The 68,052-nt window shown below is 64.0% G+C and overlaps 2 protein-coding genes across 2 annotated transcripts; one reads left to right on the top strand and one right to left on the bottom strand.

Annotated features, from left to right (window-relative positions):
- Positions 1-7,797: 7,797 nt before the first annotated feature.
- PANK4 (pantothenate kinase 4) lies at positions 7,798-15,338 on the top strand. Its single transcript, XM_025381869.1, has 11 exons — positions 7,798-7,851; positions 8,296-8,451; positions 9,537-9,649; positions 9,916-10,003; positions 11,028-11,179; positions 12,234-12,289; positions 12,522-12,571; positions 13,072-13,176; positions 13,733-13,833; positions 13,975-14,043; positions 14,818-15,338. Exons 1-11 carry the CDS (start codon positions 7,798-7,800, stop codon positions 15,029-15,031), a joined length of 1,158 nt encoding a protein of 385 aa, XP_025237654.1. The 3' UTR covers positions 15,032-15,338.
- A 2,909-nt stretch (positions 15,339-18,247) lies between these two features.
- PLCH2 (phospholipase C eta 2) lies at positions 18,248-47,337 on the bottom strand. The gene is made up of 22 exons (XM_025398152.1): positions 47,214-47,337; positions 45,333-45,479; positions 43,985-44,238; positions 43,658-43,786; positions 39,553-39,723; positions 37,313-37,406; positions 36,937-37,140; positions 36,618-36,738; positions 34,325-34,496; positions 33,835-33,942; positions 32,380-32,523; positions 28,919-29,011; positions 28,358-28,440; positions 27,226-27,323; positions 26,923-27,105; positions 26,053-26,160; positions 25,034-25,158; positions 24,858-24,942; positions 24,469-24,615; positions 23,893-23,972; positions 21,308-21,605; positions 18,248-19,858 (listed from the first exon to the last, which is right to left on the bottom strand). The coding sequence occupies exons 1-22, from the start codon at positions 47,335-47,337 to the stop codon at positions 18,567-18,569; spliced, it is 4,260 nt and encodes a 1,419-aa protein (XP_025253937.1). The 3' UTR covers positions 18,248-18,566.
- Between the last annotated feature and the right edge of the window lie 20,715 nt (positions 47,338-68,052).

The raw sequence follows: 68,052 nt of genomic DNA, 5'->3' as shown, positions 1-68,052 counted from the left end.
CCTGCCATTGGAAAGCTGGCTTCAGGCTGCTGCACAGGCCCCTCCCTGCCCTCAGCCCTGGCCTGCGGGAATTGGGAAAGGGTGGGGTCCAGCTGCATTACAAAGGGACTAAAGCCACTGATTTGCACACTTGCCAGTGGCTGAAATGGTCAATAAAACGTCATGTACCTTTCACCACAGAGAAGAAAGCCCGCAGCCAAAGAGTGTAAAGAGGCTCCAAGGAGGCCCGGGTGCCCTGGAGAGACCCTGCATCCTCACGACAGGCGTCCCTGTCCTGCAGCGGAGGTTTCCCAGATGAAGGGGTCCCTGGCGGGAGACAGGACCCTGCACACGGGTCCTCTGCCACGCTGCTCACCATGCCTGTGCGTTATCTCACCATGAAAAGTCACCTAGGCCGGGCATGGTGGCTCATGCCTGTAATCCCAGCACTTTGGGAGGCGGAGGTGGGCAGATCACCTGAGATCAGGAGTTTGAGACCATCCTGACTAACATGGTGAAACCCCGTCTCTAGGAAGAATACAAAAATTAACTGGGCATGGTGTTGGGTGCCTTGTAATCCCAGCTACTCGGGAGGCTACTTGGGATGCTGAGGCAGGAGAATTGCTTGAACCTGGGAGAATCGCTTGAACCTGGGAGGCTACTCGGGCGGCTGAGGCAGGAGAATCGCTTGAACCTGGGAGGCAGAGGTTGCAGTCACAGCGTTTGCAGCGAAGTGGCTCCCAGAGCTGGGAGGAAACCCCGCTGGCAGCCAAGCTCCTGCTCCACCACCCCAGGTGCAGAGGGGCTGCCCCAGTCCGGGAACTCCAACTCCCTCTCAGCCAGGGCCAGGCCTGTGGGGTCGGGGCCTTCTCAGGGCCGAAGCCTCACTGCCCGAGTGCGGGGCCTGCCTGCAGCAGCTACGCGGACGGTTCCTTTTTAAACGCAGGAGCCGCTGTCACGTTTTCTCACTGAATGGTCATCGTGGAGAGTGAAAAAGACGGCGCAGCTCCTTCCACGGAGGAGAGACAAGGTCACAGGTAGGGCAGCCAGACCCTCGAGTGTGAAGTGGGGGGCACAGCCCTGCCCTCCCTCAGATGCCCCGAGATAGGCCAGGGTGGGAGAAAGGGGCACCTGTCCCAGGCACTGAGTGGCCACTGCCCGGCAAAGGTTCTCTGCTCTCATCAAAGTGAAGTGGAGGCCCCCAGGGTAGGAGGCCCCCAGGGCAGGCACCTGCTGTATGCCTGCCAGTGAGGGGGGCCCCAGGGGTAGGCTCAGCCCACATTTATGAGGCACCCACTCTATGCTCGGCAGTGGGCACAGGGATGGCTGCCCAGGTTGGCCCCTCCCACGGAGGAGAGACAGGCTCACAGCAGGGAAGCCAGAACCCCAAGTGTGAAGTGGTGGGTACCGGATCGGGGTGGCCCAGACTCCATGGGCTGGGGCTGCACCAGGCACAGAAGGAGCAGTGGCAGCGACTCATGACTTTGGGCGGCTCAGGTCCTGCCCGTGCCAGTCTGCAGGAAAATACCAGGACTTCCGCCTCCCTGCCCTCCCTCCCCACACCCGCCCACGTGGCCAGGACGTGACTGTCACCATGGGGACTTCCGCAGGGCCTGGTGATTTCCCAGACAGGTGACTGCCAGTCTGATCTCAGCCTCCCCTAAGCAACATTCCAGGATCCTGCGGAAAGGCCCACCCAGGCCTGGGCCTTCCCTGGTCGGTGCGGGGCTGTGGCCGCGATCCCTGGCAGCAGGCCAGGATGTGGGGGCCGCCCTGAGGGAGCTGGGGCAGGGCCCAGGGACCCTCCACCTCTGAGTTTGTCCTGGGAGCTGAGACTTCCTGGTGGGAGACCTCAGACCTGTCTCTTTCTCTGAGCCACAGGGACTGCAGGTCCAGGCCTTTTGCCTGGACAGGCCTCAAGCCACCAGGGGGCAGCAAAATCCAGGCCCTGCCTCCCCCGCCGCAGATGCGGCTTCCGAGAACCTGGGCTCCCTGTGCCATCACCTGCATGCCTAACCCCAGGTGTGCATTTGCGACCACACCCGCTGCAGCCCTTTAAAAATCCGCCTCCTCCTCCCTTCCCTCCCTCTGGGAAAACACAAGGGCTGCCCTCCATGGTCTGGTTGTCAGTGAGGACACTGGGCTGGACCCAGACACTAGAATAAATTATTTGGGGAATACATGGGGTTTGATGAGGGGCCAGGTGAGTCCGTGGGGGCGGGGCAGCCATGGTCAGGGTGGATCGCAGTCCAAGGCCAGCCCCCGCTGCTGCAGGGCCTCAGCCCCCACTCTCATGTCCTGTGTCCTTGTCATGGTCCCAGAGTGCAGGAGCCCCCACTTGGTCATCTCTAAAATGAGGTCATGTCGCTCTGCCTCCCGGGGTTATTGAGAGGTGACTGGCGAACACTCCCACAGGTGGCTGACACACAGCGGGGCTCACAGGGGCACTGGGCAAACCGGGGCTCCCCCAGATTGCTGTGGGCAGGAAGGAGCTGTCCCGGGCTCAGAGCAGCCCTGAGGGGCTTTCCAGCAGGGGCCAGGGGAGAGGCCAGAGGGGCAGGGCCCCAGCCCGGGGAGCCCCAAGCTCCCTGCCCATGTCCTGAGCAGAGGCCTCTAATCTCAGGGGCTGCAGTCGGCCAAGCCGTGGGCCAGAAACTCAGGAAGAAATTGCAGGGCCAGTGCCTTTATTAAAGCTCCACGGAGGGGCAGCTCCAAGGCCTGCACGCCACAGTTGGCCGCCATTGCTCAAATGACACACCGCATCCCCCCCAGTGCCGCCACAGCCCCATACCCCGGGGCAGTCAGCACAGGACCATGCTCTTCCATTGCACAGCGTTCACCTACCCCACCACCAGTTCAGCGTAAACCGTGGAGTCCTTTCCCAGGCCAAACGGAGCCGGGGTACAGCTGCAGGGCCTGACTGGGGAGGCGCTGCCCAGCCCTTCCCCACACACCTGCCCCTCCCCACCAGACGCCTCCCCACCTCCGGCTGCCTCCAACCGCCTTTCTAACACCCGCCTTTCCCCAGAGCCCCTCCTCCAACACGTAGACTGGCCGCTCCGTCCATGGGAGGGGCTGCTCAGCCCCCGCCCCGCCCTGGCGCTGGGCACCAAGCAGGAGGGGAACGGAAACCCCCTCTGGTTCTCTGGGAGATGAGGGGTCTGGCAAAGTGGCCACCAGGGCGTCCACCGGTCCCCTGTAGGCCGGGTTGCTGGACGCTGCTTCTGGGCAGAGGCCGAGGTCTCTCCGGCCCCTCGCTCTTCATTCACCGTGGTCTGAGGCTCCCCAGTACTCGGTGCAGGGGGAACGCCGGAAGGCTTCCCGGAGGCGGCGCGCCAGGCCTTCCCTGAGGTCCATCCGCGGCGCTCTCGGAGGCCTGGGCTGCGGAGTGAGGTGGCTGGTGAGGCCTGCGGGGCGGGAGGCCGGTGGGACGCGCGTCCTGCCCAGCGCAGGCGACAGACACCCCTGCCGCCACCCCCAGCAGGCTCGCCGGGGACGTTTCCTGCTCTGTCCCCAGCTGGGGGCTGGGCTGGCACCGCAGGAACTTCTCGGACAGCAGGGAAAGCAGAAAGGTGGCAAGGAGCGCCCACCAGCCCCTGCCCGGCCCGGCACGAGCGCCTTGCGCTGCGCCACACCGCCACGCTCCTCACTCTGGAGCACCGGCCTCACCGAGCGCGCGGATCGGAGGCCGGCCGGGAGGCGGCGGCGGCGGCGGCGGTGCAGGTGGTGGAGGCGCCTTTATGGGCGCCCGGCAGTGGTACACGCTTTCCCACGCCCAGCAGCCAATTGGCAGCCAGGGCCGGAAGACGCATGGCCCCCGCCCCCTAGCTCCGGGTTGGGCTGGGATAGGGACGCGCCCCCCTCCAACCGGCCTCCAGCAGCGGGGTGTGGGCAGGCGTGGCCGGGGGACACGTGGGGCCTGACCCGGAGGAGGCGCCTGCCCCTAAGTCCCTCCCTCAAACCTGCTCCCTCCCTGTTCCCAGCTTTCCGGCCACCTGACCTGTCCTCCGTCTCACAGTCTTCCCGCCTGGCCAGGAGCAGCCCCAGCCCAGGCGTCTGCCCAGGCCTGGCCCCCTTAGGGGTGAGGACAGAGGCCGCAGAAGCAGCTCCAGCTGTGGAAGCAACAGGGAGACAGAAAGGCCAGGGAAGAGGCTGAGCAGCAGTCACTGCACAGGGAGGCCAGGGCCACTGCTCCAGGAAGCCCCCACCCTCCTCCTGCACTTCCTGATAATCCAGGCCAGCGGCCACCTCCCCCAGGAAGCCCCCTGACTCCTCCTCCCTCCCCTGGGCTGGCTCTCATATTAAAAAGTCATCCTTGGAGGTGCTCTGGGCAGTTAATTCTGGGGAGCAGCCCCCCACCCCAGCTTCTCCAAACCTGCTATTTGTTAACCAGCTGCCCTTGGGGGTCTTTCCATCAGCCTTGGGAGGCGGCAGTGCTGTCCCACACCTCAGATGAGGAGACAGGTCCAGGGAGGAGGCCTTGCCCAGCCCCACCATGTCCCTCTCCTGCCCCCTGCACTGAGTGACAGGGTGGGCTGCTGAATGGGCAAGAGGATGGATGCAAAGGGTGTGAGAGCCATGCAGGCCAGACTTGGAAGCAAGGAAGGTGCAGCCCGGGGGACTCACGGCCAGAGTGTGGGGGCGAGCGATGGGTGGTCTGACGGTGGAGGCACGACGTCAGGCACGGCAGTGGGTGCCTGCAGGGTCCTCCTAAGCCATCCTTTACCCAGGCACCCATGATAAATGATGGGCCCAGGAAGGGTGCCAGTCTCGGGCCAAAAGAGAGGGGGTGACAGCTGGCCTGGGTGGTTGCACAAGACTGCCCCTATGCCCCCAGCCCTGCAGACCTCCCGCCCCCATGGCCAGCAGGGAACTGCCTCCCTATCACGAAAGTCCTGCTGGGGGTGGCCAGGTAGGCTGTGGCTGCCTCTCTGCCAGCCCCGCCTGCCTGAGGCCATGAATGGCCGGGAGCCTTTTGTGGGTGAGCAGCTGGCTGCCGGCCCTTTCTGTGGGGCTGTGGGAAAGTCCTCGGGCCAGCCTCTCACAGCCTCTCAAAGCCCGGATTATCTCTGGGTCTGCAGGACACCCTCTCAAGGACGCCCCCAGCATGGCTGGGGGCAGGGGCGCCTCTGCAGAGGCCCTGTCTGCTGAGCTCTGGCCCCTTGGCCAGGAACGGTCTCCTGAGCGGAAAAGCCCTCGGACACCCGGCTCCATGCCCCCTACCCCATCCTACTGCCCAGACTCAGAAATGCCCACCACGCCAGGCAGGCTGTCCTGGAGCCCTGGTCCGCTGTTGTCCTGGCCTCTGGCCCTCTGGGGGAGGGTGTGCTCAGCAGAAGAGCTTGCTGGGGGCTGCCAGTCCCCCGCCGACCTCAGGCCACGTGGCTGCACCCACAGCTGGGCAGACCCAAGCCAGGTCCAGGGCTGAGATCAGACTTGGAGATGCTCAGGGCTGAGGGCCTCAAGGCAAGTGCTCACTTACTCAGCACCTACTGCATACAGGCCATGCCCACTGCATACAGGCCAGGCAGAAGCTGCTCAGAGTCCTGAGACGGGGGCAGGACCACAGCTGCCCCATCCCCACCGAGCAGGGGTGGGCCCAGCTCTAAGCATAGCTGCCGGCAGCCAGCTGGCCTTTCCCTGACCCCCAGCCAGTTCCCAGGAAGCCTGGGACACGGGCAGGGGTCGCCCACCCAGGAAACCGAATGAAGAAGGTGAGCAGAAGCAGAGCCTGGCAGTGCCTGGGGCGGGGGTCTGCCTGCTGAGGCCACTGCGCATGCCTCATCCACTCTCCGTCCTCAGCACAGGCCTTGGGTGGGACCGTTATCAGCTCCATTGCACAGTGAGGAAACAGCCCCAGAGGGCCCACCTACTGAGGGGCACTCCCTAGATTTGAACCCTGTGCCCACAGCTCTCCCCACTGGGCCGTGTGCACATAGCCTGCATCAGGGGTAGGGCAGGGAGGCAGGCGCCTGCCTTGGTACCCTCCTGGCACCTAGTGCCATGCCAGGACCAGAGCATGCAGGGGACAGCCAGGAGGCTGTGGGAACTGGAAGGTTCTGAACAGGCCAGATGTGTGCGGTTTCCAGCACGGTTGCTCAGGGAGCCTCGGCTGCTTCCTGGGCCTCAAAGGCAGCCTGGAGGGGGCCCTGCCGCCCGCTGGGACGACTGCTCCCCAGATGGCCTCTGAGGCCCGAGCTCAGCACACAAAGCCCAGGCAGCCCGTGGCGAATGAGTTTGTTGCCGCGCACGCGCCTTTTGTGAAGGATGAATGTCCGCGGAGCGGGGTGGGGTGTGGGAACCCACCCAGAGCGGGCTCCAGCCCAAATGCCCCTCCAGGCAGGGGAGGTAGGCGGATGCCTGGGGCAGCACACAGACTCGGTGCCAGCCCCAAGCCCTGACACAGGCACCAGTGCCAGGCTCCCCTCCCACCCCACACCTCACGTAGGAGCCACAGGTGAGGGAGGGCTGAGGGTGGCTGCCACTCTGCTCTGAGGGTGGCTCCAGGGCAGGGGAGCTGCCTGATGGGACTGGAGCCCAGTGGGCTGAGGGCCACTGAGCAGGAGGCTGGACACAGCCCCAGGGGCTCCAGGGGCGGGGTCAGGGGGTTGGGGGGAAGCACGACCTTCTGGAACCTGCCCTGGGCACCTTCAAGTCCAGAGGGTGGCTGCCCTCCAGAAGCCAGAGTCTCCCCTGGTTGAAGCCAGGATGCATCTCAGTCCGGGGGTGGGGACAAGAGGCTGAAGGTCTCTGCCAGACCTGGGGGTCAACCAAAGGATGAAGCCCAGACTCCCAGAGCCCCTCCCGTCCCTCTTCCCCCACCGCGGGACCAGCAGAACTCTCAGCCCTGTACCCAGCACACAGAGACCACTTAATGAAAAAGGGTGTTTCCTGCCCTGCTGGGCTGGCAGCCTGACCTCTGCCCAAGCTGGCCAGGCCTTCCCCTCCCTTCCCTCCATCTGTGACGGTGGTGCCATGTCCACTGTGCTGAAGCAGGTCCCAGGAGACCCCCATCCGTGGCTGTCGGAGTGCCCCAGGCATGGGTCCTCCCTGCTGGTCACTGCTGAGGGTCCCAACGCTGGGCTGGAAGCCCCTGCCTGAGACAGCTGGCCCACCGTAATGGGGGTGGGGAGGATGGGAGCCCCACTCGGCACCACACCCCAAATAGAGTGCTGATAAAGGCCAGCATCCCCTGTAAGAGTTAGGGTAGGGGTTGGGGGCATGTCAAGGGAAGGGCTGGGATCCAAGGCTCAGAGAGAAATGATCACTGGGGCCTGGGACCTGAGCCCACATCTGTGATCTCCCTGGCCCCCACATGCGGATGACAGAGGTTCATAGACGGAGGGTCCCCCCACCCTGGCCAGACAGTGCTTACAGAGCTAGGGCACCAGATGGGGAGGTGCTGGCACAGGGGCAGTGCAACAAGGCCAGGGCCACAGTAAGGGCCAAGCATCTGCAGGCCAGTGGGACAAGAGAATGGACTTCCAGATCCAGAGTCCCAGAGCTGCCGGCCCCCACCCAGGGCTTCTTAGGTAACCGACAACCAGCAGCCCCCTCCCACCCCCCACCACCCCGGCAGTGTGGCCCAGACCCCAGCCCCCCACAGGCCCTAATCTGCTTCAGGAGCAAGCAAGCTGCCATCCCACAAAGCCCCCAGCACTGCCCCAGGCTGCTGCTCCCCCTGGACTCTGCTCCCCGCAGAAGGCATATTGACCCCACCCTGTGTCTGTTTGGGGAGCCCCAAAGATCAACCAGGCCACCCCCTCAATAACCAGATGGGGAAAAAGGCAAAAAGTCAGCCCAGGACCCCAGCGAGTTATGTGGAGCTGCCAGACTAGCCGGGAGGGGAGCTGGGACGCTTTTCGGTACAAAGTGGGTCTTTCCCAGCAGTGGAAGAGCAGATCCGCGTGCATGCTCTATGGCAGGGACCTGAGGAAGTGCTTGTGGCCAGCGTGAGGGCCAGATAAGCAAAGCAGGTGCCCGACCTGGGTGGGTGAGGCTGCCCACCTGCCCTTGCCCAGGGTTCTCTCCAGACTCTGCCTCCACCTGGCAGCTGGGCCCTCGGTTTCCATGGGCCTCAGTTTGCCTCCCTGTCCAATGGGCATGATGATGAAGCCTCAGGATGGTGTGGCCACACCCGAGTGCACACTCAGTCCCCTCCTGAGGCTGCCACATCAGCCCCAGAAGTGAGAGGAATGGGGCACACCCCCGGGGGTGGGAGGACAGCGATNTCTATTAGAGTGGAAGATTCTGAGCGTGGCTTAGGTGGTTCTGAACTGTGGTGACGTTTCCACCCTGCCACTGCCTGTCTTCCAGTTTGACTTGCTGGAAATGGACCGGCTGGAGAGGCCACTGGTCAACCTGCCGCTCCTCCTGGACCCGCCCTCCTATGTGCCCGACACGGTGGACCTCACCGACGACGCTCTGGCCCGAAAATACTGGCTCACCTGCTTCGAGGAGGCCCTGGACGGGGTGAGGGCTCTGGGTGCCGACTAGAGGATTCCGAGGCCGCGGCCTGGGCTAACCTTCCAAGGCTCCCGGGGGCAAAGACAAGGTGGCGAAGTGGGACAGGGCGGTGTTTTCCAGAAACCCCTTGATCTCCGTCTGAGTGTGAGGGGGGCGGTTTCTGTTTCTCAGGCAAAAATACCGCTCTTGGTCACTTGGTGGGTCGGTTAGGACGTGACGTCGAGGCACATTTTGTCAGCTATTACATTTCTTCAGAAAGTAGTTTAGTAGACTTTTCCGCTCCACCTGAGGTGCAGGAGGCCCTGTGGGACCCTGACTTTGAGGGTGGGGTGAGGCTCAGCCCCAACAAGCTCCGGTGAGGCCACCTGGGGGCTCCTGCGTCCCACCTCCAAGGCCGGGGTGGTCCAGTGGAGCACATGCCAGGGCCGGGGAGCCCCAGTAGCAACACGCATTCATCATGAAGCCCTCGCAGAGGCCGGGTGCTGCCGGGGTTTGTCCTGAGGGAAGAGTCCCAGCCCTGCCAGGACCCGGAGTGAGCTCTGGGCATCCAGAGCCCCGTGGCCCTGGCACAGGGTGGGGCTTGAGTCCCAGGACATGGGTCTCAGCCTCGGGTTTCCTGAGTGGTGAGGAGCCAGGGTCACTCCTGCTCCTGCCTCCCAGGGCAGCTGGGAGGGGCGAATGCCAAAGGGAAGCCTCAGGGGACTGTGAACTGTCACCGTCAGCCTTTCCTGTTCCAGTAGGAGCTGCCCTGACCACAGCCCGGGCAGCCCCCACCCTGCCCCAAGTCCCCCACAGCAGGCCCTAACCCTGCCCTGGGCAGCCCCCCACAGCTACTTCCTACCCTGCCTCAAGCAGCCCCCGACAGCTGGCTCCCACCCTGCTCTAGGCCCCCTTTAGCCGCCCCAACCCGGCCCTGGGCAGCCCCCCACGGCCAGCCCCCACCCTGCCTCAGGCCCCCTGTAGCTGTCCCCGACCATGGCCTGGGCAGCGCTTAACAGGCAGCCCCCACTCTGCCCCGAGCCCCCGGCTGTCCCATGAGGAATTCCCAAGCAGCAGGGCCATGCTTGGCTGACCCCTCCTGTCGCGGGCAGGTAGTGAAGCGCGCAGTGGCGAGCCAGCCAGACTCCGTGGATGCAGCTGAGAGGGCGGAGAAGTTCCGACAGAAGTACTGGAACAAGCTTCAGACCCTGAGACAGCAGCCCTTGTAAGTGCCCAGCATCCTGGTGTGTGACTGCCTCTTCTGCCCAGAGGGCCCCTGCACCTCTGAGAAAGTGGCTGTGATGCTGGCATTTGGACCCCAGCTGGCTGGGAGTGGGTGTGGGCCCCGGTGGCACAGTCCCCCCGGGCCCCACCTCAAGCAGCGTTTGCACTGCCGGGCTCCCGAGGACATCCGTGGCGCAGCCCAGGATGTGCAGATGGGCGGGTGTTCGGCCTGTCCTGCTCAGCACCCTCTGCCATGTCTGTCCCCAGCGCCTATGGGACCCTGACCGTGCGCAGCCTGCTGGACACCAGGGAGCACTGTCTGAACGAGTTCAACTTCCCAGACCCCTACTCCAAAGTGAGTGCAGTGTGCCCTGGCCTTCCGCTCGCTCCTGTCCCCATCCCGCTGGCGCCGTGGGTCCTGTCTCTCTCCCGCTGACTTGGGGCGTCCTGTTCTCTCTGAGGCCGTGCAGGTTTGGTAGCAGCCCCACCTCCGGCACTGGCACCACACTAGCCAGGGCCTCTGTTGGCAGCGTCTGCTGAGGAGCTGTGTTACCCCCACAGATGCTGGCGCCAGTTAGGGGTGGGGACCGCTGTGACTGGAGAAGAGGCGTGTGAGCCCCGTGTGGACATGTGTTCCTGAGAGACACAGGCTGCTTGTCTGCAGGAGCCGAGGGCCTCCCAGCTTCTGCGAGGGTGGGCGATTGTGGTTGGGGACTGCTTGCCTCTCCTGGGGCACCCTCGCTGCCTCCTAGGAGGCTGGGCAGTGACCAGAGACCTCTTACCCCGGCAATGTGCAGGGCCATGGGAGCCCTCTGAGATGGGCCTTTCTGGGCATCCATCTTGCTTCCTCAGGTCTGGCGGCCAGAGCCCTCCTTGGCCCCTTCTGCCAGGAGGCAGCGGGCAGCAGCAGAGGCATGGACTTCTCCCTCCCCTTCTGGGAATGGCCCGCGCCACGCCTCCCCCTCCCCCTCACACACCAAGCCTTGTGATAGGGAAAGTCTGGGTGTTGAGGGTTTTGAGGCCAGGGCTGTGGGTACCCGTGGGGGCCTTGTCCTCCACCTGCCCTCCACCCGTGTCCTCCCCTTCACCCACTGCTGTCACGTGGGGGCTGAAGCTGTCCTGGGCCTCTCTTCAGAGCCCTGTGCAGCTGCGCGCTGGCCGCTGTCCCGGGGCCGATAGGCTTGTGCCTGGTGGGCTTCCGGTTGGGCCTGAGTCTGTGCTCCTGAGGGGTGTGGTGTGGAACAGGCTGGGCCTGGCGGGTGTCCGGGATGGTGCTCTGCCGAGGGCCTGTGGAGACGCGGCCTGGCGGAAAGCCAGGAGCAGCCCTGTGGGCTGAGGCCATGTCTCCGCTCAGGCCTGGCGTCTGGCATTTTCCGCAGGTGAAGCAGCGGGAGAATGGCGTGGCACTGAGGTGCTTCCCCGGGGTCGTGCGCTCCCTGGACACGCTGGGCTGGGAGGAGCGGCAGCTGGCGCTGGTGAAAGGCCTCCTGGCGGGGAACGTCTTCGACTGGGGGGCCAAAGCTGTGTCTGAGTAGGTGTCTGCGGGCTCGGGGCGGGCTCTGCAGCCTGCGGGTCCCTGTCCTGCCCCAGGCTTGCGTGCAAGGAGGTGGAGCGGGTCCCTCAGGGGTTGTGTAGCACTTGGTGGCTTGGTGGCTCGGGGCTTTGGGGCCCAGGGAGTGCACATGGCAGCAGCCCCAGGGGCTGTGCAGGGCCCAGCGCCCTTGTCTGTCCCCTCAGGCTCTGAGGATGCCCCTTCCTTAAGCACAGATGCTGAGGAGGCCTAGGGGTGTGGCTCCCGAAATACGGGGCTGACATTTTCTATTGTCAGAATCCAAATTCACGTTTCCTACATGTGGTAGGAATTAAACATTTCTGATGTGATGATCAAAGGGTGCTTTGCAAAGGAGTTCCCTAGACTGGCCTATGGGACAGGCAGGTGTCTAAAGCCCAGGGCTCTGAATCTTGGAAATGAACCATTCCCACCGTAATTTACCTTCACTCCCGAAGAAGCTGCTTCCAGTCTCTGAGCCTCCCCAGGCGGCCACACCATGTCTTGTGGTCCCTGCTTGTTTTACATGTGGGGCTGGAGGGAGATGCCTGGGTTCCCGGCCCTCCCTGGGTTCCACTCGTGTCTCCAGACATAGACAAGAATGCTGCCCCCAACCGTGGCTGCCCTTCTGGGACACAGGTCCCTCCCGCAGCCTGTTGGGAGCGTTTGAGGAGGGTCCTGACCCATGGGCTTGGCCTTGTGGCCGGGGTCTCCCACACCGCCCGCGTGGGCGCCGAGCACGGGGACACTGCAGCTGCCAGTCACCGATGGGCTTCCCTGGTCCCATGGCTCTGAGTCCACCTTAAGAAACAGCCTGCGCTCTCTCAGACCTTTGCTCGGTGGCCCCCTGAGCCTTCTGCTGATCACCGCCTATCAAGAATGCTGCATCTGTTCTGCCTGGGAGCGACTGGGGTCTTCACATTGAGCAGCTGCCTCTGTCCCGCCTGGGAGGGATTTGGGGTCTTCACGTTGAGCACTCTGGCCGAAGGTTTTCGTTCTGTTTTTTCTTGACTTTCTTTTCTCCTCCTGCATGCAGTGTCCTTGAATCCGACCCCTACTTTGGGTTTGAAGAAGCAAAGAGGAAGTTACAAGGTACGGATGGCCAAGTAACCTGCGCCTTGAGCTGGGGCCGTGCCTGAGCGTTCTCTGCAACAGCGAAAGCAGTTGCGGTCAGGGTCCAGGCACCTCCCCTGCTCGAGGCTCTGTCAGCCAGGCTCGGGGGCGGGGAGAACTTGCTTCCTGGAGAGACGAACCCCTGAAGATGCGTCTCCTAACCCCTGACCTGGCGCGCCGAGCTGACCGTGTGTTCCTCCCTCTCTCTCAGAAAGACCGTGGCTCGTGGATTCCTACAGCGAGTGGCTTCAGAGGTTAAAGGTATGTGGAGGGGCTTCCCGCCTCTGCCCCTGGGGACACAGCGTGGGGCCCAGGGGCGGGTGGTCACTGGAGGGAGGTAGGCATGGGCGGCCTCCGGAGGCCCTCCCCTCCTGTTAGAGTCTTACAGTTCTGCGGGCCGAGGCCTCAGCGTCCCCTGCTCCACATGACTCCTGTCATGACCACTTCTTAGGTCACCTGCTCTAGGCAAAAAGCCTTGCCAGAAGAGACAGTCACTGGCCCCTGCAGGCTGATCCATCCCCGGTGCCTCTGGGGCCCTGAAGTCCTGGTCTCGGTCCCTGCAGGGGAGCCCATCCCCGATGCCTCTGGGGCCCTGAAGCCCCTGGTCTCGGCCCCTGCAGGGCAGCCCATCCCCGGTGCCTCTGGGGCCCTGAAGCCCCCGGTCTCGGCCCCTGCAGGGCAGCGGGGCGGGCGGCAGGGGTGGGGTCTGACTCGCTTGGATGCACCTGTTCCCAACTGAACGTCCTGGTTTTGTCTTACAGGGGCCCCCTCATAAATGTGCCTTAATTTTCGCAGATAACAGTGGAATAGACATCATTTTGGGAGTCTTCCCCTTTGTCAGGGAGCTACTCCTTAGAGGGACTGAGGTGAGTGGCGAGATGGTGGGTGGGGCCCTTCCCCTGGGCTTCTCTGCTCTTGGTGGGGTTGGCGCCGCCCTGGGCCTCTGGCGGTGGTCGGGCTCCTCCAGATGCAGCAGGTAGGTGCAGGTGGCAGCGTGTGGGAGGCGGCCCAGAGCCCTCATATGCTGGGGTGGAGGCTCCCAGCCCCCCGGGCTCAGGCCGAGGGTCCATGTGCTGAAGCCCAGGGCTGAGGCCAGGCTCCTGGAAGCGTGCGCCCAGCAAGGAGGCTTTGGGACTGTGACTTCATGCCAATTGGAGACAGGCAGGTCCCAAGGGCAGGCTGTAAACTCGGTTCTGCCCCTCGGCTTGGCTCCCTCCCAGGGGCCACAGAGTGGCAAGGTCAGGCAAGGTCCCTGCTCCTCAGCAGCGGGTGGCTGGCCAGGCCCGCAGAGCACAGCACCCTCACCCAGGCCCGCTGGGCACAGCACCCTCACCCAGGCCAGCCACTTGAAGGCTGGGGTGCACACAGGCACCATGCTGGGCCGGCACAGGTTCCTAAAGAGCCTGGGCCCTCCTCCTGCAGGTCATCCTGGCGTGCAACTCAGGCCCCGCCCTGAATGACGTGACCCACAGCGAGTCTCTCATCGTGGCAGAGCGCATCGCGGGCATGGACCCTGTCGTGCAGTGAGTGTTGGCGGATGGTGCTGGGGGGGCCTTGATGGGGAGGGGCACCAGCTGGGCAGAGTGGGCCACGAGGATTGTCACTGAACTGGGAGCTCCCGGGGGCCACCCTCCTGGGGGCGCTGACCACCTTGTGTCTGGCAGCTCCGCGCTCCGGGAAGAGAGGCTGCTGCTGGTGCAGACGGGCTCCAGCTCCCCGTGCCTCGACCTCAGGTAACCCCGCACCCTGCACCTGCTCTCTCCCTCCTGGGCTCCATGCCCTGTGTGCCGTGCACCTGCACCCAGGCACATGTGGGACACCGGCCTCAGGACTGCCCCTACGGCCTCTCCTGACCCCAGGCTCGGACTGCCCTCAGGAGGCGACAGAGATGCCATCCCCCAAGGTGGCCTGGGGAGAGTGAATGGATTCAGGGTCTGAGGTGGCTACACCTGGGCTGGGTTGGGGGACTTGGGGCAGGAGGGGCTGATGTCCCTGTGGCCACTCAGCTGAGGCTGAGGGCGACCTGGGCAGCTGCCCAGTGTCTGTCACCTCTGTGTCCCGCAGAGACAGCAGGCTCTGCTTCTGTGGTTCTGGAGGCCCTTAGTCGATTGTATGTGGTGCTCTCTGTCCTGCTGATTGCAGAGAAAGGAACCCTTTAAATGAGCGGGTTCTGAGTGCTGGGGCCACTGGTCTTCTCTGCTTGGTGGGATTCTCCAGTGCTGGCTTCATCTGTGCTCCAGTCCCACCTCACCAACAGGGAGGGCATGAAGGTGACAAAGAATCAGCCCCTAGAGTTCGAGGGAGATCTCGGGCAGTTTCCCGGCTGCAGCTGCTCTGGCCCTGCGGGAGCTGCTGCTCTGAGGAGGCCCCGGGCTGAGGCTGGGTTTGGAGGCCCCCACATCAGGGATTGAGGGGTAGGGGTTTCGGCCTTCACGTTGGTCGCTGCCCTGTATGGGAGGTGGGGTCTGGGGTTCACTCGTCTAGTCTTTCTCTCTTCCTCCCCAAAGCCGCCTGGATAAGGGGCTGGCCGCACTGGTGCGGGAGCGTGGCGCGGACCTGGTGGTCATTGAGGGCATGGGCCGTGCTGTCCACACCAACTACCACGCGGCCCTGTGCTGTGAGAGCCTCAAGCTGGCCGTCATCAAGAACGCGTGGCTGGCCGAGCGGCTGGGCGGCCGGCTCTTCAGCGTCATCTTCAAGTATGAGGTCCCGGCCGAGTGAGGCACCGCGGCCGCCGGATGGTTCCGCTTGTCACTTGTCAGGAATGTGTTTTTGCCACCACAGGGGAACTACGTTCAAAGCAACATATTTATATCGCACTACCGTGACACGGCACGTACGCCGCAGCCCGCACGGATGCGTGTGGCCGAGAGGCGCGATGCAGCTTTGTCCTGGGAGACATTCGTATTGGAATCTATTTAACTGCTACAGAACCTTTTATATATATGTATAAATAGAGAGATCTATCCAGGTATGTCTGACGGGACGCAGCGCCGTGGGCATGCACCAAATAGAGTTTTTAAAAGAGGCCGGAGCCGCCTGCGCTGTTTTGTTTTGGAGCAGGAGCCTCTCCCGACTCTTCCCGTGTGGGGAGCCCAGAGCGGGAGCCCTTCCCTGCGCTGCTTCTAGACCTCGTGGGCACCGAGCGCCAGCTGCCCCACAGACCCGGGCCCCTGTGTCTCTCACTGCTCCCGCCGGGCCAGAAGAGCCGCCCTCGTCCCTCCAGTGCCCTCCCGCTGCGCCTGCAGGACGTGTGGGTGCTGAGCAGCACTCCTGACTCAAGTGCCTGGGAAAGGAGCCCTCGGCATCGATCGCCCTCAAGGGTTCTCAGGCAGCCGGGCGCTGACGCGGCCCCTGCTAGGAACTGTGCGGACCGTGTGGGTTTTGTTGCTAATGGCCTTGGGACCAGGCTCCCCGGGGCCCTGTTCTGTGGCTAGGGTGGGCATGGCTGGGGGGAGCTGGCAGCAAGGAGGCCTGCTGGTCCTGGCCCCTGGGAGCTCCAAGGCGCCTGGGGGTCACTCCTGTCTCAGCCCAGATGTGGGATTGAGACCACACAGCCTTGTAGAGAGGACAGGAGGGCGCAGAGCTTGCGGAGGCCCTGCTGAGGTGGGCTGGCTGCAGGCCCCCGGCTTTGACTTCATGTGGCGGGAGCTGTTCCTTTGACTTCATGGTGCTGAGCTGCTGGGCAGGCCCTGAGGAGGCTGAGCTGCTACCTTGCCCCCCGCCCCCCCCACTAGGGTCCCCCAGATCTGGAAGCTTCACTGAGACCCCCAAGCATAGGCTGTCCTAGGCCAAGGAGGTGGGGTGGCATGGACCACCTTCCAGACAGCTTTGCTTGGTGGTCTGGAACCTGCAGAGGCTAAGACACCTCCCCCATGGAGACCTGGCCTGCCCAGAGGTGCCCAGTGGCCATTTCTGGACCCCACGGTGGTGTCTCTTCATGGCCTACCCTTGGAGTCTGCGTGGAGCCTGAGGCCCAGCCCTCATGCAGCGGCCACCAAGGGGGCTCCTGTCCTGTCCTGAGGTTGACTGTCCACCTGGCTCCAGCTTCTCCCTCCTGTGGGTCCCCAGGGCAGAGGCCCAGCCCCCAGGATCCCATCGGCCCTCACCACTTTCTGGCCCTCAGGCCCTGCTCTCTGATGGAGAAGCCCTCCCAGCCTGCATCTCTGGCCTTCCCTGGCACTCCTCAGCCCCTCCAGCTCTTGCTACCATCCTGGCCCCCCTCACTGGTGGTGGATGGCAGCAGTGGCCTGGCCGCTCTGGGCACCCGGGTGTGTGACTGCCCGGCCTGACATCCACAGGGCTTGACCCCAGGGTTGGAGAGTCCATCTGTGCTGGGGGACGCACCCACTGCAGAGGTTTGGCCAGAGCCTGGCCCAGACAGGATCCCCAGGAGGAGGTGGGGGATGCACAGAGGCCTGGGAGGACAGAGCCAGGACAAGGACACCAGGGTTCAGCCCAGGCTGGTGAGCCCCTGCACACTCCCACGCAGGGCCTGCTGGCCTGCCTGTGGCCCTGGCCTCAGCTCCCCTCCTACACAAGAGGCCACCCAGCCTATGAGCCAGGCACCCCTGTGCCTCCGGGTAACCCTAGCCTCTGTGACCCCAGCTGGAGCAGGCGGGCTCTGGCCTCCGCCTTGCTCCCTTGACGTGGCCATTTCGACTGCGCTTTTCTCAAGACACGATCTGGCCCCAGGCTCTCAGCCCCTCCTTGACTCCCGCAGACCCCCAGCTGGCTCCTCAAGCCCTACTCTGCCCACAGCACCACTCAGGGGCTCACTGGGAGGCCTCGGTCATCAGGCTGCTGTCATTGTCACCGCCAGGGGCTCTGTGAGTCCCCCATCCCAGAACTGAGACTCCTCAGGCTCAGGTGCCGCCCTGGGTCCCAGGCAACCAGCTCACCACACCCCTGCTCTCGGTGGGGCCACAGCTGCCCGCACGCAAGCGTCCCGGGGCTCGAGGATGGCGATGTCTTGCCAGGCTGTCTCTGAGGGGCCTGGTGGGGCTCGGGGGAGGGGAGCACCAGTGGCCCCTCTGCCTGCCTGAGTTGGGGAAGTGATGACAGCAGTTCCTGTGGCCGCCCACAATCCCTGCCAGTGCAGGAACATGATGAGGGCAGAGCAACCCCCCAGAACTTCCCCAGCACCCCAGGATTCCAGCCTCCGGGCCTCATGCCCACCTTCCCAAGGGCCCTGCCTAGGTGCAACGCAGCCAGGGATGAGACGGAACACCGCGACAGCAGCACTCATCCGGGTGGTGGGCTGGGCAGGCCTCTTGGGCAGCAGCAGGTGGTGGAGCCTCACGGGGCAGGACACTCCCTGACCTCCTTGGCCACGGGGTGGGCCACACCCACTCCCATTGTTGGGGCAGCAGAGGATGAGCTGCAGCACAGGCTTCTGGAGGCCCAGCCAGTACCCCAGCCTCTCCAGGGTAGGGCCTTTCTGGAACCACCATCCTCCAAGACTGCAGGCAGAGCAGCCTGCAGGGTCGGGGGGCCGGCGGCCCGGGGTTAGGGTCTGTGCCCTGAGGAGCAGGCTTTGCAGCCCACCCTGGGAGCCCATCCAGCTCAGCCCTCTGAGGACGGGCCAGGTCTTTTCTTGGGGTGTCCTTTGGGCCTGGCACAGGCTCTGACAGACACCTGGTGTCGCACATGAGGCTGAGCGAGCGGGAAGCCCGTGCATGCTGGTGAGCACGTTTATTGGAACCACATTCGGGAGTTTACAGAGGCTTAGGCCTGGTGCAGAGGGCAGCATGGTCGCAGCAAGGCAGATGCAGCCTTCAAGGCGAGGCCCAGATAGCATCCTGAGCAGCCCTGGTGCCTCACAAGCACCCCAGCCTGTGCCGTGGCCAGGTCAGCCGCATCTCCCAGGGCAGGCTCAGGACAGGTGTGCACAGATGCACACCACACACACCCGGGGCGAAAAGCCAGGTAAAAATGGAAAGGGACTTGGTATCATTTTAATATTGTATAAGTTTTGCTTCTAAAAATTTAAATATTTCTGTATGGATCGATCTTAAAACACCGGAAAATCTGCCTGGCGGGGCCAGCCTCGACCCCCTCCTGTGGGCCCCAGGCCAGCAGCTTCAGCCTTTCCTCCCCCGGGAGCAGGGGCAGGAGGGAGGCAGGGGCCGAGGGGACACAGGGCAGCCAGGGACACAGTTTTGGGGGCCTGGCTGCCCTGTTTCCTGAGCAAACACGACACGCCCACCCCTGTCCTGGGCCTCCAGAGTCCCCCAGGTTCCCACCACTGAGGTGGTCAGAGGCGGAGCAGGACCAGGTTTTCCGCGGCCGCGGATGCTGACCCAGGGGCTCCCTTGGAGGGTGCTGGCGCATCCACACCGCCCTCGTGGCCCACAGAGCAGGCGCCCTCGGGGGTGCCCCGCTCCTCCTCTGGGGGTCCCTGCCGGCCCAGGTCCTGTAGTCTCTGCTGCCGCTCCTGGGCCTGGCGGGCCCGACTGGCAATGGCACGCACACGGCTCTGGCTGCGGGAGGAAGAGCGCCGCAGAAAACCGGGGCCCCCCGCCACCCCCTCCCCAGCCGGGCCCAGGCTGGTGGGTGACGTGATGTCTCCGGCCTGCTGGAAGACCGTGAGCCAGCGCAGCTGCTCCGTCAGGGCGTCCCGGCTCACCCCTGGCCGCGACACCCGCCGTGTCCCTCCCGGGAGGCCCAGGCTGTGGCTCAGGCTGCGGGAGCCGCCCTCAAAGCTAGGGCCAAAGTCATCAGCAGTGAGGTCCCCCAGGCTCTTGGACTTGGCAGCCACGGGGCAGTCCTGCAGGCCCACCAGGGAGTGGCAGCCCCAGGGCGGCCGGAGCGGGAGGCCAGGCATCCGTGGGGCCAGGGGCCTGGGCCGCAGTTCGTCAGGCGTGGGAGGCCGCTGGCCCGCAGCCCGCAGGTTGGGGTTGGATTTGCTTTTGGTCACAGGTGGCAGGTCTGGGCGGGCAGCTGAAGCTGAGTGGGGCCTGGGGGGCAGGCGTCCCACGTGGGCTCCGAGGAGGCTTTCGCGGCTGCGGCCCAGGCCCAGGCTGGGCAGGGAGAGGTCAATGACAGTGTCGCCAGACGACATGCTGGAGGAGGAGGAAACGCTGTCTCGGTGGCCACATGGCTCCAGCCGCTGCCACAGCCGGTCACTGGCCGTGGCATCAAAGTACACGGCAGGGGCTGGAAAGGGACCAGCCAGGGGCCGCCATCCTCCCAGGGGCTCTGTGGGCACCTGACCCTCACTCTTCACCCTTCTAATCACGGGCAGGTGGCCCGGGGTCCGGGGCTGGCTCCTGCCGTCCGACTGGCTGCTGGGGGCCCCCTCGTATGCCCCGCCGGGACGCTTGCCATTGCACGGCCGAGGCCTGCTGTCTCGGTGTTCCTCAGTGTTCTCTGGGGGGCTTGTCACATCGGCTCCCGGTCCTGTGGGGTATGGGGGCCGTTCCTGAGAAGAGCTGGTGGGGACGGCCGCTGGTGGCGTGGGGCCAGGGCCTGGGGCGGGCTCCTCGGCAATGGTTTCCAGGCTGCACGGTGGAGGGAGCGGCCGCTGCGTGGAGAGGGGGCGGGTGTCTGTGGGGAGGTAGGGGAGTGAGAGCGAGAGAGAGCCAGAGGGAGAAGCAGAAGAGAGAAAGAGAGGAAGACAGGGAGAGAGGCGGAGAGGAGTTGAATCAGGGTGGTGTCCCCAGTACCCTGTGCCGAGGGTCGCCGGGCCCAGCTCCCACCCCGAGGCATCCCCCGGGCGCGGCACACTCAGTGTCCCCACCCTGCTGCTGGTGAGGCCCAGTCCATGCCCTGTGCCACACATGGGGCCCTCCTGGGGCTGGGACAGCACGGGACAGCAGGGCTGGGCCCCGTTACCTGTCGCTCGCCGCTCTCAGTTCCTAACTACGGAGGCAGCGTGGGTGGGGGCAGAAAGGAAAGCTCGGTCAGGGTGTCTGGAGGGGCAGGGTGGTGTGGGGTGGGCTCCATGTATGTCCCTCCCTCAGGGCCCAGGGAATCCACTCCACACAGCACTCGGCAAGCTCCAGGCGTCCCAGGGACGCAGGAGACGCCCAGCAGCTGCACTACCTGCCCACATCAGACTTCCCAGGAGGGACCCCTGGAGCCTGCCCTGGAGGGCAGTGGGAATGGGATGGGACGTGGCCCCCAGTACCCAGGAAGGGCATCAGTCGCCAGCCGCCCGGGAGGTGAGTTTGAGGAAGCGCCCAGTCAGAGGGGCCCAGCATGTCAGGCCACACTCCTGGTCCCGGACCCTCAGCAAGAGCAGCTGGTTCTTTCCAGCCTGTCGGGCCTCAAACCAGCTCCACCCCAAGTCCCAGGGCCTCAAGGTCAGACAGGAGGGCTGGGGCTACCGGCCACAGGCAAGCCAAGGGAGCAGAGTGCCACGGAGACAGTGCCACGGAGACAGAGCCACGAGCACACGAGACGATGCCGTCTACGCAGAAGCAGCAGCAGGTGACCCAGGCCCAGCCATGCCAGGGGTGTGCGGGAGGACCGCGCAGGGCAGGAGGGGCTTACCGGTGGAGAACATGGGGGATTTACTCCTGATCTCCTCCAGCTTTTGAGCAAACAAGGCACTCATCTCTCCCTGCAGGGCCCCCGGTTGCCTGCAGGCACCCTCAGGCCAGTGGGGGGACCTTTCAGGGATGCCCAGGCTGTCTGGGCTGCTGGAGTCCGAGGACACGGAGCCGCTACCGCCTGGACCCTGCCTCCAGGCCCCGGGACCCTTGGGGGCCTCTCTGCTTCTCCCTGCGATAGCTTGAGGGTCCAGGCCGCAGCAGGGGGCCCCCAGTGGGTCAGCCCGGGCCCGGGGCTGCTGGCGGATGGCTGCCTGCGTGCTCGCGAGCCCTGGGCTGGGTGGCCGCTCCCTCTGCAGGCCCTCGGTGTTCACGCCGGCGCAGGATCCCACCACACACTTCATGCATGTGGCGGCCATCCCAGCAGCCCCGGGGCCGTCCAGGGCACGCAGGGGCCGCACTCGCACAGGGCTCTTCTCTGTCACTGCAGCTGGTGCCTTACCTCGGGGGCTGCCGCAGCCGGGCCCCTCCTGGGCTGGGGCTTCCAGAGCAGGTCTAGGGCTAGGGGGCACCATGTCGTCCGCCACCCCCTGGGAGCCTGTGTCCTGAGTGCCCAGGACCAGCTCCGGGAAGCCCTTGCGGCCCGGCTTCTGGCTCTTGGTTGGGGCACTGGCTGTGCGCCGCAGAAGCCTCTGGCTAACGGAGGGCCGGGCCGGGGGCCGCCCAGCAGCATGACTGTCCAGTGAGCCGGGCTTTGGGCCTCGGAGGAAGAGGCCTTTTAGGCCCAGAGCCTGCTTGACCTGCAAGAGAAGGAGCCCGCATAGCTGTTGCCAGGGGTCCCAGCCCAGCTGCAGCTGCACCCCCAGGGCCAGCTCTCCAGACCGTGCCACAGACGTGCCGTGCGTGTCTCGGTCCGAGGGGCCGGGCCACCTCAGGCTGGGGGCGTGTGGACACACCTGGGCCTTCAGGAGCAGGGTCCCTAGGGCATTCTGCCTGGGACAGTGGCTGCTACAGATCTAAGTACAGATGGCCCACCCCACCCTCCTGGGCATGTGGGGCCTGTGAGGGGCATGGAGAGAAGGTCCTTCCTCCGGAGGAAAGACCTCAAGTCCCAGCCCGGCCCACCACAGCCTGCACCTGCTCAGAGACCCGCAGCCCCATCGCTGGCAGGGGACACTGGTGTGGCACTCCCTGGTTGCGTGTGCCCCACTCTCAGGCAGGAGTAGCTGGTCTACAGCAGGAGTAACCAGGTGCAGTGGGAGGCGTGCTCACCCAGCCCACGTCCTGCTCACTCTCATGGTGATACTCCTGCCCTGGGAAGTACCACCTCTTCCAGGAAGCCTTCCTGGATTCCCCCAGGCAGCCTTTTCTGGTCTTGCCCTGCCCTCTGCTCATGTGAACCCCCAAGGCCCACAACTGGCTTGCTGACCCCTGAACCCTGCCAAGATGGGCTCAGGCTCCTGGCCCACCAGTACCTGGCCACAGCCAATCTTCCTGGACAGCTAGGTCCAGGCGGTCCCTGCCTGAGCAGAACAGCTGCTGAGAGGGAGGCAGCTGCATCTCCAGGGTGCAGAGGCCAGAGGGGCCCTCACATGCCAGATGCCCCCGAGACCGGCAGCACCCACTCTGCCCCCATGATGAGCCGTGCTTGTGCACAGAGCAGCCCAGGCCCGGCAGGTGGGTCACCTCCCTGCAGGGCACCTTTGGGCAGATGCGTTCAGATGGCCAGCACTTGAATCAGCTTCCTGATTCAAGATTCCAAATCCACGCATTTGGTCACAGTGGCTGGGAAGCCATTTAGAAGCAGATCCGGGATTCCAGCTCGGAGCACCGGCCTCAGGGGTGCCCTCATCCCAGGCACTGGGCATGGTTGGCAAGGACAGGGAAGGAGCGGGAGGGGAACTCAGAACCAGCAGCCTGAGGGTCCGAGAGGGGGGCAGGAGAGAGAAGGAGGGGGATAGGAGGGGCACAGCGGGGGCTCCAGCGGGCTCCCCACCAGGGAAGGGGCTGAGGGAGGGGAGGGAGGATTGAGGAAGAGGAGGAGAGGGGAGGCCAGTGAGAAGGCGGCCACCCAGCTGAACCCTGGATCTGCCTCGTAAATGCCACTCTGGCTGGGGATGGCCAGGGCCCCCAGAGCCATGTCATGATCCACGTCACAAGAGCGACAGTCCCCAAATGCTACCAGGAATCACGGATGCTAATGGGGCATGGCCTGGGCATGCAGGGGTGGCGGGCCGCACTGTCCCGCGCACCGGGTACCTTCAAGGCTCCTAACAGAGCTGGGCTTCTAAAGGTAGAGACTGAGGCCATAGAGAAGCCGACTGCAAGACCAAAGAGACAGAGGGAGCAGGTGAGGCAGCCACAGCAGCGGCATGGGGAGCCCTGCGGCCTGGGGGACGAGGAACAGATGGGTGTATAGACGGCAGAGGCCGGATGGCACTTCTGGGCCCGAGAGCACAGCAGGAGAGTCAGCACTGGGCTTGGGCAGGCCCCTCGTGCTGTGTGAGCAGGGTCCTCCGAGGGCCAACTGCAACCAGCAGGACCCAGAGGGCACTGGGCCTCAGCTGAGAACCAGGGCAGCCGGCTCTGCAGGGCAGCAGGGCCAGCACCAGCACCCCTTCCTGCGGAAGCCGAGTCCCCACTCTGACCTGGGGCAGGGGACAGACATGCTGGGTGTGGAGTGACAGGCAAACCCGGGCAGCTGCCTTCCATGTGACAGCAGGAAGTAGAGGGGTAGGGGGTGAGAGAGGGGAGGGGGCACCACTCAGTCCCTGCTGAGAAGCCAGATGGCAGCACTGTGGGGGTGGAGCCTGCGAGGCCGGCGGGGCAAGGCCCAGAGCACTCGGGACCCGCCCTGCCGGAGATGCCCACAGCCAGCCCTGGGGTCAGAGGTGGGCACTGGTGGCTCAGGAGCCAGACCCCCACAGCACCCCCTCTTGCAGGTAGAGGAGCAGAGGCCCGGGGAGGGGACCCTAGGCCTCACTGCCTGAGTTCAGGACCCAGGCCTGGGGACACATGGGGGTGCATAGGACAAGGGGCTGGTGCGGCCCCTTCCCACGATGGCTGGTGGCAGGGGGTGACACTCACCTTACCACTGATGTCACTGACAGCCACGTGCACGAAGATGGAGGCCTCTTCTATCCCCTCCAGGTACACGTGCCTGTAGCCTGGAGCAGTGTGGGTCAGCAGGGTCATGAGGTCACAGCCTTCCGAGGCCCCCACCTGCTCTGTCCCCCACTCTACTCAAAGGTCCCAAGACCCCAAATACAGCCGACAAACCCAGGCCTGGGACCTCTGCCTCCCGTGGGCCCAGCACTACCCCCACCTCCTCCAGGAAGCCCACTGGCATTGCACCAGCCTGCAGGGTCCTCTTCCTGGGGGTGGCCCCTCCCCCACAGGCCGTGCCCCACCCCGACCCGCAGGTCCCCAGGCTGGCTCTTGTCCTGTCCTCAGCCCTCTTCCTGGGGGTGACCTCTCCCGCACAGGCTATGTCCCCATCAGACCCACAGAGCCCCAGACCGGCTCTTCTCCTGTCCTCACCTCCTGTCTCTGGTGCCAGATGCAGGCCCGCCCACACAGGCACCAACTCACAGGGGAAACAGTGCCTGCCCTGCCCGGGGGCCCTCGGCCAGTGTGGGGGGCACCGTGTCCACACCTGCCCACCTGGCATCATGCTGCTGAAGGCCAGCGTCCTCTGGCCAATGAAGTCACGCCCAATGGGGTCGTGGTCCCAGACGAGGAAGCGGACCAGCGCGATCTCCGGCATGTGCACTGTGAACACCAGGGTCTCCTCCCAGGTGGGGTTGAACCCTGGGGAAGCAGCGCCAGGAGGAGTGTCCCGTGGGCAGGGCCCGGCCCAGCACCACTCCAGCCTGGAGCCCCGGCCCACACCACTCCCAATGCTGCTCCCGGGACTGCCCACCTAGAGGGGAGCGGCACCCAGGACTGTCACCGAGGGAGGCCTGGGCAGAGCACCCGGGCACACCAGGTAGCCCCAACCCTCCCCCTCAGACTTCCATCACCAGCGTGACAGAGCCACGGCCGAGCCTCACCGTTGTCGTCCACCACGCGGGTCTGCTCCCTGCTGCAGTCCACAGGGAGCCCGATGATCTCCACCTCCACAAAGGGGTCGATGATCTGGGACACAGGAGTGGGGCTGGCTTCGGGGCCCATCACAATGCCCGGCCCACTCCCCACTCCCACCCGCCTGTGCAGGGCTGGCCCCCACCTCCCCGCGGTCCCCCAGCATGGAGTCACGCGGCTTGGGGAGCTGCTGGCCACTGATGATCCGGAGCACCAGCTGCTTCTTGAGCTGCCCGGGCAGGGGGTCCTCCGAGTTGGGGTTGAACATGCCTAAGGGGATGCCGGGCAGGTGGTCAGTGGCCCAGCCCTCAGCAAGCCCCCTACTCGCTGGGGCACGGCTGCCCCTCCCCGGCCCCCACATAGGAGACTGGAGCCAGTGCCAGGTGGAGGGAGGGAGGCAGCAGTCCAGGGGGGCACCTCAGGGGGGCAGGTGCACCTGGCCCAGTATGGATCACCTTTGTGGCCACCGCAGCACATGGGACAGAGCCCATGCCTCCCACGGCTGAGCCGAGGAGGTCACACAGCTTCTGGGGTTGGGTCTGGGTCCCTGGGGGTTTGAGGGGTGGGGTCTCTGGTGACAGTGCCCTGGGGCCCGGTCAGGCTGAGAATTCTGAGGAGGGAAAGCCAAGGGCAGAGGTGGAAGTGGCCGGTCCACAGCAGTAGCCAGGTCCAGCGGAAGGTCCACTCGCCCATCCCCTGTCCTGCCCACTCCCATGGTGATACTCCTGCCAGGGCCACAGGGGGACCAAGCTAGAAGTCATCCACAGCAGACAAAACAGAGGTGTCTGAGAGCTGGGAGGAGGTTCCCTCCAACACCCAGCCCAGACCCAGGTCCTGAGACCCACAGAGGGGCCAGGCACAGGGGGCTAGGTCGCTGGCACTGGGCCCCCCTCAGACAAGTACTGCCATGAATCTCACATGGGGCCCAGGCTCCCCAATTCTCCATCCCTGGATTCCTGGCAGAGCTGGGCCCTTCTTTGCAACCCTAGCAAGGAGGGTTTCCCCACCCACCTCCCCAGCATCCTGGGAGCTTCGTCCCAACCTGACCCTCCAGGGGACTCTGCCAAAGCCGCCCCCACCCCCTTGCTAGCCCGTGGGGCTCCGATCTCCGTTCTGGGGACACCCAGGAGGCCCATCCAAGCCCTGAGCATCCGAGCGCCTCACCCTGGCACATGCACTCGGGCTTGAGTACGTAGCCGCAGCCACCGTTGGCGCTGAACTTGGCTCGGTTCAGCTGCAGCATCCGCCCCTCTGACTGGTAGTTCAGGGCAACTGTGAGGGGGACACAAGGCTGCCCCGGTCAGCACCCGACCTTCCAGGTGTGTCCCCCACCCACCTGCCACCACACGCTAGCCTCCCCTGCACAGCTGCCGTGGATCTGCTGTCTGCCGCTCGTTCACCCAATATGAATGGGACGCTGAGGCTCGCACCTGTGCAGAACTGAGGCCAGCACATCCTGGAGGAACATTCCTGGAGCTGGCGCAGCCACAGCCTTGCAGGCAGGTGTCCCGGGAGTACGTGGACAGGCCTGCATCATCGCTCCCACATCCCCCTGAGGCTTGAAGGACCCTGCCCCAGTGCTAGCCTGGTGTCAGTGGCAGCCTGGTGTCAGTGCTAGCCTGGTGTCAGTGGCAGCCTGGTGTCAGTGCCAGCCTGGTGTCAGTGCCAGCCTGGTGTCAGTGCTAGCCTGGTGTCAGTGCCAGCCTGGTGTCGGTGCCAGCCTGGTGTCGGTGCCAGCCTGGTGTCGGTGCTAGCCTGGTGTCGGTGGCAGCCTGGTGTCGGTGGCAGCCTGGTGTCGGTGCTAGCCTGGTGTCGGTGGCAGCCTGGTGTCGGTGGCAGCCTGGTGTCGGTGCTAGCCTGGTGTCAGTGGCAGCCTGGTGTCGGCAGCACGCCACGGAGGTGTGGAGGCTCCAAGGGCAAGAGAGCTCGGACAGAACCAAGGCCCCAGCAGGTCCCCTGCTCACCCCTTGGGCTCCAGGGACCATCTGAGCCGAGCCCTCCCCACCACACCTAGTGCGCCACGCCCGCACCCACCCATTTGGCAGCCGGCATTCCAGAAGGGCTGCGGGTTGTAGTTGCTGGAGTCCACGCGGTAGGAGGAGGGGTAGATGCGGGAGAGCTGGTGCTGGTTGAAGCGCAGGTACTGCGCCGGCTTCTGCTGCAGAATCTGGTGGGCCTTGGTCTCGCTGAAGGACGACACCTGCCAGCTGGACACCGCTGTGGTACCGGTGACTGGTCGTCAGACTGCGAGTCCTCGACCTCGCCCGGCGCCCAGCAGCATAGCAGGGATTGGGGACAGGGAGGCCTCCACCCGTGCCAGGTCCCTGAGCCACTCACCCTCCATCTCTATGTCATGGGTGGCCACGGACTTGGTGTACTTCACCAGGTCAGAGAGGGCCCGGGACAGCTTCATGGTCTTCTTCTGCCGGGTCGTCCTGTGGCAGGTACAGGGTGTCAGAACCCCTCCCATCCAGGGCCAGCCTGGCACCCAGCTCCGTGAGACGGGCTCCAGGACTCAGGCGGGTTCATCAATTCACGCAGTGGGCCCTGAACCCTGAGAGACAGACCCCAGACTGGGCTGCAGGCTGCGGAAACCCGAGTGCCAGGCAGGATGTGGGCTGGCTCGGAGATACCGGCAGAGGCAAAGGCTCCAGGCACTGTGTGCGGTGGAGGATGATGTGGTCTGCCAAGCGTGGCAGGTGTAGGGGCTTCTGGAAGGTTCTGAGCAGGGGACAGCTCGGGTCAGGGCCTGGGTCTGGACTAGAATCACTATGTGGAGAGGAGGCCGGGGTCCAAGGGGGCCTCCGTGTCACCCAGGTGGCAGCAGCACGTGTGGATCAGGTGTGTGCTGAGGGCAGAGCCCGGCTGGCATGTGGGACGGGACTGGACAGGAGGGGGCTGTACCCAGGCGAAGGGCACAGAGGAACCGCTGGGAGATGGAAGTGAGGGGAGACGGCAATAGGAGGGAGTGGGCAGCACGGGGGAGCCCAGGGCTGGGGAGGGGCGGAAGCTCCTTCTGGGCTTGTAGGTTTGAGATCCCAAAGAGACTCCAGACAGTGCTGAGGGAAGCCTCAGACACAGGGGCCCGGGCCTTGAATTCAGCCTGACTGGACGGGAAGTGGGGGAGCCACTTCATGGCAGGCATTTGATACTCCCTGGGGAGGGCATGAGGCTGGGGGCCTCATAGGAGGAGGCGAGGACCAAGGGCCGACAGCCCAGCAGCATCCAGGCTTGTGGGGACCTGGGCCCTCCAGCCACCTGCTCGGCCACCCCTGCCCCCACTGCTGGCAGCCACCAGCCTGCCCTGCACACCACACTCCCCACCACTTCCCACTGCTTCCAGGGGCCAAGAAGTGGGTGGGTCCTGCCCGGCTCGGGGTTGTCCCTGGTGGGGTCACCGCAGAGAAGGGGCTGGCTGGGCCAGGCTCCCAGGAGTGTACAGGGCCTCCCCATGGGGCAGGGCACCTACCCTCGGCTCTGACCTCCCGGGGAGTCCTGGCCCTCATCTCCCTCCTCCATGCTGGCCGCCTTCTTCAGCTTGCTGCCCTTCTTCTGTGCGGGGGGCAGAGGCATGAGCTGTAGGGCCCCTGGCCCAGGTCAGGCCTTGGCGAAGGTAGGGGGTTGGGGAGGGCCTGTCCTCCAGGGTCCCCAGTGGCCCACGCAGCCTCCCATGTCCATCCCACCTGGCTGGGCCTGCCAAAGCCTCCTCGGTGCCCTCCCAATCTGGGCTCCGGCGGACACCCAGGGCAGCCACAGGGCACCTGAGCTTGGGACAAGGGCCAGCGTGGGCCAGAGAAGGGATGTGAGCCAGCGAGGCACCTGTTCCCACCAACTCCGAGCCCAGGCTCCTGGCCCAGTCCCTGGCACCTGCAGCCGATAGCTCAGCCCGACTCAGAAGGGATCCTGCAAGCCAGGCTGGGAACCCTGGGGGCTGGGAACCCTGGGGGCTGGGGCAGGGCCCACTGGGGCACTGGGAGCAGGGAGAACACTGGGCCCAGACAGGGACCCTGGCCTGGGAGCTGCGCCGGACCTTGCGCCTGGAGAAGCTTCCCACGACGAGGCGGCCGTTGCGTCTGCTGGCCCCGGCATCCTCCCCAGACTCCACGTCCTCTTCAGCCTTGCTCTGAGTCCAAGGGAGAGACAGGGACACGGTGAGCCCAGCCTTGAACCAGGCAGGGAGGCCGGGACAGCTCCCTGGTCGCCACAGGAGGCCTTCCTGGAGGAGGTGGGCTTGAGCCAGGTCTGAAGTAAGGCAGACGGGGGAGGAGAGGGCAGGGCGGGGACAGGTTGGGGAGCCCCGTGGCCGCCATTCCCAGTCCACCCTGGGGCAGAGCCAGCTGCTGAGAAGCAGCCTAGAAGGCAGGCCCCAGTGGAAACATGTGCTCACACCTGCCTCAGCGTCTCTCATGCGTTATTTTAAACTCATTAAGTTCGGAATCTTTTTTCCCCACCAGTGGTGACTACATAATAACTGCATTTGTGTGTCTGGAATATTCCTCGGCCAGGCCTGCTTGCGTAACCCTTTTACGAGCATTCCGTGGCCCTGCCGCCCTGACCTGTTCCCATAACGCGCAGGTACCACGTCATCAGACAGACAGCTCCAGTGGGCGCTCCCTGAGGCGGGCTGTGAACCAGGAAACCCCAGGAAGCCACTGTGAGCCTTCCTACCACTGTATAAGCAGCAGGCACATCCGGGGCTCCCCTGCTTGCCCCCCGCTGAACCCCGGGCCACATCACCAACTGCTCATTCATCCCAAAGCTCATTCCCAATGGAACCAGCAGAGCCTGTGCTACCAGTTGACCCCTGCAGCCCCCTCCACAGACACCCCCAAAACATGGCCCGGCTGTGCTCAGGAGGGGCTCCCATGCACATCCTGTCCCCCACCAAGGGTGGGGGCTGCTTTCTTTGAAACACTGCGAAGCCCTGGGCTTGCAGCAGGGGTCCCTGTTAGAGAGGAACTTCCGCCAGAAGCGGACACAGCACCCACCCGTGGCCGTGCCCCTGTAGACGCCCACCCCTCTGGACACACCCCTGCAACACCCACAACACGCCCCTGCACACACGCCCTCCTACACCCGCGGATGCTCCCACACTGCTGCAAAGAGGCCACTGCAGCTCTCACGACCACAGACTCGGCGCTCAGCCACGCTGCAGCAAACCGCTCCTACTGCTCCCCGCTCTCACCAGCCTGGACCTGTGCCTGCCTGGACACTCCCTCACCAGACGCATCGGAAATCAGGACACATTGTGTCCACAGGCCCCATGCCAGGCGGGCCTCTCGGTCCTGTTGACACGGCCGGGGAGCTCCCGCCAGCCTCCCTGTGCTCTGGTACCATGGGCCGGAGGTGTGCCCTGCCCCTCCTTCACCCTCACAGGGAGCCAGGATGGGATTGGACGGCCCTTCCCACAGCCCAGAGTGGCCGCGGGGCCTTCCCGTCACCAGGCTGCACTGGCCGGAGCCCGAGGCCCCGCGTGCACCGCAGCAGGAGGCTTCCGGGTTGTCCAGGTCCACACAGCTCTCAGACGTGCTCGTCTCTCTCCACCTCCAGAAAAGCCAGCCCCAGTTTCCTCTTAATTTATTGACGCCACAGCTGCCGGGAGAGGCGCCAGGAGCCGGATTCACAGTGCGCCTGGAGCCAGTCGGGGCCACCACACTTCACAGCTCCTTAAACATCCCCAAAACGCCGCAGTGACCCAGAGCCACGAGTGAGTGTAAATCCAGGCATGACCGAGGAGAGGCACGCACTGACCCAGGAGACGGACGGCCAGACACAGCCCGTACTGCATGGCCAGACCTGCTGTCACCCCTGGGACTCCCAAACAGAGGAGACAGCAAGACCCAACCATGCTCCAAGGGGCAGCAGAAGGCCCAGGAGGCGAGGGGGCCTGGAGGGTAGTGGAGGGTCTCAGCCGCCCCCCAGCCCTGCCTCTGTCGGGGAGGCTGGGTGCTGGGCCCCAAGGGGGTGCTCAGGGAAGGGTGCCTGCCGGGCGAGGCTGTTGGCAGTACAAGCACTCACTGGGTTGTGCCCAGCTGTCTGGGGGTGGGTGCCCTCCTTACCCATCCGGCTTCTCTCCCCAAGATACCCATTCCTGCTCCCGGGCCTCAGGGACTCATGAGTAGAGGCCTCACGTCCTCAAGGTTCATGGGCACGGGGACACCGGCTGGCCCAGGGGGACAGAGAGGCACAGGTGTCCCTCAGTGGGATTTGCCATTCCCACGACCCCCAGCCCACAGACACCCCCTTCACCTGGGCCACGCCCCCAGTGAGCTCCAGGACTGAATGCATCCCGGCCTGGCCTTGGGATCAGCTCCGCCCCTCTCCTGTGCTAAAGGCTCTGGGACCCTTCTGGAGCATGTGTCCACACCCAGCAGGGAGTGTCTCTCATCAGGGTGGGATTCCCGCTCCTTCTGCAACCTTAGTGGCTGTGCCTGAGCCCCTCCTCCTCCTACAGGAAGCCGTCCCTGAGCACAGAACCCCCAGCAGCAGCTCAGACGTGAGGTCTGCAGGGGATCACTTTCCTGGACCTGCAGACACATCTCCAGGTTTTGCACAGGCCCAGCTGGCTGCCCAGTGGAGCCACAGATGGCCACTCTCCCCCACCTAGACACCTTGGGATAAAAATAAAGGAACGCCTGTCAGCTCGGGCCCCGCAAGAGCCACCTGCACAGGGCATGTTCCTCGAGCTCTCCTGCGGTGTCAGCTGTGCCGAGTGCTCCGAGGACCGTGGGCGGAAACGCAAACACCTGAGTCTAAAAATACTGGTCCTGGAAGGGGACACAGCACCCCCACTTGGCCAGGGAGAAGTCACCTTCCCACTGTCTCCAAGGGTTAGGAAAACAGCAAGGTCCCTGCAGGGACAGGCAGAACGAGCCAGTGCCACAGGGCACAGTAGGGCTCTCCAGGCACCAGGAGACTGTCCCCAGCACAGGCGCCCACCAGCACTGTCACCCTGTGGAGGGTCTGTAGGGCCCACCCACGCTCCCCACTCGGTCCTACCCACAGCAGGACTGCAGGATCTGCCGGCCACAGCTCCTGGCTCCTTTGAGGTCTGCAAGGAGGCTCTGTGACCACAGGACCCGGCCTGCCCTGCCTGTCACCTCTCACCCCACACACACTCCACTGTGTCTGCCACAACAGCCCCTGAGGGCCATTCGCTCCACGTGGAAGCTTCCCCACGTGGCCACAGGCAGCTCCAGGCGGTGTGTTGGGGGCTGGGCAGGGAAGGCCGTCAATTCCCCACAGCGGGGCAGCTCCCACGACTGACTGGGCTTTGAGACCCCGCTGGTAGGTGGGTATGGATCATGCAGGTGTATGTGCAGAGGTGTGTACAGAGGTGTGCTTGTGTGCAGATTTGTGTGTGCACAGGTGTGAGTGCACACCTGGAGGTGTGTGCGCACAGACCCATACGTTCGGGAGCCCTGGCTGGCCCACAGGCTGGCTGTCGGGGAGACCTGTTGGCATCAGGGGTGTCACCTTTTTGGCCTCTACCTTGCGTCCGAGCTTTCCAGATGGGGACAGTGTGGAGACGGAGAAGTCGTTGGGGTCCTCACAGTCCCGAATCTTCGACTCCTTGATGAGGGAATCCAGTTTCCTCTTAGCAATGTTTTCTACACGCTTTCGATTGGTGGATGCCTGCAGGAGCCAGAGGCCGGCCTGTTGGCATCTGCCCCAGCCCTGTGAGCAGTGGCAGTGCCAACCCGCAGGGTCACAGCACTCTGCCCACCCCAGGCTCACGGAAGGCGTGAGTCACTTTGGGGCCTGCAGGCAGCCACAGGCAGGACAGGAACCCAGGCCCACCTGACTCCTCCAGCAGCACGAGGCTGCCCTCAGCAGAATGTGTGTGGCTTCTGGCCCCGTGGCCTGAGAGGTCAGTGTGCCAGCAGGCGGCACAGGGTCTGGAGTCCCACCACTGGCCGCCATGTGCCTCAGAAGATGGCAGGGCCAGGGGCAAACTTCAGGGTGGCCTCTGAGCTGGGCTGGATGCCCTTCCCTGCCAGTGCAGCCCCTCGGGTGCCCCTGATGAACTTGGAATCCTTGAGGGCAGGGCCTGGGCCTTGGGTGTCATATGCCCCTGGTGCCAGGTTGGAGTAGGCACAGAGCCAGGAGCACCGTGGAGCTGGCTTTGCCGTCACACAGGCCACACAGAGGCGTGTGCTGCACATCCCAGGCAGGAAGAGTGCTGCTGCCTCAGGACTTTCTAAAATGGTTGGCCGCGTGACCAGGAACACGCCACACAATTATCTTCCCATGCACGGGCCCTCTGGGAGCAACGGCCTTCGCTGCCTCGCAGCAGCAGCCCCAGAGCAGTGTCCAGAGGAGAGGAGATCGGCGCCCCCGAGCCCAGCACCTCACAGTCAGGGGCTCCTGACTCCGCAGCCCCCCGCCCGGGCCCTGGTGGGGACACGGTGACAGCACTCTGTGGAGGTGCTGCTGATGGGAACCCCACATCAGAGTTGACCTTAGAGATGGCACTGCTTGGAGATGAGGCCAGCACTGGCCACGGGGGTGGCTGGGCAGGACTACCAGCCACTCAGCGTCTGGCCAGACTTGGTGGGAAAAAGGGCAGGAAGCTGGGAAATCCTGTGCCAGGGCCTGGGTTGGCCAGGTACCAGTGGGAATGGGGTGGAGTCTGGCGTGGGACCCAGCCCCCAGTGCTGCCCCCACTTACTGAGGGGCCAAGAGGACAGGGCAGGGGGAGTGGATGGCACCCCAAGAGTCAGCTCAAATGTGGGAGCTGAAACGGAACAGGCAGGCCTGCAGCTCTCATGCAGAGGGGTGGGTGGGCAGGGAGGACCCCCCAGGCTCCGGGCCACTGTGCACATCTGCCCCAATGTCCCTCTGTCCCGGACACCTCCCTTTCTAATTCGCCCCAGTAGCAAGGACGGACAGCTGTTCTTGAGAACCGCAGGCTGCACCCGCCCCCCTACCCCCAGCCCGACTCACATCCCCATTGAGGAGCTTGCAGTCATCGTCAATCTCATCAGCGCTGTCCTCATCAGACACCTCGCCTTCCTCCGCATCCTCGCTGATGTTGGCTGGGAGCTTCTTCCCCTGAGGGAGGCGGTGCACAATGAGAGGGGCCCTGGAGAAAAGGCTGGGAAGCCGGCACCTGGCACCCACAAAGAGCCGCCGACCAAGGAGAGGGGCCTTTTCTCAAGCTCAGTTTTGGAATCTCAGTCATGGGGCAGGGGCCAGACTGGCCAGTTCCTTGTGGCTGCAGCAGCGTGGAGGGAAGGGCCTGGATATGCATGAGGAGGTCCTGAGCCAGAGTGACCACCATGGGGAGATGGAGCCAGGTCAGGAGCATGGCCAGCCCTCAGCCCCCCAGATCTGCCCACAGATGGCATGATGCTCCTGCTTGTCTGGAGCAGGGCACTGCCCCAGGCCCGAGACTCTATGTGAGCGGGTGCCAGGAGGGCAGGAGCTCACTCACCTTCACAAGGATCTTGCCCTTGAGCATCTGTGGAGAGGGGAGCATGGTGGCATCCTCACTGCTCACTGATGACAGGTCCAGCTTGTCCCCAAGGATGTCAGTCAGATACTGGGCCATTTTCTTCTGCTGGATGACACTGCAGTGGTTCTCGATGGACAGGATCACTGGGTACCTGTGGCCCCAAAGCAGAAGGAGCAGGATGAGGCCAGGGCCTCAGAGGATGGGTAGGCCCCACCTCTGCAAGGGCCCACCCCAACCATTGAATGAGGAGGGGTCTTCACCAGGAACCCAGGATAGCTGGGACTACCAGCAGCTCTGGGAGGTGGCCCACCCATCAGTGGCTTTGAAAAGCAACTGAGTGGGTGGGAAAGGAGCTGGGAGAATCTTAGGGACTGGTAAAGACAGCATGAGTTTCGGCCGGGCGCGGTGGCTCAAGCCTGTAATCCCAGCACTTTGGGAGGCCGAGACGGGCGGATCACGAGGTCAGGAGATCGAGACCATCCTGGCTAACACGGTGAAACCCCGTCTCTATTAAGAAATACAAAAAAAACTAGCCGGGCGAGGTGGCGGGCGCCTGTAGTCCCAGCTACTCGGGAGGCTGAGGCCGGAGAATGGCATGAACCCGGGAGGCGGAGCTTGCAGTGAGCTGAGATCCGGCCACTGCACTCCAGCCTGGGTGACAGAGCGAGACTCCGTCTCAAAAAAAAAAAAAAAAAAAGACAGCATGAGTTTCTTTCCCCAATAAGGAAAAAACCAAAGGCAACTAGAAACTCCAGGAAAATAAAAGGAACGTTTGAAAAAGTCATGGTTTTAAAACGATGTGGACAAAACCAAGGTACAGTGTGGAGCAATAGATAGGCTGGGAAATAGAATCCCTTTGACCTAGATGCTGGGGACACTGTCCTCTGAATGGCCCTGGGGTCCTGACATTGGTCCCATAAAGAAGGAGACATAAGCCTGGCACACACCATCTGGTGGAACATGGTTATTACCTGCACAGTGCAGAATGGGGAGTGTAGCACGGACTTTTTTTTTTTTTTTTTTTTTTTTTTTGAGACGGAGTCTCGCGCTGTCGCCCAGGCTGGAGTGCAGTGGCACGATCTCAGCTCACTGCAAGCTCCGCCTCCCAGGTTCACGCCATTCTCCTGCCTCAGCCTCCCAAGTAGCTGGGACTACAGGCGCCCGCCACCTCACCCAGCTAGTTTTTTGTACTTTTTAGTAGAGACGGGGTTTCACCGTGTGAGTCAGGATGGTCTCGATCTCCTGACCTTGTGATCCGCCCGTCTCAGCCTCCCAAAGTGCTGGGATTACAGGCTTGAGCCACCGCGCCCAGCCCAGGGACTTTTAATTAGAAGCTTTTCAGCTTCATTTTTTTTAACCATGTATACATTTTACTTGGATTTTTACCAAAAGGCAGCCATGATTATTTTAGAAAATGTAAGTGACCCAGAACAAGAGGTTAACCAGGGCAAGAGATGAGCAAGTCCTGTGATGTGGAGCAGGCAGGCAGGGCACCAGGGTGCAGGGGCTCATCTCCCCACTTCTCAGGCAAGAAACTGAGGCCTGAAGCCCAGGGCCTACAGGAAAACATTGTGCCTGCACAAATTACACTGGTCACAGGTGCAACCCTGTCCTGAGATCCCAGCAGGCCCCTGGCTCCTCCCGGCTCATCCTTCCTCCCCCTATCCCCACCCCTGTGCCCTGTAATGCCTTCCCCACCTACAGTCCCAGGGATGGGGCTGGCTTGAGACAGTGACAGCAAGGGCTAGCTCTTCTAGGGGAGGCCCATCTATTTCTGTCTCCTAAATCAAACTTGCTTCTCCTCTCTTTCTTCATGCAATTAGCTCCTTCCCCACCTTCGAGCCTCGCGTAGCCAAGACTTAAAGGTAACTCAAACCACACGGGGAGGTGGTCTTCTAATTCCAGAAACTAAATTGGATTTTTTTCAACAGTGTCTATAGCCACAGCTGAGTGACAGCAAATTGAGTCTGGACATAGAGTGGTTTCTCAGGGGTGATGAGTGTGGGAGCCACGGCTGCTGTGGGCACTGACACTGGGAGGTGCCACCAGGCGTGTAGACGAGCTGCTCCTGCGAGGTCCCTGCCTAGACCTGCGGCCACAATCTCTCCCTGCCCTCTCTCCTCAACCAGAGATGCCAGAATGAAACCAGCCCCCTGGTCACCACAGTCACTGCTCCCAAAGAAAGGACATGTGGGTGTGGCAGGAAGAGCTAGAGCCTGGAGACCCTACGCTGCCCACCTCTGGGGCCAGCCGCCCAGGCCCAGCCACTCACTCATTCTTGATGAAGGCGTATTTGTTGATGGTTTCGATGACATCCTTGAAGAGGATCTTGGAGGTCAGAGTGTAGCCATGGTGCACGATGGGCTCCCCATCAGGCCCATCCCAGCAGTCCACTGTAGGCAGGCAGACCTTGGTCAGCCCAGGCAGGCTGAGCTTCGACCAAAAGAGAACCTGTCCCATTGCTCAGTGAGGGACACAGAAGAGGCCCTCCCAGCCTCTGCCCAGAGATCCCCCTAGGGAGTTCCTCAGGGGCAGCCCATCTCCCACAGCAGATGCCAGCCCACGGCCACCGCTCGAGGTCCAGGGCTTACCCTCCACACAGCGGCAGCCAGCCTGCAGGACCCAGGCGTACATGTCCACCCGCGACTGGGACATGAGCTGGTCACCCACGAGGTAGGTGTTGTGGGACGAGGTGATGAAATAGTGGCTCAGTGGCTGCGTCATGTCCTGGTGCACGTGGTGGTGGTCAGGATTGAAGATGTCACCAGCAGGGCTCCTCGTGTAGTTGGTGAAGCCTGCAGGATGGCATGGCATAGGGGCCATGTCAGCCCACCACCAGCCTCATCTCATGACCACCTGCCCCCATGCCACACAGAACACAGAGAACCTGTCCCGGCCCACAGGCTGGGCCCTCGTTGCCCCTCCAGCACCCCAGGACAGCTGGGCTGAGAGCAGCGCCCCACTCACCATCAATGCCCAGCAGCCCCTTACTCTTGTTTTCTGGGCATGGCTCAAACTGCTCGATGATGTCCTGGCAGCTCTCGAGGGTCACATCCGTCATCTAGGCCAGAGCAGGGGCATGAGCCCAGGTAGCCCATCCCTAGCCTGGGATAGCCTCAGGCAGCTCCCCCATCACCACTGTCCCCTGCCTGTCTCTTACACCAGGGATGACCATGGTACCCAGGGGCACTGGCCAGCCAGCCCCAGTGTCACATGACTTGGGACTACCATGGATCACGTGGCTTTTGGATGACTTGCTCTGACTGTGAACTCTGACAGCACAGGAGGGGCCTCTGATCTCATCAGCTGGATCACCCCCAACCAGTGCAAGAGCTGTGGCCCAGAGTGGGCCTGGCGTGGAGCAGAGGCCATGTATGCGTGGGTACAGGAGAACGAGAAGCTTCATGCCCCCTTGGCAGAGCCAGGCAGGCACAGGCAGCCCCCTTATGCAGCCCCTCCCACTGTCTGCCCAAGTCCCCACACACAAACCCTCCCAAGAGATCTGAACACCACAGTCCAGCCCAGCCCAGCTCAGGCCGCCCCAGGCATCGCAGGCTGAGGAACCTCCAGGGCGCTATGGTGCAGCTGGGCCAGGAGCTACCCAACCCAGCGACGGGGCTTCTCAGAGTTCCCTGGGAACATGGTGAGGTAACAGGTGGGGGATCCCAGAGCCAGCTGTGGGCCCCTGGGGAGGCCCAGCAACCAGGAGGCCAGGAAAGGGCACCAGTTGCTGGCTGGAGGACTCTGGCTCCTGAGTCCAGGGAGGGTTCCAGAAGGCTTGGGGCAAAGGTCAGGGAGGGAAGGGTCACTTCTGCCTGCCAATCCCCCATCCAGGCCCCGTTCCCACCTCTGCCTTTACTGGGACATAGGACCTACTGTCTGCAGCCAGGTCACCCACAGACATATGCCGGTGCCGCCCCTGGTGGCCAGGGCACAGGGCATCTGAGACAGTGGGGTCCAGCCAGCTGATGCTAGCCTCCCCAGCCTGGGCCATGCCTCCCAGGCATCGTGCCTGCAGGATTGGAGAAGCGGCTGCCACGGGATGGAGCCTGGCAAGCTGCGCCGTCAGGTCGGGGCATCCCGGGAGCTCAGGCCCAGGGGCAGCCCCAAAGGCCAGCTCTGGGTTTGTAGTAAGCTCGGGGGTGGGGTACTGCTGGGAGATCCTGGGTAAAACCCACCCAGACCCTACCTGGGATTCCCAAGGCTCCTCCTGCCATTCCCATCCTCCCCCTCAGACCATCACCAAGAGGCTGACGCAGCACAGGTGGCCAGTAGAGTGGAGGTGCCTGAGCAGTACCCCCAAGCCGAGCCATCTTGGTCCCCTAAGGCTTGCCCTGTCCCTGCTGTCCTCCCTGAGGAGGGTCCAGGGTTCTCACCTGCACTCCTACAAGGCCGGAGGGTGGCCACACAGAGTCTGAGCCCCTCCCACGGAGCCCTGTCCCCACTGGGGCTCTGCCCTTCCCGTCCACTGCCTGGCTGGACCTGCAACTCCTGCCACCAGGGCATGTGGTACCCAGTCTCTGCCTAGGCCTGGTACAAGATGGCCAGAGCCCTGAACCTCTGGACATGAGGTCCCCGGTCAGTGGGGCAGCGTCCAGGGAGCACGTGGCCTTTGCATTGGTCTCTAAGGATGGCCAGGACTTCTTGGGGTCTAAATGAAGGGGTGAACGTGCCCCTCTGGACTCCACGAGGCATCTGAGTATCTGCTGGACAAACGTGAGTGGACATTGTGGCAGGCCTGGCACCCTAGGGGAGCGAGTCAGCCAGACCCATGTGGCTGGAACACAGGGGCAGATCTCAAAGGCTGGGCCACAGAACGCTAGTTCACAAGATGCTCAACACCAAGGCAGGAGGCGTGGTCAAGCTGTGGGAGGCGCAGGGTGTCCACAGTCAGGACCAAGCCATTCAGAGGCCCCTGGAGGAGAAACCACAAACCTTCCGTACCTGCTTGGCTGCCCCATAGGGTGCACCCTGTAATATCAAAACTAAAGCCAACTTGGGGGGCTCTCAAATGCCAGGCTGTAACCTGCCCCACCCTAATCTCTCCATCTCAGAGCAGGGGCATGAGCCCAGGTAGCCCAGGGATGGCCTGGGATAGCCTCAGGCAGCTCCCCCATCACCACTGTCCCCTGACTGTGAAGCTCAAAGCTCAGAACAGAAGGCAAGGCCTGATGGCTGGCCCCCCAACACCTGCCCGGGCAGCGCACCTTCTGTTCCACCTGCAGGAAGCGCTGCAGGCTGGCGGCATCCAGGTGGTCCTTGTGGTTGCTGTAGGTCAGCATGAGCAGGTAGAGGTCCCGGCGGGTGGACATCATCTTGTAGAAGGCACAGAACTCTTCAAAACCCAGCGTCCCTTGGTGGTCGTCAGTATCTGCTTCCTGCAGTGCAAGACCTTGGGTCCCCATTGGCACCTCGACCAGGGCTATGTGCACAGGGGTCCTTCAGGGCCGCCCCGCTCCCCAGTCAAGACCAACACTCAAGCCCACCCTCCTCTACTCCACTGCCCTTGTCACAGCCTCCAGTCACTCCCCAGGGCACGGGCCCACCCACCATGAGGACAGCCCCATGAAAATGCAGAACTGACGCACCTGCCCAATGCCATATGCCTTTCACCTTCAACCCACAGCCAACTCCATATACTCACCCCACACAGCAGTTAACACCACCCACACGGAAGCCACCACCACCCACATGGGAGTCTACACCCCCGCACACAGCAGTCAACACCACCTACACGGGAGCCAACACCACCCACATGGGAGCCAACACCACCCAGACAGGAGTCAACACCACCCACACGGGAGCCAACACCACCTACACGGAAGCCACCACCACCCACACGGGAGCCAACATGACCCACACGGGAGCCAACACCACCCACACGAGAGTCAACACCTCCCACACGGAAGCCACCACCACCCACAGGGGAGTCTACACTCCCCCACACAGCAGTCACCACCACCCACACGGGAGCCAAAAACACCCCCCCCCACACGGAAGCCAACACCCCCCGCACACACAGGAATCAACGCCCCCCACACGGGAGCCAACGCCACCTAACATGGGAGTCAACACCACCTCACACAGGAGCCAATGACACCCACACGGGAGCCAATGCCCCCCACACGGGAGCCAATGCCACCCACACGGGAGCCAATGCCCCCCACACGGGAGCCAATGCCACCCACACGGGAGCCAATGCCCCCCACACGGGAGCCAATGACACCCACACGGGAGCCAATGACACCCCACCCAGGAGTCAATGCCACCCACACAAGAATCAATGCCACCCACATGGGGGTCAACAACATCCCCTGGGCTGGAGGCCGGGCAGCCCAGCAGAAGCCCAAGGTGATACAGGGGCCGTGGGAATCCCATGGCGGCAATAAAGTCCCCATGGAAGGGGATGCTTGAAATCTCTGAGCCCTAAGGATTGAGGCCTTTACCTCACAAGGGTATGGGAGCCCAGGGCTGGGCAGGGCAGAGTGAGAGCATGACCTACTTGGAGGTGACACGGCCCCAGTGTGACACCCCAGCTCAGTCGCCACTCACGAGGAACACCAGGCCCGAAGGGACGCAGTGCCTAGCTCTGCTCTTCAACGAGTTCCAGAGCTCAACATTTCAGGCAGGGGCAGCCCCGACAGCTCGTTTCACACATGCCCAGCTGCCCAGCATCTTGAGGGTCCTAGGCTCCCGGTGAGCCGCCTGCTGTCACTTCGGCCCTGGCCCCCCACTGAGGATGTGGCCAGAGATGGGATGGACTGATCAGATGTACCTTGAAGGCAGGGTTCTGCCCTGTGCCTGCTCACCCCAGGCCTGGCCACACCAACACCTAGCCGGCAGGTGTCCACCTACACTGGCTGAGTCCTCGGGCCTCCACGGAAGGCCCAGACTGGGTACCCCGAGATCAGGAAATGCTTCCAAAAGTCGAGGAGGTGCTGCATCCGCCACAGTGGTAGCCTAGAGGCTTCGTGATTCGGGCTTTCAGACAAGCCCCACCAGGTCCTCTTCCCAGAGCCCACATAGGCTCAGGACGGCGTGCTCTCAGCAGCCCACCCGGGGGCTCCAAGGGGGCCTGCAAGGAGCCCAGAGTGCAGTTGAGGGAGCAGGCCACAAAGGGCTACCTGCACGCTGGCCACGCTTCTCAGGACAGCTCAATGGAGAGTGCCCAGGGCCCCGCCTCGGCCTCCAGACGTGCCTCAGCTGAACAGGGACCAGGGCCAGCTCAGCACCATGGACAGCAGCAGCCACCAGCCTGCGCTGGGGAACAGCCTTGCCTCCTCCTGGGGCCACGATCTGTGGTGGCCAGGGGTGGTGGTGCCAGCTCCCCTGGGATCCCCTCTGCGCCAGGGGAGTCACTAGTCGGGTGGCCCCATCACCCCCTTTGTCCCTGTCCCCAGGGCAGAGCCCTGGCTGCTGCATGCCCTACACCCATGGCTTAGCGTGAAGGTCAGGACCCCAGGGACAGGCTGTGTGCCCACACTAAGGCTGGGATGAGGCCAGCATGGCATGAAGGGCCCAGCTAAAGCCACATGCACTGGGACCCAGCAACACCAGATGAAGCCCCGGGTTGCCTGGTGCAAGGTGTGAGGGTAGCCCCAAGTCTGGGGGTGCCCACTCACTGTACCCAGGACAGCCGTGAGGGGGACAGGCTGCAGCTCAAAGGGTCCCCGTGGGACAGAGACTGGGCTGGTGGCCCTTCCAGGGCCTGTGGCTAAGCTGGGCAGAGATGCAGCCCTTCCAGAGTGGCTGTGTGCCAGGGTGAGCCACTCGCCAATGAGCAGGAACAAAAATGCTCGGACAGTGAGGCCCTCAGGGGGCCTGAGCCCAACCCTGGAACGCCCCTGACAGTCACGCGGTATCTTTTCTTTCCACAGAGGGAAGCCACCGCTGTTGAACATGTACCTCGGCCGAGCCTGCCTCAGTGCCCACCCAGCACACTCTTTGACAATTAGGCCCCACTGGGTCCAGCCCACTTCCAGCCTTATCTTAGGTTTGATGAAATTAGCCTCAAGCCAAGTGTTTATCCACCATGCACGTCTCTGATTCGGCCATGCCAGGCAATGGGAGCTGTTTCCAGATTTCTCTACAGTGAAGCTGATGCCACTTCTCAGAGCCCCTCCAGCCTGGCTGCAGGCTCCTTCTTCCCTCGGCTCTGCAGGGCCGACAGAGGATGCAGCACAGATGGGCGGGGAGGCCCAGCACTCTGAAACTGGGGCCATCTCCACCTGGCTTGACCACCAAAGGCCAGGGCCACTGGGCCTCCACTGCATAGGGCTGGAGTGCCAGGCCTGTGACGTGACAGCAACAGCTGCCCTGCCATTCCTCTCCAGAGCCAGCCCTGCAGCCTGGTCCTGCCTCCGCCTGCCTAGGGTTCCCTTAGGGAGGTCTGGTTGGACCTTCAGGCCCCAGAAGCCGTGCGCTCTTGCTGGATTCAGTGAGGGGCATCTGTCTCCTCCCACTCAGAGGCCACTCTGGAGCCCGCACCCTAAGCCAGCCTGCTGCCCGGGCCCTGGCACAGTCTCAACTCTGTGGAGGGGCCTGCTGGCCCCAGAGCTGCCCCTGAGCCCAGAATGTGGCTGGGGATGGCCCTAGGCAGGCAGGGAGAGGGGGTGCAGACGTGCAGACTCAGCCATCTGCCAGCCACCACAGCCCAGGCAGACTGTCTCCCCACGGGGGCCTTCACGAGCCCCGGACAGTCCCCAGAGTGTCTGCGAGCACCCAGCCCCTAACTCACGCACAAACCCCGTGCTGTGAACAGTCCAGCCTCCCTCACTCCAGCCAGGTATGACCAGCCATCTACAGTGAGAACAGGCAGGAGCAGGCAGGAGCTGACAGGGGCTGGACACGGCAGAGCTGTCAGACTGTGAGCATGTGTGTGTGTGTGCACGCGTGTGCATGTGCGTGCCTGTGTGCATATGTGTGTGTGCACATGTGTGTGCACGTATTTATGCACGTGCATGTATGTGTGTGCACCTGTGTGTGTGTCAGAGACCCCGGGGCCTGGCGCTTGCGCCCACAGAACCCACTTTCCAAGCTGCAGCAAAGCAGCAAGGCCCTAGGGCCTGGTTTGCTGGCTCAGCCGGCGCCGCCCGGAACCAGGACCTGCTGACGGGCAGAGTTTCTCTCCCCCGGCCCAGCAGGCGTTCCGGAAACAGAAACTAATTACAGACAATAAAGGCTGCAGCTCAGCTGAAGGCTGCATTTTCATAACTCCTAACATCAGGGTGGCTGGGCGAGGGCCACACGGGGAAAGTAACAAGAAACTGGGCCCCGCCAGGGCTGGGGTGCTCCCCTCGAGGCTCGCCTTACCCTGAACATCTGCTTCACCCTCTGCCGGGGCAGGTTCACGTTGAGCTTGTGCAGCAGCTGCAGGACCTCGCCGATGCTCAGGCTGCCATCCCCGTTCTTGTCGGCCTCATCAAACGTCTGCTTCAGCCACTTTGGTGCCGAGTTAGGGGCCAACAGGGATCCACGGGTCCAGCTCCACCGCCCCCACCCTCTGGCCTAGGGAGGAAGGAATAGGGGACCCCAGCCTACTGGCCGCTTCCCCAACATGTGACCCAGCAAAGGGCAGGGGCCCTCCCAGGGTGGGCAGCCAAGGGGCCGGTCCCTGGGTCTGCCCTGCCTGCTCAGTGCCCAAGGATATTGGTCCCTGGTGCGCTGGCGGCGAGCCAGGCTGTCCTCGTCGCTGATGCCGGCCATGAGGTAGCGCAGGCCAGTGACCCAGGTGCGCGCCACCTCGCTGCTGGTGGAGACCAGGTCCAGCGACTCGCGGTGGCTGCCGTGGTAGATACTGAAGCAGCAGTTGGGGTCAAAGCTGCCGTCGGGGTAGCGCTGGAAGACCTCCGACTGCCGCCCCTCACTCACCTCCTGGATGGAGTCGATGGAGACTGCGGGGTGGGGAGGGAGCACAGGTCAGGCCAGCTGGGGCCCAGCGTCCCCCTGCCAGCAGCCCCAACACAGCAGTGACCAAGCAGCTGGGAGCTCCTTGCCCACCTATGCAGGACCCTCGGCAGGGCCCAGGGTCCAGGGTTCAAGAACAAAGGGTGAAGATCTGCGAGACTGCACAGCCCCCCACTGCTGACCCGTGTCCCTCCCCCTTTCCCTTTCCTGTGGAAAAGACACAGCCCCCACGAAGGAAAGCGTCCGCCTCCCCCCACCTGCAGCCCCCGGTGCCCGGCTGGCCCAGGGCTCCACGTTTAACCAGCACGTCTCCACGTTCCAAGGAAGCCCCGGGCCACCTCCAGGGCTCCAGTGCCACAGGTGGGGACAGCGGCTCCAGGGACCCCCACCCCTGTGCTCAGGTGCATCGAGGCTGTCATGACCTCAGGACCGCCTGGGGGCTCCACAGCGCGGCTCTCTCCAGGGGCCCAAAGTGGCTACATGCTTGGCAATTGCTGGGCTGAGGCCTTGCCGGGCATGCCTGGGTCCTGCCCATCAGCAAAGCCCGCGGAGACCCTGGCTGCACCCTTATCCCAGCCTTTGAGGACTGCCATGTCTCTCCCCAAACTGTGGGACTCCACCCCATTCCCCGTGTGCCTCAACCCTGCCCGCACACCCCTGCACAGAGCCTCCATCTCCGGTGGCCCCTGCTCCCTCCAGCGACCCTGCCCAGTGGCTGCCTGGGCCACCCATCAGCATACCCCTGTGGGGTTCGTTTCTGTTTATGGGGAGCTGTAACCTCCCCAGCTAGACGGACAATGCTGTGCTCCTCCTCCCAGCCCAGCACTCAGCACAGGGCTGGGCGCAGCGCTACTTGCTCCTCACTGAGTCCCAGGGAGCTCTGCCAGGCGGGCAGGGGACCTGGATCCTCCCACCCCACAGCCCAGAGGTCACTGTGGATCCCCAAGGTCACTGAGCCCAGAGGTGTCCAGGCCTAGGGTCTCGCTACTCCTCAGCCATCAGTGGCTGCCCTGGGAAGGTCCCTACCCTCGTGTTCCCCCGGGGACTCTGACCTGCCCCCCTCCCCAGGGCTCCTACTCACTCTTGGCCTTCTCATTCTTGCGTGAGGGCCTCCAGCGGATGCAGGAGCGGTGCTCGTCCAGGTAGTAGAAGCGGACCAGGCCCTTGGAGCCGCCACGCAGCTTCACCATCTGCATCCCCTCCTGCATGGCACCCATGCACCGCTCCACTGGACATGAGAGAGACACGGCCGTCAGCAGAGGCACGACCACTCATCACGGGAGAGACACGGCCATCAGCGGAGGCATGGCCACACCTCACAGGAGACACACGGCCATCAACGGAGGCACAGCCACACCTCACCTCGCCCGGCCCCACCCACACCACCCTGCCAGCAACAAGGCAAAGGCCAGAGCCCAGGGCCACCTCCACCCCAGGTGCCGGCTTGCCTGGGTCACACAGCCCAGCTGGGCCCCGCCACTCCTCCCCAGATGGTCCTGGGGACTGAGGACCCTGCTCCCCACCCTGCTTAGCCACCTGCCACTCCCAACACCTCCTGGACCAGTCCCAGCAGCCCTGGGAACCGGTGCTGGGTCTGGGGCCCCCAGAGCCACCACTCAGACGGAGCCAGCACTGAACTCAACAGTGGGAAGGCCGGGCGCAAGGCAAGAGAGACGAGGTGGCTGGGCCTGCTGTCTGGGGCCACAGTGAGGTGGAGGTCCCTTGCCAGGCACAGGGTGGGCCTAACAGGCAGCAACCCATGCCCCTGCCCCCACCCCCGCCCCCGGTCACAGGCCACTTCTGGGAGCAAACAGTCACATTCCTGAGTGACTATGCCCCTGCCTGGGGTGTCTCCAGGAAAGCCCTCACCCCTCATGTGCAACAAGGGCCACGAATGGTGCCACAAATGTCCACGTCCCAGGCCCCACACAGCAGTATGGACTTGGGAGGCTGTGGTGCCGGATCCGAGCTTCACAACCCCTCCCCTCCCTCAGGCCGCCTGCCTCGTTCCTTCTCTCCCCTCCTCTGCCCATTCAGCCTCCTGCTGTAGCTTGTCCCGGGGAGGGGGCTGCAGGCTCCAGGGAGTCCAGGCCAGAGTCAGCTGTCCCACCCCCTCGGTTCCTGTGCACCTGCTCACAGAAAGCCTGGGTCCCAGAGGTACCATCTGCTAAAGCACAGAGACGTTAATCCCACCCCAGGTCTGCACACTGAGGGACCCCGGCAGGGTGTTGTGGAGGACCAGGGGCAGTACTGGCCAGGCCTCCCTGGGGAAGCTACTACATGATCACAAGCAGAGGGGAACTGAAGGGATGGAGAGCATGGCACAGGGGGCTGGGCTCTTCGGGGCACACGGCAGGTGAAGACACAGGTATGGCTGCAGGGATTCAGGAGAGGGGTGAGGCAGGACACGGGGGCGGGGGGTGGGCAGAGGCCTGCAACAGGGCAGCCTGGATGGGACCCCGTCTGCCGCTGGAGCAGAGAGCTGGCAGGCCAGCATGGACCAGGGCCCTCCACAGGCCACCACAAGACACACACTCCCCACTCCCAGCCATGCCCAGCCAGTCTCCTCTGCAGAGTCTCCTAACAGCAAGGGCCCCTATGTCCAGCGCCAGCCCAGCTGCCTGGGCTGCAAGCACCAGTGACCCCAGAGCACAAGGGACCCCATTAATGAGAGCATTGGAGCCACCTGAGATCTCCCCCTGCCCCTTGGGTTCAGCCCCCAGGCCCCGCAGGTGCCTGGGAGACCAAGGTGTGCGGAGCATGCCTCTGAGCGGCCGAAGGGCAGGGCCGGCCGATGCTGCTGGACCCACATGACCCCTAGAGCACCCAGGGGGACGGGAGAGGCGAGTGCAGGGATGGGATGGAGGCCCAGGCTTCCGCCACCTCCAGGAGCAGCCCCCACCCGCCAGGCACCTGGACAGGGCCAGCACTCATTCCGGGTCACTCCCCTGCCCCTTCTTACCCAGGGGATCGAGCTGCCACTGTGAAGACAGCGCCACACTCCCTCCAACCCAGAGGAGTACCTCCGCCAGCCAGGCCACCATTCCCTTGGTCCGGCTCTCAGGGGAGGGCCAGGGGCCAGACATGTCCTGACGACAGCCGGGAGGTTCACGGAGGCCACAGAGGCCTCCCCCGGCCATCAGGCAGCAGAGGTCAGGCACTGGCAGTGCTGGCGGCAGGACCTCTGTGGGGCCTTCTCTCCTCCGCCTCTTCCTCCTCCTCCTCCTCAGGGCCCTCTGAAGCCCGCACAGGGCTGTGCCCGGGCCCGGCTGGCATTGGCCTGACCGTCACCTGCTGGCCTGATGGCCCCCAGGCCAGCCTACCCACCCTCCAGGGCCACCAAGGAGTCCCTGACGCAGCCGCCTCCCAAGGCTGGGGGAGCGAAGGGCCTCAGCCCCGCCCAGCCCCGGGCCCAATCCCTGTGCTAATCCCAGCTCCAGCCCAGCTGGCAGAGGATTTAGGCCGAGGGAACTCCCAGCTGGGGACAGGAGGGCACTGTGGAGGCAACAGTGTTTCCCAAGGCCCAGACTACCAGACCCACACCAGGGCTGTGGGACAAGAGCAGGACCAGTGGGGGCCCTCCTGAGACCAAGGTCCAGACCCACACCAGGGCTGCAGGACAAGAGCAGGACCAACAGGGGTCCTCCTGGGACCCAGAGGGTGCAACTGGAAGGCCTGCAGGGCACCATCCTCAGAGGACCCTGTGTGGGGTGGGCCTCCCCGCTGTGTGCCCACCACGGATGCCGAGGCTGGGCCTGGAGTGGTCCCTGCCCTCACCCCGCATCCCTACTTATGGGGACCTCTGAGTGGATCCCCAAAGTCCAGAGGCAGGCGGCTCGGAGCAGGGGCAGAAGCTCACCTCATCCCCACAGCGCCCAGCCCGGTGGCTGCAGAGGGGAGCCAAGCCGGAGCACTTTCAGCAGCAACTCCCAGCCCAGGCCCAGGACGTGGGTCCTTGAGCCTGGGTTGGGGTCTCCGTGTCTCCCTCATGCAGCTGCAGCCCCAGCCTGACCTTTCTCCCCGGTCACCGAGCTGTGGCGGAGGAGGTGGCCCCATGCCCAGGGCACGTTTGTCCCCACATTCTGCCCTACAAGGATGACAGTTGTCTGACCTGGAGAAGGGCCGCACCCAAGGAGGACCCACCCCACTGTCTCAGCTCCCACTGAGGTAAGGACTCAGGTCCCACTGCCACCAGGACCACACAGCCCACCCTGTTTACTGGCCCAGCACTGCAGGACGGCACAGGCTCTCCCATCCCTGAGTCCAGGCCGGGACACCAGGGGCAGCTGTGGGAATGGGAGGTGGCAGACCCCGGCTGAACACCAGCCACCTGTGTCCTGGCCATGCCCGTGCTTCATGACTACGCTGGGGGGAACCCTGCCCTTCTTCCCACCTACTGCCCAGGTTCTATTGGCTCCAGCAACAAGGACTGCAAGGTGCCGGGCAGTTGCCCTCCTCCCCTGACACCAGGGGAGGAGTTTGGCCTGCAGAACCCAGGACAGGGAGGTGCCAGGGCTGGGCATCTTGGCAGAGCTCCAGGGCCAAGGTCAGGCGTGGGAGGTGGCAGTCCCTGAGGAGATGGCCATGCATCTCTGGCTGACCACTGACGACCGGGGCCACACCCAGCCAGATCAGATGCAATCAGCGCAGAGTGAACCCAGGCCCCACCAGGGGCCCCATCACAGGCTCTGCTGCTCTTGGCGGAAGCAGGTCAGCAGGCGTTTCTGGGCTCTGCCGTGGAATTAGATTAGGGAGTCATGAGCCGTGGAGAGAGGAGAGGGGCTGCAGTCCCGGGCATCCTCAGGAAGACAGGGCCTCGGGGCACAGCCACCGTGTAAGGGGCAACACAGGGGCCAGGAGGTGGCCCGAGGGCCTGGAGACAGACCAGACGGCCACAGCCCTGGCCCAGGGCCCCTGCCCACCCCACACTGGGCTGCTGCGGGCTTCCACTCTGACACAGGGGTCCAGTTCTCCTTCCTGCACCTCAGAGGCCTCCTGGCCTGCGACACACCTGCTCTTCCCTCACCCTGGGCCTGGCCCCGGCTGGGGGTGCTCCCGTCTGTCACCCGTCCCTCCTCGAAGCTCCCCAAGGCTGGGCCTCTGCCCCCTCCCTCTCTCCCTTAAGCTCTCAGCCACTAGCTGATCCCCCATCAGCTGGGGTTAGGGCGCGGAGGCCCCCATCTGCCTGGGCAGGGGTTCTGAGAGGGGCCACACATAGAGTGCCTGGCCCCAGCACCCCAGCGTGGGGCCCAGGCTCCTGCACCCCAGATCCCCTGACCTCCTCAGCAGCCGAGTCGGGCTCCTCCACTGACCAGGCAGGTGGAGGCCCGGCTAATCCTTCCTGACGCAGGCCTCTGCCGGGGGCTGCCCTGCCTGCCCTGAGGACCAAAGGGACCGCCCACTCCCCTCCAAAACTCAGGCAGACACAAAACTGCAGCTGCAGAGTGAAGCCAGGGGTGCCCCAGGCCAAGAGACGTGGCAGGGGCCCAGGCCCAGGGACTTAAAACCCCTCCCTAAGTGCTGCCTATGAACCAGCCCAGGGCCCAGTCCAGCCCCCACACAAGGTCAGGGAGGGGGTGCCCCACCCCCATGCCGGCAGGCGAGCCCAGCCCCACAGCCTGCACTGGCCGGCCCCCATGCTCACCCTGCCTGCCCTGAGCCAGGGGCCGGCCATCCTGAAAGCCCACAGGGAAGTCGAGGAAGCCATGCTCTGCTCTGCAGTTCCACACAGGGGCCCAGCCCTCAGCCATGGTCCACACCCACCCCAGGCCGCTCGGCCCCTCCCGTCAGCCTGAGCCAGGACACCTGATGTGGGAGCTCAGGTGGGCTTGAAACAATGCACCTGACTGTGGGCCCGTGCCGGGGGCCGGACTGGGAGGGGCCGGCAGTCCTGGTCAGGGGCAGATATAGGCTCCGTCGGGTAGAGGAGGGCCTTGGCTCACCTGCTGCTCCCCCAGGTACCTGCACACCACGGTGGGGCTCCCCAGTCTCAGAGCACTGCCTGACCCCGAGACATCCCTGGGGCAGGGACCTCAAGTCCTTCTCCCTGCTCTGCCCCTGTGAGGCCATGACCCAGCACACAGCAGGCACTGGCTGGACACAGGTGGACAAGGAGGGACGGGCAAGACAGAGGCGGCTAAGGCCACCAGGCCTGCGCTGAGGAGGTGACAGGAGCCAGCGTCCACACTGGTGTCCTGGGTGCAGCTCTCCAGGGTCTGGTCGGCTTCAGCCCTGGGCCTGGAGAAGCCTCCCACACAGATGCACCCAGACAGGCGGATGGGCGGGCAGACGGGGCCACACCCCAGGTGGGGAGAGCGCACGGGAGGGCTGTGCGGGCCCCACGGTGACACCCAGAGGAAGGCGCCCGTGATCCCCTGGGCTCGGCCCCCGCACCTGGGCTGCACCAGCTCACCCTGACTGCCTGGCTCTGGCGGCTGCTGGGAAGCAGGGGTCCTGGACCTGCCCCTGACCTTGGGTTGTCCTCCCTGGCTCAGTGCCTCGGTTTCCCCACTCTGAGAAGTTTGCTCCTGCAGCCCCTTCCTTTCTTCCCAAGGCTGGAACCGGGCGGGTGGCAGCGGATTAGAGGACGAGCGCGTGCTGTCAGAAGCCAGGGCGGTGTTGGCTTAATTTTGTTTTTATGGCGGAGATCGATCTTGTCCTAACACAGCAGGCAGCACGGGCCTCGCGGCTGTCATCGACAAGGGGCCGGCGGGGGCTCAGCGTCTCCGCCTCTCCCCGGGGAAGGCTGGAAAATCAATGGAACCTTCCAACAAAACCCACAAATCACACCCACAGGCCTCCCGGCGCGTACACACACCTGGGGCACCTTTGGGTGCCGCAGCCCCTTCCACGACGGGGGTACGGGGACTGCACACGCCCCTCCACCAACCTCTTCCCTTCGAAAGCACATATGGGGCGGGCAGGGGCCCCACCTCTTCCAGGCCTGTCCAGAGGCGGCCCTGGCTGCCTCTAAGCCCCCTCCTCTCCCAACGCTTGCTGCCTTTCAGCAGGACCTTCCACCAGGCCCACCCGTGTCGCCCTCTGAAGCCCCCACAGGGCTGTGCCTGGGCCCAGCTGGCATTGGCCTGACCGTCACCTGCTGTCCCGATGGGACCCAGGCCAGCCTACCCACCCTCCAGGGCCACCAAGAGTCACTGAGGCAGCCGCATCCCAGGGCTGGGAGAGCAAAGGACCTCAGCAGCAGTGAGGCATGAGGGCCGGACGCTCCTGCAGCCCTTCCTGGCCCTGGCCCTTCTGCAGCCCCCGCCTGCCCCTCACAGCCCCAGCGTCCCCCTCCTGTGCTGCCCCCAAGGGCTGGCCCAGCATGCAGGAGGGGCTGAGCCTGTGCTTGGGTGGATGGGAGGGAGGAGGAAGTGGCCGCCTTGCCCCAGCCACGGTACCCACTGGAGATCAGCCGGGCCCCTGGACTGGCGCCGCACAGGAGGGAGGGCCGGGCCCACACACATATGGTGGAGATTATTTAAACGTCTGAGAGAAGCGACTTGTCCCCCCGCACGTCTGGGAGCCTCGTCCCCAACTATTTTTATTTTATCAGGAGTGTGAGTTGGTGCCTCGAGCCCTCCCCGCAGGCAGGACCCCAGGGTGGCCGTGCTAGGAGCTCAGGGATCCCAGAACCAGGCTGGGCCTAAGGGGAACCAAGGGCAAGTGCCTGGGGCCTGTGGGGCTGGGGCCGCTCCAGACACGCCTGGAGGGCACCGCAGGGACAGACGCTCTGCCCTTTCCTCTGGCAGCGCCCTCCGCGTGGCGACCATGCCAGCTCTCAGCAGGAGGTGGGGGCATTGTGGAGGGGAGGGCCTGACCCCATGGCAGTACCCAGCTCAGCAGGGGAGCAGGCCAGAAGGGGCCCTGGGGCCTGACTTTGTTCTGCCCCCTTGGGTGGCTCCTGGTCAGTATGCACAGAGCCCTGGGGGAGCTGGAACTGCCAGCGCCCTAGAGGGTGGGGACAGGTTCTCCACTGGCTGCGCCGCCTGACCTGCCCACCACCTTCCCCCGGCTGCAGAGCAGGGGGAGGACGGCAGCCAGGCTCATGCTCCCCTGGTGGCCCAGCTGCTGCTAGAAAGATCCGGCTCCCACGGGGCCCAGAGGGAGGGCCAGCAGACACCTTCCTTCTGTCACCCAGCCACCCAGTGTGGAGGGATGCACAGGAGGACTTGTGATGGTCACAGGTGTCCAAAGCAGTCCCAGTTGCACAGAAAGGTGCCCCTCATCAGGAACTTGAGGCCACTGGACCCTCCAAGCAGCCAGCAGTGGCAAGTGGGCAGGATGGCCTCTGACGCCAGGGGACCTGTGCCCTGTACCTTCCCCCGGAGCAGCCCCTTCTTATGCAGGTGGGCACCTGCCCAGCCCAGGCCCAGGCCTCCACACTCTCCAGCCAGCCCGCTATGGCCAAGGAGGCCCCAACATCTGGCCTTTCTCTAGCTGCTTCAGGACAGCCAGGGCCAGGTCCCCATCTCAGTGAGGGTCCCTCCCAGAGTGGGCTCCCCTTCCTGCCCCCTCGCTGTCCCCAGTTGGTGGCAGCCCAGCTCACAGCGGCGGTATTAGTCGCACTTGACAGCCCCGTCAGGAAGGGGACCCTATTAATAGCCCACTTCACAGCACCCCCCCACCACAAGTGCCCCCCGCTGTGTGTCCCTTGAGGCTCCTGTCCCTGCCACCAGCCGCTCCTGTCCCTGCCACCAGCCACTGGCTTCTCTGAGGCCCTGGCTGCCTCTCTGTCCTCACTGAGCAGGGCATGGCCAGCCGGGGCATCGCACCCACCTGGCCTGGGGCTCTCTGCAGGCAGGTGCATGGCCTTGCCCCCAGCCACTGTCCAGGACACCCCAGAGGAGCTGCAGAGGGAGCCAGGCTCGTGGCAGCCACAGTGTGCGGGGGGGGGGGGGGCTTTCCTGAAAAGTCACCAGATGGAGCCTGGCCTGCCAGCTGGGAGAGAGGGAGCGCCTGCTGAGTGAGGGGAGGGGGCTGCAGCTCCAAGGGGAGGGTCCTCGGGCCAAGTGGGCGGAGCCAGCCCTGCCCCCAGCCCAGAGCCAGGCACGGGAGGGAGGGTGGCAGCTGGGCCGCTGCCAGGCAGAGCAGGCACAGAGCCATGGAGGAGGCGAGGAAACAGAAGGAGGCTGAGCCCGCCACGTCCGTCCCGGCACGGGGCTGCTCTTCCCGGCCAGAGCACCCCAGGTCACTGCCAGGCCGGAGAGCAGCTTCCTCGAGCAGCCTCATGAATGCGCTGCCAGAGAGCCTTGGACAGACAAGGTGTCCTGGAGATGAAGCTGGCCCTCCGAGCTCCCCTGCCTGAAGCTTTTGGCGTCCTGTACATTCGTTCCGTCCCTGTCTGGACCTCCTTGCTCAAGCTGGCCCTGGGGCTGGGCTGGCTGCCCTTTCTCCCACTCCTGCCTTTTGGGAGCCAGTGAGGTGCTCCCTGGGTTGGCCCCCACCCACACACCAGCTGACCCAGGAAGGGCACAGGGCTGCCCCTGAGAACTGGGCCACCCAAAACCCAGCCCTTGGTCAACTCCACAACAGGGGCCTGAAAGTCAGAGCAGCCGGGGGTCTGATCAACGTGAAACCAAAACCACTCAAATCCCTCAGAGGCGTGTTCCTGGGTCGCCAGGTCTGAGCAGGTGGAAGGAACCTACACCCAGGACAGTGTGGCCACCGTCCCCAAGTCAGGGCTGCATCCTGGTGCTAGGACCTGCCTGCTGGAAGAGCCCCCTGTGGCCCCCGCCCAGGTGCTGCTCTCTGGGGCAGAGCTGGAGGGGGCCCCACAGCCCCACCAGAGTGGCTCACTTGTATCTCCAGTGACCGTAAGCCACAAGGCTCCCTCTTGGGGTCTTCACCCAGCTGGCATGGAGGCCCCCATGCCTGGGGCCACCCCGGTAAGTGACTTCTCAGGAACCAGAGGAAACGTCCTGTCCTGGGAATGGTGTCCACCAACTCCACCCTGCCCCCACGCGGGAGGCCCGCGCCCACTTGCCTTGCCCACACAGGAAGTCCGTCCAGCCGGCGGGAGCCCACGTACGAAGTGCTGGGAGCAAAATCCCGGGAAGAAACAGGCACGTCGGATTACTCATCCCCTTCCCCAATCCCTCCCCCAGCCCACCCTCAATGAAGGTGGAGCCGCTGGGCCTGGGTCCCTGAGAGGGCCCAGGCATCCCCCACAAAACTGCCCCAGCAAAGGGCACTACACGGGCAGGGCCAGCCCATGGCTTCTGCAGGAGAAGTTGCCAGGAACTGGGACGCCATCGTCATCAGCTCATTAGTTGTGCAGATGGAGGGCTGGACCCAGGACACCGGCCCATCTGCTCCGTCCTCGGCGGCACGTGGAGTCTGTAAGGACCGTGCTGCTGGCTCCCCTCCCTCTGCCCAGAGGACGCAGGCACAGAGGGTGGGCTCAGAGCCACTCCCACCACTGCCCCCTCCTAAGACTAGGCCCTTCCCTGGCTGGCTGCAGACCCCAGGTGTGCTGGGTCTCCTGGAACCTGAGGCTTTGGGGCCACCTGGCAGCAGCCAGCCCCTGTCCACAGCAGGCAGGCATCCTGAGCCCAGTGGCCAGCACAGGGCAGTGACTCCAGGGAGCTCTCTGCAGGCCAGACAGGCAGGAACCAGGGACAATGTGCTCAGGAAAGCCCTGGGATGGGGGCTGCGGTCAGCGAGTGGGTGCACTTGGAGTGACCTGAATATGCAGCACATCCTACAAACAGAGTGTCTGCCCCAGCAGCCCTGGTTACAACTGCCACACTGACCTCCATTCAGAGAGGGCACCTCCGACAGGGGTGGAGCAGAGGAGGGGACGGGCACCCTGGAGCAGTGGCACGGGCCAGGCACGGCACAACCACTTTGCAGACACGCTTGCTCTGAACGCTCCCAGCCACCCCGTGAAAGCACCCCATGCTATCCCTCTCGCCCATGGAGGCTCAGAGAGGCTCCTCAGTCCCTTGTGTGAGGTCACACGGTTCATCAGAGGCAAAAACCAGCAACCCATCCCCAGTCTGCCCCGCAGCGATGCCATGTCCCAGCCCACGTGTCCACGTCGATCAGAGGACAGAGCAACCAGGTTCCAACCACCAGGAGGCTCCTACCGTCCCTGGAAGCCCAGGAATTTCCTCCTGGTGGCCCGCCTGAGCCACTCCTTCTGCAGCCGTGGCCACTGTCCCCCTTCACCTTTTCCTCTCCCTGCCCCTGGCCCAGAGCTAGTGCTGTGTTTGGGGGGCTGGAGACCCTGCCCCAGCCAGTGCTGAAGGTGCCTTCCCAGAATGCCCTTTGGAAGCTCCTGCTGTGAACAGCCCGGGGCTCCCGCCACCCCTGCGACTCTGCTCTGTCTGCACAGGGCAATGTCCGGCTCCCAGGTCAGGAAAGCGTGACAGATCACAGCAAGAAATCTCCAACCCGGAGCGGAGTGGGATGGACCGGGCCAGCGTGTGACTCCAGGGAACCCTGAGGATGCACAGCAACTGCAGGTCCCCAGAGAAAGCGGCAGCTGTTCTGTCCATGGTGCTGACTGCAGCTCAGGGCCACCTCTGCCGACCTGGATGAGGGGCTGGGGTGGGGTTGGGCCAGGAGAGCCCCCAGAGCCCCAAAGGCCAGAGCCTACCAGCCCCTGGCACCCCCAGACCTGCCCCCCACCAGGCAGTGTGCATCCGCTGGGGTCAGGCTGCAGGTCAGGACCTGTGTTAGCATGGCTGAGGGCGCCTCCCCCACTGCCCACCTGGACTGTGTTGGGCCCCTTGCAGGGAGCAGACCCTCTCGCTGCCAGGTGTCAGAACACGGCAGATGAGGCAAGGTGCGGGCGCCAAGGGGTGGGGGCCGCATCCCTCCTCTGGGACCGCATCTGAGGGATGTGCAGGTAAAGGGGTTGTTGGGCCGTGCTCCCGGAGACCCTGCTGGGAGGGGCCCTGCGCTGCCCTCGAGGGGTCAGTGGGTCACCAGTGAACAGCTCCGGTCCTGGGCTCCCCACGGGGACCATCACAGCCCCCTTCTGGGACCCCACCTGCCCCCCTTACCTTGGTCCTGGCTGAGCCCACCCGGGGGCCCAGGCTCTTCCATGGCTGGCAGGCGCCAATCCCAGTTACCGGCACGGCCCGAGGGACACCGGGCCCTGTGCTGGCCCCCGGCGTCCCCTGAGCCCCAGCCCGAGCAGGGGCACCCCGCGCGCCGTGCCCATGCCGATTGCAGCCCCACACACTGCCGCGCCTGTGAGGAAGGCGAGGGGAGGGCGGGACGGGCCGCTGCTGGGACCGCCCCTCCCGCGGGAGCCCCTCCCACTTAACCCTTGGCTGCCCAGCCCAGGCTCAGCAGCCTCTGCTGGGGTGGCGGGGGAGGGCACCCGGGCCAGTGTCTCTGGCAGGAGCTGAACTGGCTCCACTGAGAGGCCAGAAGGGGAGGCGGGTTGCCTGCTGACTCTTCCCATAGCAGCATGAGTGACCACCCACCGTCCATCCTGCCCTCCCTCCCTCACGGCGGGGCTTCTCCTACTGAGGGGTGGCTGCACCCCCAGGACCAGAGCCAAATGCTCCCTGGCTGGCTGCCCCTCCATCACAGGGACCCTCTGGTCATTACACCCCAGGCCCCGCAGGCTGCAGCCAAGAAGAGCCACTCACCCAGGAGGGTCTCTGGGAAGGGTTAAGCACTGCCAAGGGTCACTGAGGTGACATTTCACTGGCTGCCCTGGGGGGCGTCCAGCGTTGGGGGAGGCCGAGCCCCAGCAGCAGCTCCTGGTGATGGTGATGGTGACGGCTGCAGCCCCGCGTGCTGCTACACCCCTTCCTGCACTCCCTCAGCCCCTCGCCTCCCCATCCTGTCTGTCCAGTGCTGAGCTGCCCGCCCTGGGGTCCTCGCCCTTGCCAAGCCAGCATTCTGCCTCCCCGTGCACACGCTGCTCCCAGCATCTGAGAGTCGTAACATTTTCCAGACAAAAGAGACATCCATCCAGGAGGGGTGTTCTGAAAGGAGCCACCTCTGCCCCAAGGGGCCTCGAGCCCCCATCGCAGAGCACGGCCTGGGAAGCTTGTGTGGATGCTGAGTCCTGGATGTGGGCAGGGCAGGCAGGCACGCACGCCCGAGCAGGAGGATGCGGGGCCACCTCTGGGCTCTCTGAGCTGCTGCCATCTCAAGGTGTGACCACCTACTGCCAGGCGGGGCCCCAGTGTGGAGGGGGAGGGGAGCCACCAGCAACTGCAGTCACCACCTGGGTCCTGCCAGGGAAGACCCTTGGGCCCAGCTGCCTGGCATCCTTAAAGGAGCTGCTTCCTGCCTTCACCACCACTCAGGGTGACCTGGGACCCTCGGCTGGACCAGCCCCTGCCCTGGGCTCTTGGGACCTGCCCTCGTGAATGAACAGTCTCACGGCCCGTTCGGCACAGCCAGGGCCCCAGGGCCTGTGTCCACCTGGCTGGGCACAGCTGCGAGAAGGGAGGGGTGGTCCCTCCCTGTGGGTCCCTTGTCTCAGTGGGTCCCGGCGCTGAGCTGAGTGGCAGGGCTGAGGGGAGGCCAGGCTACAATGGGGGCTGTCTGGGCAACGACACTGCAGTGCGCGTGTGCCAGAGGCAGCCAGTGACCCAGGAGCAACAGGCATCCCAGCACCCCCAACACCTGGGCTCTGCGTGTCCCCTGGGACCATCCACTCAGGAAAGGGCCAGCAGCCCCAAGTCTCAGAAGGGAGAAACTGAGGTGGGGAGAGGAGACAGAAAGTGAAAGCCACAGACACGCCCGAGGGTGGGAAGGAGGGAGAGAGGTGTGCGGACTGCAGGTCCCGACCCAGCCACACCTCCCTGGAGTGGACAGAGGCCCCTGAGCCCCCCTCCAGAGGTCGGTGAAACCCAGGTTCAGGTTCTAATGAATAATCCATCCTCAGGGCCAGCCCCGCCCGCCACTCAGCCAGGAGATGATTTCCATCACCGCGGCCTGCGATTAAAGGCGGTGATTAAAAGCCGCCCACTGCACATGTTAATGTGCTTAAGATTCTGATCTCCTAAATCTCTTTTCTGGGCATTTAAGCAGAATTCTGTCTTTGAGAGCATTTGGCCCGGCAGGCGGCGGGTGGCAGGCAGGGAGGTGCCATGGTGGCAGGGGAACCAGGCCCCCGGGAGTTTAATTTTCTCCTCATTTGAAGAAGGCGACTGGAAGCAACAAACGTGCCCAGGGACGAAGAGCCAGCCAGGAGCCCGCCAGAGCCCCTGCCCCTGGCCATGGACCAGCATAGCTGGGAGGACCACACCTAGCTCCTGCCTTGGCTGGAGGGTGGACGGCAGAGGGCAGAGGGTCCCCACCCTATGGGCCCAGAGCTGTGTCTCCTCAGCCCCGCTTGCTGGGATTGGTCCTTGCCTTCTGGGTCTGAGAGGCTACCCCTGTCCCCACAGTCTAAGGCTGGATCTGGCTGTGAGCCCTGGCTGGATCTGTCCTTGGGTTCACAGGCATTACCAGGACAGAGGCCGGAGGACACCACACCCTGAGACAGGGCGAGCTTAGACCTTGGGCCTGCAGCCCTGGGTTCTCAGCTAGGCCTGTAGGTGGACAGAGCTGATCCCCCTTCCCCTGTGCCTCAGTTTCCTCGATGTGCATTGGAAACACTGCACACCTGTGCCCCGGGCCCAGACGCTGCACACAAAGGCAACCACTCCCCTTGCCCTCCTGGGCTGCAGTGACACCAGACCCAGCCTCAGGGCCTGCTGAGGCCCTAATGCCTCCTGCAGAGCCGAGCCTGAGGGTCCCATCTTCAGTCTGTGTGAGTTGACCAAGAGCCAGCCATGAGCCCGAGGCCACCTGCACCAGGTGCTTCCCTGACATCCACGCTGCCCACCCCAGACTCCGCAGTGTCTCCATCCTCTTTCTCTCAGCTGGAGGGGCTTTCTTGCCCTGCAGGCTGGACAAAGGCCCCAAGTGGGCAGGGCACCGCCCAGCATCTCACAGGGGTAGGGGCAGGAGGCAGCCGAGTCCAGACAGAGCCCAGGCCCCGGCTTCCCTGCAGCGTACCTTCCATTCCTGCCTTCTCCATTGGCTTGGGGAAGCAGGAGGTGACCCCTCTTCTCAGCCATCCTGCAACAAAAGTTCCTTTACCTCTCATCTCCAAAGAAAATCATTTAGGTGGCCCCTGCCCCAGGGCACAGGTTCAGGAAGACATGGCCAGCCCAAAGACGGGGGCCACAACAGGCCAGGGTTGCTCCAGTCTCCCGGGCACCCCAAGGGCCTGTGTGTACTCGTGTGCATGCCCAGGGGCCAGACAAGCGCTCTGTGCACCAGTCTGCGTCAGGATCGCCAATTCTGGGCCCTCGGGTGACCCAGAGTTTGAGCAGAAACAGCCCCAGAGAAAGCCAGGGATGGAAGATGGAGACGTACATCAGGGGAAAACCAGAGTGAGGGCAGAGTGGGGAGGTAAGAAGCTTGTGAAGCCCCCCTGCCCACACACGAACCCCACGAAAAGAGACCTCACCCCCAGGACTTCCCACAGGCCAGCTGCTCCGGAGCCCCAGAGCCCTCTCCTGGACAGTGGGCCGTACCCTGTGCAGCTGGGGAGGCCAGTGGCCTGGTCACACCCACAACCAGCTGCCAAGCGGTCCCACTGTGCAGGAGCCTAGCACCATGTCCTCTGGGGCTGCTGGCGAGCGAGGGGCGCCCTGAGTGTGTTCCAGAAAATGCCACTGTAGACAGGAGCCAGGAAGGGCAGTGCTTCGGCAAGCTCAGGAGACCCCAGTCCACACCCTGGCTCTGCCTGACTCTGTGTACCCCATGGGAGTTTAGTGTCCCTCTGGCTTCAGTTTCCCCGTGTGAAACCAGGGAGGACCAGCAGTTCTCCAAGGGCCTGGCCAGATGGCGCCTTGGCTCAGGCCATGGAGGAGGAGGGTTCCCGGAGGAGGGCGGTAGACACCTTCAGTGGAGTCTGGCGGGAGACATTCTTGCACCAAAGTCCAAGTGAGATATCCCCCTGGGTGGCCACTGCTGTGCGGAGGGGCTAGGAGCCCTGTTCTCGGGTCACGGGCTCTGACCAGTCCCCGGGCGGCAGCTGTGTCCCAGCAGCCTCCAGGAGCAGAGCCCTGAGAACCGCCTCCCGCCAGCGGTGTGGGGCCTTCGTGGGGCGCCTGGGTTTCAGCTTCCGAGTTCTGTCCTACATATGTCTCCAAGGAAACGCTTCCCGATGACCTGCTGCAGTAAACAGATTCTCAGCTGCAGCCCCGTTCAGCAAACTTCAGCAGGCAGGGCTCTGCATCCTGCCTACCAGCACCAGGGCGACCTGGGGACACAACGAGGTCCCCCATGTGTCCCTGATTCTGCTCCTCCACCACCTTGGAATGTCTGAGTTAGACGGGCCCCCAGAGGCCCCTGGATCTAACCTCTTCACTTTTCAGATAGGGAAACTGAGGCAGGGGAATCTTGCTCGGGGTCTCACAGCCCAGCTGACCCTGCAGCTCCCCCTCCAGGGTGGGCTGGTCCCCAACAGTCACACTGGCCCTGCAGCCCCCTGGAGGTGAGCACCCAGCCTCCTCATCGTGCACAGAATGTCCTAATTACCTCTCAGAGGTGCCAAGTGCATGTTTAAAGACAGAAATGCAGGCCCCTCCAATGACGAGACGGTGCTGACAGCTCTGCGGCTGGGAGAGACACAGCCCAGAAGCCCGTACCTCAGACGTTGCATTAATTATTCAACATCAAAGCGAATTCCGTGTTGCTTTCTCGCCTGGTTTAAGAGTTCTGTGGCTGTTACGGCTTCGGTTAGGAAACTAAGCCCACTCTGGGGGCCTTGAAGGGCCAGACTCACCCCCACCACCCCGACACACATCTCGGCACCAGGACAGGCTGAGCGACCTCCTGTCCTGGGCAGTGGCTGGGGGGTGGGAGCACAGGGTAAGGCAAGGGATGCCCCTCTAAGGCCCTGGTGTGTCCCCAACACAAAGATCCCCCTACTGCCTCAGCCCCCAGGGCCCCAGGTGGAACCAGCCCAGCAGTGCCCAGCGGTGCCCAAGCCCAGAGCTTGGTTCTGGGGCTCTAAGGTCACAGAGGAGCCCGTAGCCTCTGACTGAGGAGGAAGACAGACCAGTGAGGACCTGGCCAGACTGACCACAGGCCACCCAAACTGACCGCAGTTGCCCCAGATGGACCAAGATGCCTTGGGACAACCACCTGACAGCAGGCCATGGGGACAAGACCACATATCAGGCAGAGGGGGTGTCAGGCGGAGGGGGTGTCAGGCGGAGGGGATGTCAGGCAGAGGGGGTGTCAGGTGGAGGGAGTGTCAGGGGGAGGGAGGGGGAGGGGGTGTCAGGCGGAGGGGGTGTGAGGCAGAAGGGTGTCAGGCGGAGTTGTTGTCAGGCAGAGGGGGTGTCAGGCGGAGGGGTGTCAGACAGAGGGAGTGTCATGGGGGTGTCAGGCGGAGGGGGTGTCAGGTGGAGGGAGTGTCAGGCGGAGGGAGTGTCATGGGGTGTCAGGCAGAGGGGGTGTCAGGCAGAGGGGGTTCAGGCAGAGGGGGTGTCAGGCAGGGGGTGTCAGGCAGAGGGGGGTGTCAGGCGGAGGGAGTGTCATGGGGGTGTCAGGCGGAGGGGGTGTCAGGCGGAGGGAGTGTCAGGTGGAGGGAGTGTCATGGGGGTGTCAGGCAGAGGGGTGTCAGGCGGAGGGGCTGCCAAGTGGCACAGTCAGTGCAGGCAGAGTTCCAGAGAGGGGCCTCCAGAGGAGGCAGCCCCAAGAAAGTGGGACTCAAGCAAACACAAGCTGGCAGGACAGGGCATCCCGGGTGGATGGCCAGGGAGGGCCAGATGCAGAGGCCCTGGGTGGGGATGAGTCTGACATCCCCAGTTGCCCTGTCCACCTTCCACAGTGCCATTCCCCAAACAAAGGCCCCAGCCCTGACCCGGTCCCCCCAAGCCTGGGGGAGTTGGCAGACAGGTTCAAAGGGAACACTGTTAATGCCAAGGCAGAAGGCGCAGAAGAAACAAAGAAGAGAGAGCAAGAAACAGCTGGATTTGAGGCCCACAGAGGCGGGAGGCATAGGGATGCAGTGTCCAGTGGGTGTCACTGTCCCCACAGTGTTCCCTATTGCGGGCAGGAGGGGAGCCGAGGCCCCGAGGCTGTGGTCCCTGAGGCTGGGTAACGCAGCAGGGAGTGAAAGCTGGGGCAGCCTCAGGGACCGGAGCTTCGGCAAGGCTCTGGCCTGAATCATCTCAGCAGGGCCCACACATCCTGGCCTCCCGGTGCCCAGGGGCTGGGTCTCACATGGACCGAGCTCAGCCCGCCCTGCTAGCAGCATCCACAGTCACAGCAGGTGCCCACATGCCTCCCTCCTCCCTGCCACAGGACAGCCTTGCCAGGGAGTTCAGGCACCGCCAGAAGGGACCTGGCCAAGGTTGGTGGGTCAGGTGTCCAGCCCCGGGCTGTAGAGCCCCACTGGACCTTGAGGGAGCAGGCACTGCCCTGGCTGCCCAGCCCTACCCCCCTGCACCAACCTGACCTAGATTTTGTGCCCGTGTGCAGCAGCCATGCAGAGCCTTGGCCAGCCTGGCACGGAGTCCAGCGAGCAGGATTCCAGGACGAACACTGCCACATGACCACCAATGCAGCCACGTCCCAGGACACACACCCTCAGCCGGGTCTGTCAGGAGCTGCTGGCCACCTGGCCCCCCCAGACCCTTCCCATGTGGGGGCGTGAGATCCAGCCCCAGAGAGGAGCACTGGGCAGACTTCTGAACCCCTGCCCCACCAGGCTGGCCCCCAGCCTCAAGGGCCTGCTGAAGGAAGGGCAGAGAGAAAAAGGCAAACCGGTGGCTGCTGCCCTGCAGGTGGGGAGTGTCACCCTGCACTGAGGGGTCAAAGGCTCAGAGAAGCTGTGAGACCTGCTAAGGCCACACAGCCAGTCACTGTGAAACCTGAGCTTGAGTCAGCGCCATCAGTCTCTGGCTGCTGCTCAAAGGCCCCCACAGCCTTGGCCCCAGAGGCAGGCCAGTCCCCATCCCCAGGACCAGGCGCCCCTTCAGCCTCACCAGCCTCCACCAGGGTCATCAGGCCAGAGCAGCCCAGCTTACACCTGGGTGCTGCCCCAGGCCTCCCAGCTGCTCGCATCATTAAAAATGTGAAAATCCTTGAAAAAGAAGCAGTGTCCCTTTTCTGCCACTAAGCCCCTGCCTTTGGCTCCCACGATCCCAGTCCTCAGATTCGGTTCTCAGGCCAGAGGGAGCCCACACGGTCCCTGCCCCAGGGCCAAGACTGGCCACCCCCTGTGTCCTTCCTTGCCTGTCTCCAGCCCACCTATTCCGTACCCCCAGCCATCAGCCAGGGTTTATTAAGCACCTACTGTGTACTGGGCATGGCTTAGAACTGGGGAGGAAGTAAGGAAACCAGAGGTAGGCCCCACACCCAGAGGGCTTCTGGTCTGGGAGACACAGAGCAGTGGTCAGTGGTCCTAGCTCTTGGGGGAACCTGGCCTGGGACTCCAGGGCAGCATGGCCTTAGAAAAGACCTGGAGAGAATGGGCTGATTTCCTAGACAGCAGGGCCCCTAGGGGCATGAAGGGCCAGTCCCATGGGGGCGCGGGCCCCTCCCTCAGGCCAGGCTAGAGCAGCAAGGCGAGGAAGCGGAGGGCAGAAGCGGCCTGGGTAGGGCTAGACGGCGCCAGCTGGGCCCAGTCACTGCCGGAGCAGAAGAGCGCTTGGCCCAGGTCCCAGCTCAGGGTGCTTGCTTGGAGCCAAACAGGCCAGAGGGGAGCCAGCAGAGTGGTGAGGGGCCGATGGACCCTCCCCTGGCCGTCTGGACCTGCCCCGCACTGTGCCAAGGAAAACAGCCCCACCATGAGGCGATGAGCGGAAACTGGCCTCCAAACGCTGCCTGCCCCGGGCCTTCCACAGCTGTCCTGTCCCGCGTGTGAATGACTCAGGAGCATATTCCCCAGGTATCAGCACTGCATTCGGATGAGTGCTGGCTCAGTGTTGGCCCAAGGACTGGAAAGGAAGACCACGGGCAAGGAAGACCACCAGAAAGGAAGACCACTGGAAAGCCTGCAAGGGGCCACATGCGTCTCCAACAAGACAAAATAAACAAGCCAGAGAGGACCTGTCACCAGCATGGCATTTGTCACCATGTCCCATGCAGGGCCAACAGGAGGCCCTGAGTGGACGCTGAGGGTGCATGGTTTTAGCCCCAGTGAGGTTCCTGGTGGGTGGCAAGAACCCACTGACCTCCTGGCATCACCAAAGCCCCTCCTGAGCCCCACCTCCAGATGGGGACAACCCGGCCCCAGGGAACAGGACTCAGGGCTGAGGCTGCAATGAGGGAGCCAGGTCACCATGAGGCAGTGGCTCGAGAGTGCCCAGGAGCAGCCCCGCTGCAAGACTGGCGTGGCCCAGGCTGCTGTGAAGACCCCTTGGAGCAGACGGCAGAGACCCTGGAGCAGGGCGCTAGCAGGGGGCGGATCACCTGCAGCAGGGGGCGTCAGCTGGGACCCATGACGCAGGAAGGGCTGGAGGCTGGGCTGGACAGGCCCCCGTGGGCACTGGCCTGGCCTGACCTGGACATGCCGAGTGGCTGGGGAACGGGCACCAGGCTGGTCCGAGTGGCCTTCCTGCTTTCACAGGAACTGGCAGGCGGGGTGGACCCAGTGGGACCAGCAAGGTCAGTGTGACCCCTCGGGCCCCCATCTGCAGAGATGGTCAAGCACACATCACAGTGCACAGGGACATCCCAGATGTAGTCACTTTTTACCATGGTTGCGTAAGTGCAGATTAAAAGCCAGTGAGAATCGGGAGTACAGGAGGCTGATGCAGGAATGAAACGTGACCTCGAGACCGTCCCTGTGCAGATGGGTCTTTGGGGGGCTGCCTGTATCGGGGGTGGGCTGCCTGTATGGGCGCGGTCTGGGCGGGAGCTTCCCTGAGGGAAGAGCCAGAGCCTCCTCTGGCATCTCCCCCGGCCACCCAGCCACTGGCCACTCCGGGGGCACAGATGGAGCCCAGCTTCTCCCCAGGCCCAGGAAGTGGGGGTCACACCGACCTTGCTGGTCCCACTGGGTCCACCCCGCCTGCCACCCCGCCTGCCTGGTGCAGGGATGCACCAGGGAGCCCAGCGCCCACCAGCCCCGTACCTGTGTGGCCCCCTTGGTGCCTGAGGCCCACTCCTCGCTCTCTGTGCCCCCCACCACCTGCCCGGTGGACAGCGTGGGCTGGGTGGCCATCAGGGCTATGCAGGCAAATGTTCTTTTTCTTTTTATTTTTTTTCAGGTCAAAAACAGAAAAGAAGGCAGGCTGCCTATTAGGCACGAGGAAAGATCATCCAAGGGCTGGGAGCCGTCCCCAGCACGCGCCTCCTGGGACCGGGAGGGTTCATGTTCTGCGCCAGGCCGTGGGTACCAGGATGCAGCCAGGACTCGGGGTGAGCCACCCTTCACCTTTGGGGAACTTGTGACTGCCCTGTGGTCAGACACTGAGGAAACCGCTTCCTTCAGGGAGTCCTCCCTGACTGCCTGCAAGTCGCTCTTGGGCCCCTCAGAGGCGGGAGGCCATCCAGCGGCTCAGCCACTCCCCCAGGGTAGGTGCAGCCCTGTCCCGCCACACACAGCCCCCATCTCAGCAGATCTAGAACCCAAGGAGCGTCCTGGGAAGGAGGCCAGGAGACACTGGGGAGCAGGCGACTTGGGAACCCTGGCGAGAAGCTGCAGTGGCAGGAAACTGAGGCAGAGGGCACTCAGCCCCTTGAGATCACAGCCACAAGGCTGCTGGGAGCATGGGGCCCCCAGCTCCTGGCCACTCACAGGTTCCAGCCATGGCTGGAAAGTCCCCTGAAGCCCAGCGGGGAGGGGAGGAGGGGTCCCCACTGAGTGGAGGACAGGCTAGCCCAGCGTGGCCAGGCAGGCCCAGGTCTCATTCCTGTCCTTGCTGATGGACGGAGCTACCAGCCAGTCAGTTCACATCTCAGCCCACCTGAAAGAGCCCTGGGTCCCCCCGACCCCAGACCATCCTGTACAAGGGCTGGCCAGTGTGAGATGACCACCAGGGCGGGACCCAAAGCCACCACCGCCACACCAGGCGCCTGAAGACTGGAGCCCCACGGGGTTCTGGAGGTAGGTGACTTTTGCCCCTTAGAAAATGGAGACAACAGGCGGGGGCCCTGGCTGGACAGAGAGGACCTGCCCAAGGCCTAGGGGAGGTGTGGATCACCCCTCACAGTGCCGGAGTCATGCTGTGAACCTGGGGTCCCTTCCCACCTGGGAGCCCCCCGTGGCTGTGAGACCTGCTCTCCGCAGACCCAGCACGGGCCCCTCCGCTGGACCTAGAAGGGGCAGAAAAGGGTCCTACCAAGTGGGCCCCTGCTCTCAGGAAGGGTGGGCTCCTCCCACCAAGACCCCCGGACAAATCAAGGCCAGAGGAAGGCCCAGCTCCCTGGCTTCAGAGGGGGAAACTGAGCCCCAGGGAGGGAGGCTCCCTCAAGTTACAGCCATGACAGGAAGCTGACGGAGGCCGAGTCTCACCAGCTCCAGCACCTCCCCCATATCCCCCAACCCCAAGGAGTCTGCTGGGCGGGGGTTGCACAGGACGAACCACCCCAGTGACCTCAGGTGTCCCCAGAAGCAGCGGCAGCGGTGACTGTGATGGTGACAACTGAGTCACCACCCGCAGCTTTTTAAGGCACAGCTGAGAGCAAGGGGCAATTTAAGTCTTTTTGACAAGCGCCAGAGTGCGTGGCTAGAGCGCCACCTACCCCCCAGTGCCGCCCTGCCTCCCAAGCCGGGCTGCAGCCCCTCCAATACAATACCCTGCAGGGCTCAGAGGCCACAGGTCAGGTGGGAGCCAACGCCCAGGGGACGAACTGTGGGGGCTGCGCTCGGAAGCCAAGGGAGGCCTAAATCCGACAAAGGCCCAGGGGAAACTGCCCGCCGGGTGACCTGGTGCTGGCGGCTTGGTGACTCCGATGACCCCGTGACAGGCCCAAGGGACACGCTAGGCCTTCCCTCGGGGCTCCACGTCCCACATGGCATCAACACCCCCGCCCACAGCCAATGCTGCTCCAGGCAACACCGTTTCCTTACAAACATGGAATCTAATAATTCCAGTATTGCCAAGCCCAAAATAACCCACAACGCGCCTCTTGCCGAGCTCCTACCAGAGAGTGCAATGGAGTCAAACACAGCTGCAAAGTCGCTTTAAAAATACACTCAAACACACGAGCACACAGCACGCACACGCACACAGCCCGCCCGCGGGATGCTCGCCTCCACCCACGGCGTGGCTCAACAGGTATGGAGGGTGAAGACGGGGGCACGGCCAGGGAGGGAGGCCCTGCAGTGGGGTGGAGGGGCTGAGGGGCTCCTGGGGGCCATACTGCCTGAGCTGGGCCCTCTCACACCTGCCGCAGGTGCGCTTTGCCCCCTGGGAGCCTCCCACCTCCATTTGCAGCAAAGGCCTTGGGGCCACTCCTCTGAAGGTTCTGAGTGTTCCTGCCCCCGCCTGACCCCCAGGACCCCAGGGAACAAGCGTTGGCACCCCCACAGGCAACTGCTCCAGCTATGGTGGCCACAGAGCGTCCTTCACACTCACTGAGTCTAACTCCACCTGTAGGAATGCAGGCTGTCAGCCTCCCTACGTCCCCGCAGGCCCTTCTCTGGGGACCCGGTGCCCCTACGTGCTCTCCCTGGGGGGTGTCTCACAACCTAGCACAGGCCCTGGGAACAGCAGGTGAACCGTCAAACGTGGGGACCCGCACCAAGGGATTCAGAAGGGGCCTGGCAGGGCCAAGGGTCCTCCTGCCTGACACCTTGGCGCTCAGGCCAGGCCAGGGAACAGGGACCTGCTGGGCCTCTGGGCAGCGCCCAGCCTAGACTGGCC

Source organism: Theropithecus gelada, chromosome 1 (genome assembly GCF_003255815.1).
Source record: "Theropithecus gelada isolate Dixy chromosome 1, Tgel_1.0, whole genome shotgun sequence".
Lineage (NCBI taxonomy): Eukaryota > Metazoa > Chordata > Mammalia > Primates > Cercopithecidae > Theropithecus > Theropithecus gelada.
Note: the sequence above shows the minus strand (reverse complement) of the source record. Positions and strands in the feature narration are given on the sequence as shown.

Bases quoted from the DNA above. Each gene is read 5' to 3' on its own strand.
- PLCH2 (XM_025398152.1), bottom strand. From the start codon at position 47,337: ATGTCTGGCCCCTGGCCCTCCCCTGAGAGCCGGACCAAGGGAATGGTG. The intron at 43,787-43,984 runs GCACTGAGCAGG...TCGGCACCAAAG, and splicing joins CCAGGGACCAATATCCTTGG to TGGCTGAAGCAGACGTTTGA. The intron at 34,497-36,617 runs GTGAGTGGCTGG...TTGGGGCCACAG, and splicing joins TACGCCTTCATCAAGAATGA to GTACCCAGTGATCCTGTCCA.
- PANK4 (XM_025381869.1), top strand. From the start codon at position 7,798: ATGTGGAGCTGCCAGACTAGCCGGGAGGGGAGCTGGGACGCTTTTCGG. The intron at 7,852-8,295 runs GTGGGTCTTTCC...CCTGTCTTCCAG, and splicing joins GGGACGCTTTTCGGTACAAA to TTTGACTTGCTGGAAATGGA. The intron at 13,177-13,732 runs GTGAGTGGCGAG...CTCCTCCTGCAG, and splicing joins TACTCCTTAGAGGGACTGAG to GTCATCCTGGCGTGCAACTC.